Source organism: Spermophilus citellus (assembly GCF_964194105.1).
Source record: "Spermophilus citellus genome assembly, chromosome: 17".
NCBI classification, from domain to species: domain Eukaryota; kingdom Metazoa; phylum Chordata; class Mammalia; order Rodentia; family Sciuridae; genus Spermophilus; species Spermophilus citellus.
In genome coordinates, this window is record NC_138199.1 from 53,129,230 (window position 1) to 53,183,127 (window position 53,898).

Genomic DNA, 53,898 nt, shown 5'->3' on the forward strand with positions numbered 1-53,898 from the left:
TACTCTTTAACCTGCGCATTTTGGTAATAAAGATCCAGAACCCTGTTGAGGGCTGGGTCAAGATACTAGTTGACCTCTTAATTCTGCAGTCTTTTCTTCCACTGACAGTTGCTATTTCTAGTTATGGATATAGCTCAAAGATCTTTTTTGGTTTTTCTCCTTCCTCAGCCTCTCAGATTCTCACCGGTATAGGTATATTGGTATACCCCACACTTACACACACACACACACACACACATACACACTCCTTAGTCTAGTGATAAAATTCTGCCAGTTTTTTGGGTGTGGGTTGTAGTTCAGTGGTAGAGTGCTTACCTACATGTGTTGAGCCCTGGGTTTGAATCCCAGCACTGCAAAAACTAAACAAAAGATTTTTGCCTGTTTCCAGCTGCCAACTAAGTCATCCTGCCATTTTTACTTGCTGACCATCAATTTTCCCCTGGCATGGCCTCCTAGGCACTTAGAAATAGTAGGGCAGAATGAAGGAGACTACTATTGTCTCTGAGGAAGAGGACAGAAATGAGTATTCATCAAAAAATAACATCTCCTTCCTCAAATTCTCAGTAGCTGAATGGCTCAGCACAAGTGGTAGAGATCTTAACCTCTTCTCTAGCACCAAAGGTCCAAATCCATTGGCTCAGGGCAGGCAGGAAAAAAAATGTCTTTTCCTCCTACCCCTTGCCATCCTATCCTTAGCTTAAAGCATTCATATGCTTTATTTGAGACCAGGAATATACCTGTCCCTAGCCTATGACTGATTTCACCTTTTTTCCAGTGGGTTATTTCTCCCCCATGGGTCCTCAGTTCTGCACCTTAGGACTTCAGAGCTGATAGTAGAGGGCGGGAGAGCCTACTGTTTAGAGAGTGGACTTTAGGACCCAACGGGAACCTGTGCTTCTTGCAGCAGCCTAACCCAGAAGCAGGGGGGAATCCTGAATCGAGCTGAGAGGGCTTCCCCGGTTCTCCTGGGAATCCCATCGCCCCCCTGCCAGCACACACCTGAGCAGGTAGGATCATGCACACCCCTTCCCAATTCTCCTTTTGCCACCTTTTGCCCGGCCCCTCTGCCTCTGATCTTGCCGTTTCCCTTTTCACCAGTTCAGGCTCTCATCCCTCCTCCCCCATTTTTCACTGTGGTCCTGGGAGGTGGGAGCCTAGAAACAGTTGGGTGTCTGAAAAATCAAAACCCCTGCACCCTCCAGCACCCCTCCCACATTTCCTTGAGGCATTCTTCATTTTCTAAGAGAGGAAAGTTGGGGGAAGGTCTGCCCAGGCCCCACACCCTTTGTACCCACCTTTGCAGTATTGCCCAATACCCCTTCCCCCATCTCACCTAGACTGGATAATTGGCAAGTGTTGGGGTAACAGAAAGAGTGGAAAGAGCTTGAGGGACCTGAGCCTTCCCAAGAGATTTCTCTCTTGCTTTCCTGCCCAAAGAACTCAGGACTTTGCCCCCACTCCCTACTCACCTTGTAGGGGACCAAATATCTCCTTCCAGGTTCATGGCACACTTCGGTAGCCAAGGGCTTTGCTAAAGGGTAGTGGAGGTTATGAGCATTTTGGTGACCTTTTCCTCTAGGGTAAGTTCTTTCAACTTAGAGCCTTTATTCCTGCCAATACCTCAATGCCAATTTCAAAAAGCTCCCTCCACTCTCTGTGTGTGTGTATATGTATAAAGACCATGTGGTATAAGATCTATAAGTTTTGGGTAGAGGTTTCTGCATGCATCTCAGAGGAGAGATCCCAGAATATGGCCCAGGCCAGAAGAGGCTCAGTCCAGATGGCTGGGAAAGGGGGTGTAGACAAGACCAGGGAGGTTAACCAGCCATGCCAGCTCCCTGGGCTCCTTGGCTTTCAGAGCCTCAAGCTCCTGGTGTTACCCTACAGCTGGGAGGTCCCCAAGCTTCTGCCCTCCTGCAGGCTCTTTGGAAGAGGTCTGGATTTCACCTACTGTTTATATTGACATATTTTTCTCTTCTGTTGTGGGCTGACAGTCCCTGCTTTCTGAAGATCTAGAGCATATTCTGGTTTAGTGGGTTTATAAAAGAGGTGAATGACTTGTCTGAGAAACCATGTGTAAGGGTGTATCTTGCCTTAGGGAGTAGTAGACTATGGAGAAGTGTGATAGAGACTGGTCACACTTTGAGGGAACTCCTCAGGTTCTCAGTGTGTAGTGGGGGTGGGTGGCATGGACCTATCCGGTAACTGTCTGGGTATAAAGTGTACTCTGTATTCCTCCATGGCTCCTCGGGTCTCCTGAAGGTTGTATTTGGAGGAAAGGATAGATAATGGAGTAGCTTCAGACTTTATTCTGCTTTCGACCCAAGAAAGAAAATAGAGATTGAGTGTGAGCAGCGAATCGGGAATCAGAGGCCTGAATTTGAAACTCAGCCCAGGGTCACTTAACTCTGCATTTATAGTCTTTCCTTTTTCCACGCCTCAGTTTTTTCATTTGTAGAAATTATCAATAGCAAGCCTGGCTTGCCTGGCAGGGACACTGCCATTAAGACCCTGTAAGATAATGTATGGTAAAGCCCAGCGCAAATAGGAGTTGTGGCTGAAAGATTCTAGGATGGGATCCTTTTCTTAAATCTAGGTCAGTCTCTCTGCCTTCAGTTTCCTTCCCCCATCCTGTCCATCTGGGGGACTGAGGAAGCAGGCATAGCTGTTGCCCCAGGTACTGCAGAGTTCCCCTAATGCAGATTGTAGGTGTCTCCAGAGCACTTTGGTCAGAGTACAGATCTCTCCACCCTGCTGTTTTTCCTCTGAGGCTCCACAGCTACTCCCCTGAGCCCTGTCTCCACCTTCCTTCTGCCATTCCTGCTTTGTGTCCTTGTCTCTGTCTCTCCCCTGCTCAGTGGCCTCCTTGTCCGGCTCACTGGGCAGGAGCTCTAATCGGATTCGACAGCTGAGATATGTGTGGTGGCTGAGAGCGGGCGGGAGGGAAGCCAGTGGGAGGATGGTATGAGGGCTGCCCCTGGCATTGCCCAGGCCTCCTGAGCACCACCTTGAGCCTGCTGACTGGTTGCTTGGCTTGGCCCCAGGGAAGGGGTGCCAAAGGAAGCTCAGTAACAAATAGGCCAGGGGATGGAGATTACTGCAGGGGAAACACTGGGCACCTGAGGACCCTGTTAGTATTTGATGACCTTAATGTCAGTACCTCTGACTTTGACAAGGAGGTGAGAGTTGGGCTTACCCTACACCTTCCAATTCCTCTGGCTTCTATTTCTTCTCTCCTCTTGTTGAGAAATACATTCATTTTTCCCATCCAGCCCTTTTGGCCAGTACCTTCTTATGGGGTCACATCTGGGAGCTGCTGGGGGTGCCATGTGTCTGCGTTCATCTGGGTCATTTCCTCCCCTCTGAGGTATTTCTCTCATTCACTCTCTGGGCTAGGTGCCAGGACTCCTGGGTTTCCCGCCTGCTTCATGGACCGGGCTCCCTTGCAGGCCTCCAGAGAGTCGCTAAGCTGATTTCCTGCCTCCTGTATAGGGAGGGCATTCCCCTAGGACTGGGAGGTGTCAGGAATCCCAGGTGGGGTGGGGTGAGGGTACTGTAGTCCCTGGCACCATAGCACCCAGGCTTCTGCCTCATAGCCTCTGACTCAGCTTGGGGGCAGCGCATGCCCAACCTGGCAGGCATGGCCTGTTCTCGCCTCCAGGCTTCTATCTTTACATGTGGGTAGCCAATATCTTCTGCTATCCTTTTTAGTTTTTTTCCCCGTGGTATCTGGGGTGGCCATGGAAACCCCTGTATCTGCACCCGTGTGTTTTGGGGAGCAGGGGATTAGCATAATTGGGGCACTATTTGTCTTCCCTCCAGCTGGGCCAGGATAAAGAAAACTAGCACAAACTTCTCTACACCAATTCCCTCTGCCTCAAAAGAGCAGCCAGTGGAGCCAGGACCTGCCCTTGTGGTGCCCACAATGTGGTTGGCACTGATTTGTCAGAAATTGGGAAGGTTTCCTTCTAGACCGCTTTCGTCCTTTCTCCTCCTCCCACAGAGTAGGGGCAGCTCTGTGATGTAGGCACTTATGGGCAAACCTCCCCCTAGGGAAGGGGTGTGTGATGCCCCTGACATGGCCAAGTTGGCACTGGCCCCAGGTTGGAGTGCTGGGCATGGTTCTGAGCTGGGAGTTGGTGGGGGAGGACAGGGCAGGAGCATCCCTGCCCCCCTCATTTCCTGCTCTTTGGGCAGCTGTGGGCGAGAAAGGCTGCAGGGACTATTTTTAGTTGGTCTGTCCCCTGGCAGGAGGGACGTGCAGAAAAGCACGGGGCAGGCAGAGGGGCTGGCCAAGGTGAGGGTAAGAGGCAGGCAAAGGAGTATGTGGGGGCACAGATTGAGGCATGTTGAGCATGAGCAAGAGCTTGCTGAGAAGGGTCTGACCAGGTAGATGGGCTGGACTTGGCAGGGGAGTCCTGGGACCCCTCAAGGCTCTCTGTCCAACTTTATGGAACTGGAAGGGACTTTAGAGGTTACCAAGGTTACAGAGGTTACAGAGAGGGAAACTGAGGCCTAGAGGAGGATGTGGTGTGCCCTAAGACCCTCAACCAGCCACAGACTGCATTGAGACCTGAACCCAGGCCCCTTGGTCATTTCTCTGGTCACTTTCCCTCTCCACACCTCCTTGGATTTCCTTCCCCTGCTGCAGCGAGGGGGACCTCAGGCCAGCACACATAGTCTATTTCCCTCTCTGCTTGTTTATACAGGGTCTTGGGTAAACCCCAGCCTGTTTTGTTTATTAAGTCTCCACTGTATGGAGAGAGTCCATGCCCAGGCTGGAAGGAGGTTGGGGTTGGGGTTTGTTTGGGTGGTCTGTGGCCACTGGTGTGAATGGAGGTGCTGGACAGGTTCCAACACACTCACAGGCTGGCGAGCTGTGGGGCTTAGAGACACCTTACAGAAGGGACGTCCCTTCCAGCGCTCCATTTTAGAGAGCTAGAGAGGGTCAGGGATTTGCCCACAGTTGCAGGATGAGTTAGCAATAGATGGAAAACATGGGACACAAGTCTCTAAACTCTCCAGAGCCCTTTGTGAGTTCCCTCCTGCCAAGACCAGCGCCTCCCTCTAACAGCCCTGTGGGTCATGGTCCTGGTTTGCCACTCCCCTCAACAAAGGAAGGGAGCAGGTCTGAGGAGTGGAGAGATTAGCACAGGCTTTTGATCACTAGTCTATTTTCTTTCTTTCTTTTTCTTTTTTTGGTGGTGCTGGGGATTGAACCCAGGGCTTTGTGCATGTGAGGCAAGCACTCTACCAATTGAGCTATATCCCCAGTTCTTGATCACCAATTTGAAGGGAGCCCTCCTCTGAAGCCTGGAGGCAGGAGTGGGTATTTGAGAGTTAGGGGGATAGGGGGAGAAATTTGGTGGGGAATTGTGGTCCTTCGGAATTCAGTTTGTGTTCTATCTCCCCGAGGGCCACCATGTCATACATTTGCACAGGAAGCCATTCCTTGAACTATGAAGTGAATGGTGCTCCCTGGAGTTGTCCAGGGCCCTGTCTGTGTAACCAAGCATGGTACATCTATCTCCCCACCTTCTTTCTTCAAATCAGCTTCAGATTCAGCTGGGAGGAGGTGTTCCAGACAGCCCTTAATCCAACACCCTCTCCCCCATCCTATCTCCTGCCTCTCAACCTCTCTGGTTCCTCTGCCACACACCCCTCCCCACCAAGCAGCTCCCAGTAGGTCACAAATTATGGTGCAGGAACCCCTCCCCCAGCTCCACTCAGTTTCTCTGTGTGTGGGGGTGCTGATTTATCATGCCCCTCCCATCAGTCCTGCTGCAGTGTGTGAGAAATCAATAGTGTAAATGGATTGAGGCTGTTCAGCTTGTCAACTCCCCTTGGGCCCCACCAACTCCACTGGGACTCTTGAAGTTACTCAGTCCCCTTCCATACATATACATAGATACACACACCTAGTGTGGAGCCAGAGCACTGAGCACAGGAATTACTCTTTATGTCCATCTCTGTCTCTTTCATTCTCTTTCATATGCTGGGCTGGTCTTAGCATGACAAATACTCTTGAACATTTATTTCCTAGCTTGGGTGGAGTGGGGGTGGAGAAGCTCAAAGGGCAGTAGGCTGCCAGCCAGAGGTGGGGAGGGAGGCAGGTGGGTGAGGGAGATGGTGGGGGTACTAGCTGGAGAAGGGATTGGGTGACAGCCCACCCCATTAGCTCTAGTAACTCAATCCCTGTACCCCACCCTCCTGATTTCCCTCCCGCTCAACAACTTCAGCAGCTGTTGGCAGAAGCAAGGCTGGCAGAAGTATATGCAAGTGCATGTGTATGTATGTGGGGGGGGGGTGAGAGGGGCTGTGGGGGCAGGGGTGCTGCCAGGACATGTTAAAGGAGACTCAGCCTGGGTACAACTTGGGTGGCAGGAGGAGGTGGGGCAGGTAGGAGAGTGGGTGGTGAGTGATGGGCAGGGGGCAGGCTGCAGGAGGGCAGAGCAGCCCAGGGTCTCACAGAACTTGTCAGCACTGGAGCAGGGCCCCGTGTGATGGGGGTGGATAGTAGTGAGGGGGCAGGGACAGGCACAGCCTCAGCTCATTCCAGGATGCTGAAGCCTACCTTCACCAGGGGGCGCATGTAACCATGGAAGGGCACAGCCTGCCCCTGTCCCTGATCCCTGGACCATGCCTGTAGGGCAGTGCAGTCCCTGTGGTGACTAAGTCGCTTCTGTCCTGGGGCTGGCAAAGGGCCAGACTCTGCTCTTCTCGGTAGGTGAGTCACTGCCCTGGCATCTCCCCCGGATGCGGCTGAGTCACCCAGCCATGCCTGCTAGGCAGGTGGGCACCATGCTTGGGGAGGAGGTAGAGGGTTATATGTGTAGTCCCTAGTGCTTTCTCTGATCTCTCCTGGCACGATCTGGCCCCACCCATAAACCTGCAAAGCTAGGCAAGAATGGTGTTTCTCCCATGTGCTCTGTTGAGAGGTTAAAGGAAGAAGCTGCAGGCTACAGAATGATGTGGAATGTTTGATTTGGCGTAAATGCTGTCAGGGTTGGGCACAGGGGGCATTGGGGAAAGGACTGGGGTTTGAATCCCAGCTCTATATATCTATATGAACTTGGAAAGGTAACTTACTTTTTGAGAATATATATATATATATATATATATATATATATATATATATATACACTAAGAATTGAACCCAGTGCCTCACACATGCTAGGCAAGCGCTCTGCAACTGAGCCACCACCTCAGCCCTTGAGCCTGTTTCTTCATCTATACAATGGAAACAAGAGCCTTGCCCCCTCAGGACTGAGTCAAATGTTTGAGATGGGGCCTTGAAGGTAACTGTGAGAGGAACACCTTTTTAAAATAATCTGGGAGGCAAGGGAAAAAAAGGTTCAGATGGGGCTGGTTTCAGTAGAAGTCTCCTACCCCACCTGCATCCAGGTGGTCTTGGAGAGACAACTGTTTCCCATTCTCTCTTTAGATTTCACTTAATGAAATGCCTAAAGAGGCATTCCCACAGGCTATGAGAAGAGAAGGTCTTGTTTTGCTAGAAGGGTGGGCTCTCCTAGGGCTATTTTGTATCTCCTTTGACTACTGGGACCTGTCACTGGATGTCCTACCTATCTCTGGCTTCCTGTCAGTCTGAAAAGGGATCCTAGTTTCAGGAAACCAGGGCTCAGATGCTCTGCCAGCCTATCTCCTGTATGCAGGGGAAGGGTAGGCCTCCTGGAGGAGTGTCTTTCCTAAAGAGTAAGGTACCTCTTGCCTGGTGGCTCTTCTCCCTCTGCTGGTCTTCTGCTGCCACTTCCTGAGCACTCTTCTCCATTATCAGGGTCCTTGGTGGGAGGGGCTGGAAGCACAGCTGGAGTTCAGCTGCTACTGGGGATTGGAAATTCCTTCTCCCCCAACTTCTCCTGCTTCCAGGAGTCAATTTTGGGTAAGACTGGACCCTGGACAGGTGGTACTGGGTGCCCTGGGGAGGGAATACCCTAAAGGTGTGCTGGCTATGTGTTTGTACCTATGGGCACAGACTTATGAGTGTCTGATCCTCTGTGGGGGTGGGTTTGTGTGTGCATGAATTTCTTTCCTCATCTGCACATGGGCTTACTGCTGTGTCGATTCAGAAGCATGCCCCACCCTCTGCTTCATGCCCTTATGTGTGCACACATGTCTGCATGTGCTTGTTCTTGCTGGATGTGCATACATGTGTTTTGAGGGTGTATACATTTGTTCTCTGAATGTGCAGGTAGGTATGCATTTGTATGAAGATGTCTGAATCTCTGCGTGCACGAATGTACCTGAATCCTTATGCTGGCAGGTGTATGTGAAGGTCGTACATGTTGGAGGCAGTGTAACTGTGTATACCCACTTGCATTTTTCAGTCTATGAACATTCCCCTCTGGTCTCAGCTGGTAGGAACTAGGCTGGCTGGGAGAAGCTTGTAGAGGCTGGAAGTGGGCTGGCTCTAACCCCCTGGCAGGCTGGATCCTTACTTGAGTGGAGGCCCCTGTGGTGGATGGGGCTTAAACTGGAAGGCCCTGGGGGAGGGGGCTGGGATGGAGGGGAAAGGGTTAAGCGTCAGCGTCCACATCTGGGAGCCATTGGCGCATTCCTGCCGGCTGAGCACATGTTTGCGGATGGATCTGGACGGGACAGGGCGGGAGAGATTGGGCGGGCGGTTCGCACCGGCAGACGGAAATCCAGACGGGAGCTGGAGACAGCCCCAGCCCAGCAGGCAGGAAAGGGTCTGGGGAAACGCTGCTCGCACTACCGTGAAGGTTTTCCCTTGCGGACTTCTGAGCATAGCGTCCCACTGACACGGCCTATCCTGCCTTTGCTTCCTTCCAAGACTAGGGGGCTAACAAGACAGAGACTGCAACCAGATACTTCAATTCTAGAGCCGGTTCTGCAACCCGTGCGACCGTGGACAAAACCCGGTGTCCACTCTTGGCCTCCTTTCCTAATTTGTCATGAGGGGGTTGTCGGATTGGCGGGTCAGGATGAGAGGCTCTTCACTCGGGTGATGGCTTGGGAGTGTGGCACTTCCCTTCCAGTGGGAAGTCCTGTGGGGACACTTGTGGCCACTTCTCTGTCCTGGAACGTGGCGGTGGAACGTTCCTAGGGAACTCATTAGGCTGTTCCCTAGTGAGAGTGAGTCTGATCCCCTCACCCAGCCACCCAGGAAGGTTCTGCTAACCGTGGGGATATGATCCTCCCAAACCGAGTAGCAGGCAGGGAGGGAACTCCTGGCTGTGTTGGGGACTGGGGTCTGCAGATGAAGCATGATCCAGATCCTGTCCAGCTGGAACATAAATGAGAAACTTCTGGGTCCTCCAATCTTGCAGAGAATCTTGAGTCCAGGTTTTCTAGCATAGATGGGTACTCCTGGTCGCCCCTACTGGAAAATCAAGGGCTACCCACTTTGGGGAAACTACTTCAACAGGTCCTGGGGGTTGGGTTGGGCCAGGATTCCTCAGACCCTAAAGAACCGGAGAGTATTTTTTTTTGGGGGGGGAAGGAGGTGTCCCTGAGGGAGATTTACTCCTGTGCCCCATTTTTACAAATGAGAAAACTGAGGTCCAGAGAAGGGAATTGATTTGCTCAAGGTCACGCAGCTTTCAGATCCAGCTAATCCTGGAAAATAGTAATTATGAGATAGGGCCTTGACAGCGAGGGCACCACATTCACTTCCATATTTCACCAACTTCTTTCTTCTTTCTCTCTTCCCAGGTTTAGGTGTGGTGTGTGTGTGTGTGTGTGTGTGTGTGTGTGTGTGTGTGAAAGAGAGAGAGAGAGAGAGAGAGAGAGAGAGAGAGAGAGAGAAGAGCACGTCCCTATGAGTGTGGGCGTATGTGGTTGGAAAAGGGAGTATAGGATACCACACACTGCGATCCTTTCTCCACTGAGCCCTAGTTTCATTCTTTCCACAAAACTTCACCCGCTTCTCGCTCTGAATCTCACATTCTGGCGATGAGGGAGAGATTCTCTCAGATTCCCACGGTCTAACCTTCAGCATGGAGCGTCTCCTTTAAGACTCGCCCTTCCCTAGGTCTATTAAGGAGAGAGGGGCGGGCGTGAGCCTGAGAACCCGCCCCTGACTGGTGATTGGCCGGTGGGCGGGCAGGGGCGTTCCTGAGGGGGGCCTTCCCCCCACCCCAGCTCCATACCCTCCGCCCCCCCCAGTCTGGGGCTCCGGGTAAAGTTTCAGCCTCCGCACGTGACTCGCCATGGCCGCTGCCGTCGCCCCGCGCCCCTGAGCCGCGGCCCCCCGGACGGCTCCTCTCCCAGGACCCCACAACCCTGACGCCAAGCAGCGCCGAGGCGCCCGGTTAGGGCAGACGCCGTGCCCGCTGACTCTCCAGACGTGTTGCGTCCCCCTGCTGCGAGGTAACCTCTCCCCCGGGATTCACGGGAGCCCTCGGCTCCCTCTGGCTTCGGGGCCCGGTGGCCTGCTCTTGATAGGAGCCACGGGCAGGGACCAAGTGCCAGGCAGTTCCGACCCGAACCTGGGGGTTCCTGGGCTTCCCAGCCGTACGCCTCAGTGTCCAGGGTGGGGGAGCCCCATCTGTGCGTCTGTCTGCGCCGAGTCTTCGCGCGCAGCCTTGAGGCGTCTGGGGTAGTCTGCCGTGTGTGTCCCCGGCGCTCGAGCCGTGTCAGAACCGCCACTGGGAACTCCTGCTCTCTCTTTTTCTCCTCAAAACCAAGCAAAACAAAAAGACTTTCAAACCTGTTTGGGGAGAGATCAGATGCCCAACTGACTAGCCCCCTCCCTCCTTCCTCCTGTTACCTGAGCCGCCCTGTGGTTTGGGGAGAATCAGCAAGGGGACCCACCCCCACCAGAAAGAGCTGGATGGGGGCGGGGCCCACCCAGCTGGTGTCCCCCATGGAGTGAGGGGAGCCGTCAGAATTGGGTGCGGAGCCAGTGTAGTCGTGTGGGGGGTGTTCTTGGGTCTTGTGTTACAATGGGGTTTTGGAAGCCTTTTAGGGTGGAGGAGGACAGAATAGACTGGCCGACCTTGCTCTGCCTAGGATGTCTGGGACCTGGTGCCACCCACGAGGCTTGGAAGCTGCTAGCCAGATGTGTGTCGGGTGCGGGGGAGGGAAAAATCAGCTTGGCTATGTCCCCTCTCCTCATTTCTGGGTACTGCCCTGTTGTCAGGCTGCTCCATAGGAAGAGGGGCAGGCCCCCATTGTACTAACCTGGGGGTGGGGACCAGCTTATATGAAAAATCAGATTTTAAAAAGTCCACCAGCCTTGGAGAAGTTTCTTCATTCTTCATCCTGTCTTGGATAGGATGCCCAGTATGTTGACATGTAAGGGTACCCCCCTCACCCCACCTTGTGTCAACTCCCTCTTCTGCCATCAGGTTATCTTCTGCCTGCTGCCTGTGTGTACGCATGTATACACACACAAAGCATATAAATATGTCTGTGTGTATATATATATATATATATATATATATATATATATATATATATATAAATGTTTTCTGAGGGGATTGTACCTGAGAACACTTCCTGACTGCTCACCCTTTGTTGCTCACCCCAGCCCTCATTTCTGCTCCTGACTCCCCCCACATTAGTGGGGAGATTGAGAGAGGTCTCTTGCGCATTTTCTTGGCTGCAGTCTTTATAAGGGTATTAATACCCTTTGGGGGGAAGTGGTTCAGTAAGGACCCTCCTGGGGCTTGCTAGGAAATTAGGTTCTAGGTCCCCAAATTCCTCAAGCTCCTTCAGGACTGTATGGGGAGGCTGGACTGGGGAAGCCCCAGGTTGGAGTTGGGGTGGCTTAGAGCTTTGGGGCTTCCCCCCCTGGAGGGTTGGAGATGAGTCTGGGGGAGGAAACAAGAGAAAGTATTTGGACTTGGGATCTGGTTCTTCCTCCTGGAGGAAGAAGGGGAACGGTTGTGGAGTCAGTGAGTTTGTGGCTATGAAAGATGGTGCACAGGAGAGTTGGGACATCAGTACTGCATGAGAGTCCTGGCTATGAAACAAAGAGGTCAGTAGGGTCAGACATGAGTAGGCCTTTGGGAGCTGAGGATCTTGGATTTGCAGGGACTTTGAGGGTGTGAGCTTGTGCCTGAGGTGGTCATTGCGGGGTTGCACCACCAGACTCTTGAGGCAGTGCAGATGAAGTGGCAGTTCTGAGAGGACCCTGGGATTGGAACAGCTTAATCCTGGCCACCTCCTCCTAAATCCCTTATATCTTGCTCCCTTCAGTCTGACCCTAAATGCCCCTGCTGCCACCCTGGGATACCTCTCTAGTTTCCCTCCTACTCCCAACCCTGCGGCACTCTGGCAGGAAGCTAGCTGTAGGCAGCCCCATCCTGATCGCCCCTGTTCCTCCCACGATGGGCATAGTCACCCACTCATGCCATGACGTGGTTCCTGCCACCCAGTCTACTATGGGGGAGATATTGTCTGAGTGGCCTTCAGGTTTGTTTGGGGGATATCAACCCAGAGCCCAGTTAATTAGCTCCCCTTCCCTAAACCTTTTGGTCTCTGAAGCTGGCTCTACTCTGTGGGATCTATCTCCCCAGGCCACTCTTTGCTCAGGTTCTAGAGTCTTAGGTGGGATGGTCCTCAGAATTATGTGATGTGAGGGTAGGGCAAATACAAGGCTCAGTATCCAGATTTCTTCCCTCTGGGAGGCATGAGCAGGGCAGGACTTAGGCTTGGCTGGAGGGGTAGATATGTTGAGGGCTGCCTTGTGGAGTCTGGTTGGGAGCACTGCTTGGGATTTAGGGTGACGGGCATTTGGGGAAGATAATCCTCTCCCTGTGACGAGGAGTAAGTGGGATAATCTCCACTTGCCCAGTACCTCACGCCCCTGTCTGGTGGTAATGGTTTGGGAGTGTGGGAAGTTGGCAGGGCCCCTGGCAAGACGTCCAGAGTTGTCTTGGCTTACTGGGTTTTGGGAAAGGAGTGTGGTAACTGATACCCTCAGCTCCCAGGGCTTTGGCTGCACATCCTCTCTGACGCCTGCTCCTTCCTCCCTTTGCTCTCCTCTCCACCCTCCGGCTGCTGTCTGGAGCACACAGGGTTTGTGGGGGGGATGTGGGGCGGAGGGTAGAGACTGGATCTCTGTGTGTGTCCAGGGAGTGTTCTGGGAATTGGCAGGACTGACTGAGGGTATTTGGGTGTCTCTGCAGGGTGGGCGGCATGTGGGGACCTGGCCCAGAGTGTGAGAATGTGTCAGAGTCGGTGTGTCTGTCCCCAGTCTGGCTTGGGTGTGAGTGTCTCTTGCTTCGTCTGGATCTTGCCTCCTGCTCTAGTCTTCATCCCCCTCCTTCCCTCCACCCCAACCAGGACCGCCTGCTTACTCTCCTTCTCCCACAACTGGAGCCTCCCTTGCCTGTTCCTGGAATTTGGAGAGGAGGAGGAGGAAGAGGCAGGCAGACAGACCTCCCACACTCTAGCCTGCCCGCCCGCCCGCCCGCCTGGCATCATGGGGAAATGAAATAGGTGCTGTGGAACTAAGTTTTCCCTGGCTTCCCCAGACTCTCTTGCATACAGTAGCCAGCTCTTACAGACGGGCCATGGGCTGCCCGCCTCTCTGGGCAATGACTCTCCTTCTACTTAGTGTCCTGCCCCACAAGGCCCCTGCTGGACCTCCAGGCACCACTGTTAGCCTGGGGAGCCAGTAAGGGGATTAGGCTGCTGCCAGCTTGGCCAGCACCTGTTGCCAATCCCAACCCTGTAACTGGAGCTGGCTAGGGAGGGGGCTGCAAAATGACAGGTGGAATTTCTGCAGCTAGGCAACCTTCCCACCCAGCCCCCAACTGGATAAGTCTTTCCTTTCTGGCCTGAACAAGGAAAGCCTGCCCACTACCTCCCCAAGTGTCAAGATGATCTTAGGGTTGATGCCCAATGACTCCCATACCCATCACTGACTGCTGAGCCGGGATGCCCTCCTTCAAGTTTTCAGAGCTCTGCTGCTTTGCAGGCTAGGGATTGTGTGTGTGTGTGTGTGTGTGTGTGTGTGTGTGTGTTGGGGGATGGCTGGGGGTGGTTCTCTGTTAATGTTTTAATTGCATAAAAACTGGGAGCTCAGCTCTGGACCAGTGGGGAGTCTGGGTCTGGCTGGCCGCCCAGTTTGGGCTAAATATAGTCTGGGACATCTGCAGAGAAGAGGAGGGGGGTGGAGGGAGGTTCCATTCCCCCCACCTCCAGCCAAGGTGCCCTCGTCTGGGCAGGCACCTTGGAGCAGGGAGGGGGATTCCTCAGCACAAAAGGCAGAGGAGAGGTAGCAGGGGCTAGGCACAGTTGGAACCGTACCTACCTGGAGACTAGTAGATACCTGAGATGAACCCAGAGGCTCATTAAAGGACCTGAATCGGGTGTGCCTGCTGGATCCTCCCCCCCCCAACCCGCCCCCCCCCCAGCTGCCTGAGGTCAGGTTGTCTCCATATGTCACTGCGCCCATCCAGCGTTGTGTCACAGTGACCCATTCACTGTGTGCCTGTGTGTACACACCTACCTTGGAGTGGCTTATTTCTAGCCCCTCCCCCTGAGGCCTCTGTCCCCTGGGTCCTACTGCAGGTCCCCAGCCCTCCTTTCCTCTGTCCCTTGCCCCACAGCGAAAACTTCAGTCCAGGAATCGAGACTTGAGAAGGGGAAACTGCGGTGGGGAGTTCTCTGATCTCCAGTCACGGCAGGAAGTGGAGAGGAGGGGGACCGAGGGGGGAACAGTGAGTGGCAGGCAAGGAGGGAGGGCCCTGTCAACCCTGCACTGACTGACCGTGCATATGGTGATGGAGGATGGCAACCCTCCCAGCGGTGCTCCCTTTCCCTCCAGCTCCAGGTGGAGGAAACTTGAGGGACAGCTGATTCCCCAGGGGTGTGAACAATCTTTGTCACCCCCCCAACAGTGAGAAAAAAAATGTCTTCCTGTCACGTGGCTGTCACTTCCTGTCCCACTGTGGTTCCCTGGGTGTTTGTTGTTGGTTGTCATGGTGATGGCTGCTGTAGGCACTACCCCTGGTTCTTGTGGGGAGAAAGCTGCCCCTCCCCTCAAAGCCCACAGTTGGGAGGGGGACTTGGGGGGCCTGACTAGGGGGCCTTTTCAGGCTGAGTGTGTGTGGTCTCTGATGCCCTAGGTCCCCCAGGGCCCCCCAGACTTTTGTCTGTGGGAAGGAGTCACAGCCACCTACTCAGACTGAGTGTTGGGGAGATTGTGACCGCATGCATCTGGCTGTGCTTGACTATGGCTGTGACTGTGCATCTGACTGATTTGGCGGCCCCATCCCTTCCAACCCTCTGCTTCCTAAGATCCCAGTTCACGAAGCCCCTGCCTTCCCTATTTCCCTCATACAGTTTGGGAGCCCTCTCTCATCTTGTGTTTTGATGGACACCACCTTCCCCAGGGAGTTTCTGTAGCTTCTTGGGATCAAGACTGGAGTGTGGAGGGACTCTGGGCAGGGTCCCCTGTGTGTTTTGGGGGTGGGAATGGATCTGTAGACTGTGCTTTCTCCTACACAGAACCAGTACCAGCTTCTCCCTTATCCTGCACCCTTGTTCTTTAGGGAAGGCCATGAGCTCTGTGACCAGATTTCCCCACCCACTGTGGGCTTCCCTGATCAGCTGGGGACAAGAGATTCCCCTTAGTTCTAGCCCCAACTGAGTGGTTGGGTGTGGAGTAGGAAGTTCCTGGGGGGTTGATGGGTGTGGGGTATGGGGCGGGGCACAGTCTGACTCAGGCCTAGTCTGGGGTCGGAGCCAAAAGGATATCCTGAGGTAGGAAGGGGGCTGTTCCTGGCTTCCCTGCAGCTTAGGTCCCCAGGGAAGGATGCTGGGAGTGGGCTGGTAGCATCTAGTCCTGTTGGCAGTTTGCCCTAGGATTCAGAATATGGCAGGCTCAGGGTTGGGGCCCAGATGAGGCCATGAGTGGGTGAGTGCTATTTGCTGTTCTGTCCCATTTCTCTGTGAGCCTTCTGCTCCCCAGTGCTTCCTGCTCGGTGTATTGCCCAGAGGCGGGGGACAGGGGCAGCTGCCAAGGTGAGGGTGGGGAAAGCCCCATGCCAGGCTGGGTGTGATGATGGTGGTTTCCAAACTGGGGGGTCCCCTTAGTGCCCCTCTGGTCCCCCACCAGACAGAGGTGCCTTTGTGTGGCCCATACACTCCTGTGGTCTGGCAGTAGCCTCAGCAGGCTCATTTCTTCCTCTTCCTGTTTTCTTCCTTCCCCATTTGGTCCCTCTCCCTGAATCCTGGGCTGCCCCCTGCCCTTTCACCTACTCTGTGCTTCAAAGGAAGACCTAGTGGGGGGTCTTCAGCTCTGGTTCTGGGTGGGCATCGCAGCTACCCTGGGCCTTAGAGGTCCTTAGCATGGCTCCAGAGGGCTCTCAGGTGCCATCCTTGGGGGTACCTGGCAGATATCCCCACTTCTTCCTCCTAGAACCTGACCTGTCCTGGGCTTGGGTTCCTGCCTAGATTCAGTCACTGCTGACATTGTGGGGACTGGGAGCCAGGCAGCTCTGTGGACGTGGGGCAGGACTTGGGGCTGTGTGGAGTACATATTGCAGGGACAACCATTCTTCTGGAATAAAGTGCTGTCTTGAGGCAGTGGGCAGTGGGAGGCCCCAGCAGCACTACTGCTCTCCCCTGATGTCTGTGAGGATGTGCTCAGGGCCTGGACATACTGGTGCAGGTTTTCAAGCCAGTCCTAGCTACAGAGAAGCTGGGATTCTGTGAGGCTGGTAGTGAAGAGGTACCCTCCACCTGTACTAGCCTCCCCCAGGTGATCCTTCTCAAGCCCTCCTCAGGTGTTCTATTTGAAAATGAGGCTGGGCTTGCTTTGGAGGAAGAGTGAGAGCCATGGCTAGAGCGGCCTCTTGCAAAAAGGAAAAAGGGAATAGTGGTCATCATGCTCCCCAGCCCAGTCTGCAGATGGAGAAGAGTGGGGGAGGGGAGAGGTTGTGGCTTTGTGTGTGTGAGTGTGTTTTCCTGGAAAGTTTATAAATAGTTCCAGCCCACTGTTCTAGTTTGAAATGTGCCCTGTCCCGCCCTGCTTGGCCAGCTCGGCCAGCTCAGCCAGCTCCTGGCAGAGTAGGGGGTCCAGAGGAGGCAGGGCTTTGTTTCTGCCAGAGCTGGAGTCCCTCCCACCCAAGTTGAGCTTGAGCTCTGAGTGTCATTTGCATATGATTCATTAACTGTCTAGAATGCTTAGGAAACCCCCTGTCTCCCCTTCTTATAAACTCCTCAATCCTTGCCTCTTTCTCTCAGTCCCTCCGGAGGGGACTGCTTGACTTCTATTCCTGGGCAACTGTTGTTTCAGGGAGCCAGGGGAACAGAGAGGAGAGAATGAATGAAGAAGAAGGCAGGCTGGGCCCAGCTGAGCTTGGGGATCCCTGGCTCCATTCCCCTGAGGATAGGGGAGGAAATGGTCTATTTCTCTTCCCCTTCTTCCCTCCCCAAATCCAGAGATTTCCCTTTTTTGGTTTGTGAAATTCAAGAAGGGAATTTGGGAAAGGGTTGTGGTCAGGCCTCCACCCACACCCCTAATATCCGTCTCCCACATCCCTCTCCTCTGTCTGGGGGAAGCAGACCCTGGAAAATGGGTAATGTTTCCTCCCTGCCCTGTCCACAGAGGCGAGCAGGAGATGACCAAACTGCTGAGGCCCTGGGTGATAGTGAAAGGCGCAGGGAGGGAGGGCCTAGGTGCCCAGTTCTCCCCCTGCACCAGGCTTCTGCTAGGTGCTTTCCAGGGCTTCATCTCTTAAATCCCACAACCAGCTGTTGAGGTAGGCAGTTCACAGGCTAGAAAACAGATGCTTAGAGAGGTTAAGTGACTTGCCTAAGGTCGCCCAGAGTGGCAGAGCTGAGATTTGACCTCTGTTTTTTTCCTGTCATTTTTATGGTTCAGTCAACTCTTTACCTTTTTCCTCTAGTGTGTGTGACTCTAGGGTGTGATCCTGGCACCTTTTAGAGGTGAAAGAGGCCCCAGCAAACAGGGGCACATGGCTAGTGATAGGCATTCTCGCCCCCACCCTTTTCTTTTGGGCTCAGTATATTGGAGTTGTGGGTCTGTGGTTTTTCTCTCTCTCTAGGGAGGGTGTCGTGGGCAGTGGAGGTGGCTGGCATAGGGTGGGGGTTGGATGTGGGTAGTTTGTTTTCCCTCTCTTTGGTGCTGGTTTCGATTCTCTGATGGGGCCTTCTCTACCCCTGTGTACAGGGTGTTGGGGCCCAGGCCCCTCCATGAGGGTCATGGCTCCTAAGGGACTTCTGAGGCAGGGCCTGTGCCCTTTCAGTCCCATCCACCATCATCCCTGTCCTTGCCCATCCCTGTTCCTTGGTTAGCCTGGCCCTTGGCCCATTTCTATGACCTTTGCCCCCTCATTTGGTTCTGGGTCCTCCCTCCCCAGGGAGCTGAGCAGCTTTGTACTGAAGTCTGCTGCAGGCTGAGCTGGGTTAGGCTATTGGAGGTTCTGGTAGGGGGCAGGGAAGGACTTTCAAGCCTGTCCCTGGGGTGTTTGTCTGGAGGGGGAACCTTGAAACCTGATCCACTTTCAAAGTCTTCAGGATCAGAATTGAGGTGTTAATTCTAAGGTGACTGTAGTTACCTCTTTTCTAGGAGCAAGGCTGAGTTCCAGAAAGTGCCCAGCTGGGCTCCAAACAGTCCAGGCTGGGTGTCTCCCAAACCCCCAAAGCCTGGGGTCTAGAGTGAATGGCTTTCTGGGTCTCAGCCTTGGCTCAGGAGGCCTCACTTTGGGTCAGCTGCTCCCTGGGCTTCACCTCTAGGGAGGCAGGCTCTGGATGTGAATCCATTTAGTCTGGATCCTGGTTGTGCATGGGGAGGCAATGTACATGGGCTCGGCTCACAGGGAGGACTTTGGAGCATTTCTTGGCAGAAGAGGTAGACAGAAAGGCCAACCTGGCTGTGTGAGGGCCAGGGAATATGCACTTTGGGAAACTGTGGGACTATCGTTGTGTGTCTTCTGGGAGTGTGTTCAGGGGCCCATGCAAATTCTGAATTGTGTTCACTACATGGTGGAGCCCAGGTGTGAGACGGTATCTCGAGGTTCCCTCTCCTCACGTGCATGCCTGCACACACAGGCTGGGGTTGCAAGCATGCTCTTGCCCACCTTCATGCTTTCTATAGACCTACATGGTGTGAGTTTCTGCAAGTGCATGGTCTATGTGTGTGAGGGTCCAACTATAGACACTTATGAGGTTTGGCCAGCCCCTCCTTTGCTTGCCTGGCTCCCCCAGCTCAAGTTCCCTTTGTGTGTGGCCCCCCTGGAATAGGGGGTAGGGGGGTAGGGTGGCAGCTGGTAGCTGGTCCAGTGGGTGGGGCCCCTTTTTCTCTGACTTTGCTTTTTCTGCCTGGGAGGGAATCAGCAGGGCCTGGGAAGGGAAGAGGGCACCTCATTCTGGAGTGAGAGTGAAGAGAGAGGCCTTGTGCTTGTCATAATAAGTAACAGTAAAAAAATCACGGTCATTAACAAAATCCAGATTTTACTCCAGAGGCAGCTGCTTCCTTCTTAGCCAGTACCTGTTCCTTCCCTTAATCTCTCCATCAGTCTGACACAGGCTGGCTGGCTGGTCCAGCTGGGCTCAGAAGTCTTGGCCTCTTCCATAGTGGCCTTGGCAGAAAATCCCCCATCCCAGTCCTGGTCTCCAGCCAAATGCTGGCCATGTACGTGTCCTCTGGTTTCTGGGTTTGAGCCTAGGGCTTGGAGCTTGGTACCTGGTATAACCTAAGCTCAGTGGGTGAGGATGGAGGATGTTAGAAAGGGTCAGTCCTTATTTTGGGTCTCTGTAGCCCTTTTTCTTTTCTTTTAACAGCTTTATTGAGACGTAATTCACAAACCATAAAATTCACCCATTAAAGTATATAATTCAGTGGCTCTAGTTTATTCACATGGTTGTGCAACTGCCACAACACTTTTTTTAAAAATATTTTTTAGTTGTAGAGGGACACAATAGTTATTTATTTATTTACTTATGTTTGTGTGGTGCTGAGGATTGAACCTAATGCCTCACACTTGCAAGCAGGCACTCTGCCACTGAGCCGCAATTCCAGCCCCACAGTCACTTTTATGGCATTTTCTTTTTCTTTCTTTCTTTTTCTTTTTCTTTTCTTTTTTTTTTTTGGTACTGGGGATTGAACCCAGGAGTGCTTTACTCCTGAGCTATATCCCTAGCCCCTTTTTTTAATTTGATATGGGATCTGGCTAAGTTGCTGATGCTGTCCTCAAACTTGTGATCCTCCTTCTTCAGCCTCACAACTCATTGAGATTACAGGCATGTACCACCAAGCCCTGAACCTTAATAACATTTTTTTTAATATTTATTTTTTTTTAGTTTTAGGTGGGTACAATATCTTTATTTTTATGTGGTACTGAGTATTAAACCCAATGCCTTATGCACAGTAGGCAAGCACTCTACCACTGAGCCACAACCCCAGCGCTTTAATAGCACTTTTATCACTCCAAAAAGAGCCCCTGTACCCATCAGCAGTTACTTCCCATTTCTCTCATATCCACACCCTGGTAACCACAAGTCTACTTTCTGCCTGCATAGCTTTGTCACTCCTGGATATTTCATATAAATTGAATCATACAATAGATAGTCTTTTGTAATTATCATATTGTTTTCAAGGTTTACCCAGGTTATAGTGTGTGTTAGTACTTCATTTCTTTTTTTGGCAGAATAGTAGTCTCCTGTGGATAGTTGACATTTTATTTATCCATTTATCAGCTGATGGACATTTGAGTTGGTTCTACTTTTTGGCTATTATGAATAATGCTGCTCTGAACATTTATGTACAAGTCTTTTTGTGGACTTATATCTCTTGGGTAGATACATAGGAGTGGATTTGGTGGGTCATATGCTACCTGTGTTTAACCTTTTGAGGAATTACCAACGCAGCTATACTATTTACATTCCCACCAGCCTTGTATGAGGATTCCAATTTCTCCATATCCTCAACTATACTTGTTATTTTCTGTCTTCTTTATTAGAGCCATCCTATGATGTGTGCATACCTTGCATACCTTTCTTCTTCTTCTTCTTTTTTTTTTTTTTTTTTTTGGTGCTGAGGATTAAACCCAGGGCCTTGTGCATGCAAGGGAAGCACTCTACCAACTGATCTATATCCCCAGCCCATCCTTTATTATTCTTTTTTTTTTTTAAAGAGAGAGTGAGAGAGGAGAGAGAGAGAGAGAGAGAGAGAGAGAGAGAGAGAGAGAGAGAGAATTTTTAATATTTATTTTTTAGTTTTCGGCGGACACAACATCTTTGTTGGTATGTGGTGCTGAGGATCGAACCCGGGTCGCACGCATGCCAGGCGAGCGCGCTACCGCTTGAGCCACATCCCCAGCCCCTTTATTATTCTTGAGATAGTACCTGGTGGAAGAGGAAGGGAAAGAAGCAAGACTGGGCAGAGTTTCTTGTGATTTTGATTGGCTGTGATTTATTTTTACACACATATACACAATATATATATGTACATATATATAAATATATAAATTTCATATATATATATATATATATATATATAAAGTTTGTTATTTGTAACCCATAATCCAAATGAATTTTTTTTTTTCAAAGAGAGAGTGAGAGAGGGGGACAGAGAGAAAGAGAGAGAGAGAATTTTAATATTTATTTATTTTTTCTTAATTCTCGGCAGACACAACATCTTTGTTTGTATGTGGTGCTGAGGATCGAACCCAGGCCGCACACACGCCAGGGGAGCGCGCTACTGCTTGAGCCACATCCCCAGCCCAATCCAAATGAATTTAAAATATCTTGTTGTGGATCTGTTTCTCATTTTTCTTCTCTCTGTTTTGTGCTACCTGTCTCACTGTCATAGAATCTCTGGGTTCACCACTGCCTATCTACTCCTTGTGTATCCTCTGCTCCCAGCTGTTGAAACAGGGTGTGGATCTGTGTACCCACTGCTAAGGGGGTCATCTAGCCTTTTATCTTTGGCCTACCTCCCACCCCATTCCTCGGTGTGTTGCTTCTGCAGACAAAAGTGTTGTGGTGAACTCTGAGATCAACCTCTCTTGCCCCTTCATTGCTGGAGGTGGGAGACTTTCCACCCTGGGCAGTCCTGGCCCTCTTGACACATTGCCCACCCCCCCACACTCCCGACCATCCATGCTCTTAGGCATTGGAAGTGATACCTAGGGGTCTTTGATTTCCATTTTCCCCTCTGTGTGTACGTAAATGGGCCTCGTCCCCAGGCGTGTGGGACCAACCCATCTGGGGTGCTGGGAATTAGATTTGGGGTGGGAAGTGATATAAGAGGGGCCTCTTGGCTAAGGAGTCATTTTTCTGAGAAGTGCCAATGCTTTAGGGAAGCGGCTTTTTCTCCACTCCTCCCCCAAAGCACGTTCTTTGCATCTTGACCTCAGGTAACCCACACTGAGGAAGGAGAGCCAGCTGCCTGCCTCTGCTGCATTGATATTTTGAGGTGGCACTGTAGACCCTTTCCCTGAGGATTCTGGGTGAGAGGCCCTCTGATACTCTGGGCTATGTCCCCAGCCTGGCTCTGCTATCCTGCCACCCCCAGCAGTGCCTGGGCCCTGCTCCCAGGCTGGCTTTGCCAGCCAGGCATGGTGCCAGCTGTCTGCTCAGCTGGTGCCACAGGAAAATCTCCGGTCACCCAGGTTAGGGAGCTCCACGGGGAATCCCATGTGCCTTTTCCTCAGTGCCCACTCACCTGTCTTTTCTCCTTTTGCAGCACCACAGGACATGGCCCCCCCAACTGCCTAGCTGGGGTCCGTCTAGGAGTGGCATCTATTTTGGTGCCCTGAAGGCCAGCTCTGAACCTTCCCAGGAAAGTGACAGCTCACAGAACTGCTTCGCCAAAGGACCAACTCTTGGGATATTCCCCAACCCACCTGGCCCCCCAGCTAGGGTGGGGGCTCCAGAAGGCTGAGATTGGTTTGTTGACGTTGGACAGCAGCTCCAGGACAGAAGAGGGGGGTGGGCTGACCACCCAAACCCCCTCTGGGCCCAGGCCCCATGCCTCGAGGAGGGGCAGCCTGAAGCCCGCCACAGCTCCCTGCCAGACTATCTGCCTGCCCTTCTGACTGTGGTCGCTTGGCATGGCTAGCAACAGCAGCTCCTGCCCAACACCTGGGGGTGGGCACCTCAATGGGTACCCGGTGCCTCCCTATGCCTTCTTCTTCCCTCCTATGCTGGGTGGACTCTCCCCACCAGGCCCTCTGACCACTCTCCAGCACCAGCTTCCGGTTAGTGGATACAGCACACCATCCCCAGCCAGTAAGTCTGGGTGTCGGGGGAGGCTTTGTGGGAGGGAGATGTGGGGGGCAGCAGGCTCAGGGCTTGGGCTCTTGGCACATCTATTCTGCTGGGAGTGTAATGAGTGGCAAGGTCTTTTCCAGACCAGTGGGATTATGGTGTGGGGAGCTCAAGGATGAAAGTCCCACTGCCTGTAGGCTTGTTTGCAGTGTTTGACATTGAGGGTGGCAGAGAGATGAACCATGCTGTTCCCAGCTCCGTGGAATCCCTTGTGCCCCTCTCCTGTGCTCTGCCGTTGAGGGCCTTTATAAATAGTTCCAAGGACTGGACACAGAGGCTGGAGGTGAATAAACAAACCTCTCAACATTTGGTGGAAATGGCAGCTCTATGGAGAGCTAGAGTGTTGTCCCTCACCTACGTGCCCCCATCCACTACTGTGAGGGAAAGGGCTTCTAAGTAAAGGCAGGTGGCTAGAGCCCTCTGCTCTACCCCACTAGCACCCCCGACTAGCACCCCGTTTCTTTTTGTGGGAGAGTGAGAGAGGGACTGGCAGTTGAGCCTGGCGGACAGGGTTAAGTATCCCAGGAGAGGGCGCTCGGATTGGACTCTGGCTTAGACACATGCATGGTCTTGGCAAGGCCTGTGTTTTCTGCTTCCACCCTTTGCCGTGATGGTCACCCATTGGCTGGGTGGGGGTCTCAGTACTCTTCCCTGGCTGGCCAAGCCAGGTAGTGGGAGGTGGCGGCAGCTATGGCCAGCTGGCAGAGTCCAGGCCTGAGGCCTGCCAGGCCGCTTACAGTAACTCTGGCCCCCAGGGCCCAGCTGGGCGCCAGGCCAGGGTTGGGGAGGAGGGAGCCAGGCCTGGCCTGGGGCAGGAGTGGGTGGAAGCAGCAGAACAGGCCATGGACGGCTGGCTGGCTGGTCAGCTGCTGACCTGGGAAATGTGTCCCACCTCTCCTGGCCGTCAGGGACTGAACACCCTGCCCTGGGTACCCACGGCCCCTCCCACAGCTATTGGCAAGCTGCCTGGCACCACTGCCCTATGTGCCTGGCTGGGCTGGGTTAGTGTCCCCTTCTCGATGTGGGGGCAGAACTCTCTCCCCGGAGCCAGGGAGTCTCTTTGTCCCTGGGGCAGGCCCTGGCTGGGCACCTCACTGCCCACACTGGCCGTCGGCCCACTGCCACCACTGCTTCCTGGATCGCCTCCTCTGGCTCCACCACAGCCCCCTCCCTCCAGGCCCCACCAGCCACCAGGAATAGGGACTCTATATCTGTGCTCCTCTAAAAGTTCCCTGTACTTTGTGCCCTGGGGCTAGGGGACAGACAGGTGCTGCCTCAGTTTCTTTTTGCTAACCCTTTCTGAAAGCTTCATCTTCTGTTTCTGCTCCTTCTTCTGTCTACCTCATATAGGAGGGTGAGGCAGATGGAGTCTGGGAACCCCAATTCTGGTCTGGTCTTTTAGTTTGTGTTGGTGACAGGAGGAGGACAGCCTCTGGGGTTCAGGGTTGCTGGGGATTGGGTAGGTGCATCTATGTGGAATATTTGCTACATTTGAAGGGAGCAGGATTAATAGTCCAATCTCAGGTCATTGCAGCTGGAAGAACATCCGCTTCTTGTCATGGTGGGATTTTTAAGGAGTAGAGGAGTTGGGATCCTGCAACCTGGTGCCTGTGGATAGCTTTTCCTTCCCCAGGTGATGGGAACATAGCCCTACCTGGGGCCTATATTCACTGGAGAGTTGGAGGTGGGGGCTAGGGCCTAGTCCTTGTCCTTGCCCATTCTCTGCCAGACAGAGCAAATGCTTTGCCCTCCCCTGAGTGTTGCAAGCTTCTTCCTCTTTCTTAGAGGTGGGTGGGGAGGGATTCCTACCCTGGTAACCTTCTACCCCCAGGGTGGGGTACCCACATTTCGGGCAAATGTGGCCTTTGGCTTTCTCCACCCAAGTTAAGCAATGCCCCCTTCCTGTCCCCTCCTCTGTGAGCCTGTTAGTTTCCCAGCTCCTCCCCCACTCCTAGTAAACAACAACAATTTCTCTTCCTATTTAGACCCCCAGCTTCTGAGCTTCCTTTTCTGAGATCAGAGGCATGGCTTTGGGTTTGAAGGCATCTCTTTCCTTCTCCTATAGGGGTGGAGGAGCCTGGTGATCAGAGCTCTTCAGCTCTGGGTGGGGAAGCAGGACTGATAAAGATGTCACATGTCTGTCTTGGAGATGGAGGCAGCTTAGCTTGCCCCTTGGGGCTGATGATGGGGATCAGGATGTTCTGGGAGAGATGAGATTGGTGGCCTTCCATTCCTGAAGGGAGCAATGGTGTACTCTGGTCCTCTGAGGAAAACTCACTGAGGATGCTGCCTTTTCTTGTTCCCCACTGAGCAAAGGTGTTGGGATGGTTCCTCCAACCCCTTTCAGCTCTCTACCCAGGTGGGGTGGAGGCAGCACCTTAGGTGTTCTGGGTGTGCCCTTCAGAAACCAAGTGGCCTGTGGAAAGACAGAACTCCTCTCTGGTTCACTGCGGGGAAAGGTGGGCATTATCCTAATGCCTGCTGCATCCTCCCAGGGAGCCAGGTGGAAGGCCCCCAAGAGAGTATGAGACCTTCCTCTCCCCTTTGTGCTTGGCCTCTGAGGACTGGTGTTTACTGTGGAGGTTTGGGATGCTGTGTGTATTATGGAGGGTTTTAGGGGTGAAGGTCAAGCTTGATTTTTTGTGTTAAGAAGGAAATTAAGGGGCTGAGGCTATAGCTCAGTTGGTAGAGTGCTTGCCTTTCATGCACAAGGCCATGGGTTGGATCACCAGCACCAAAAAACAAACAAGAAGGGAATTAATGGCTAGTGTGTATTTGGTGAGAGAGTTCCAGAGTTGAGTGTGTTTGGGGAGAATCAAATCCAGTGCTCCAGAGGGGGTGTTGGCTAGCTTGTTTATATGCCAGGGTTCAGGGCGGGACATGATTTATGGCATAGCTTGTGTGCTTAAGGGGGAAGTGATCTTTCCACTGTTGTGTTTGGGAGGAGAGGGTCTCTTTCTTATGCTTGTGTCATGGCTCTGCTCAGCTGAAAGGGAGAACTAATCTTCCTTTTTTGTTGCTTACCCTGGGAATTCCATGGGCCAAGGGGTCTGACTGGGGGCCATGGAGTGGGCATTGGAGCTCGCCAGTCAAAACTTGGACATACTATGTGTGATTACCTCTCAGAACATGTTTCCTCATTTATAAAACAGGGATATTACCAGAACCTACCTCAGAGGACTGAGTTAGGCAAGATTGTCAAGGTATTGTATTCAGCTGTGTGTGGCACATGACCCTATGCCATTGGACCTTCGTTGTTTGTAGGTGGGAGCTGGAGAGAAAAGGAGGCTGTGGGTCAGGAACTTTATCTGGGTTTTACAAATCTTAATCCCTACAATCTTGGGAGAGGGAATTTACTCCCATTTACACAAGTTAAAACTTAAGGTATGGCAGAACCCAATCTGGAGGACTGTAAAGCGGGGCTGTTTCCCACCATCCAGATAGGCAGGTGTGGGGGAGACACTTCCTGGATGGAGAGCCTGGAGGGAATTCTGTGCCAATGTTGATACTCCCTCCTGTTGTCCTATAGCTGAGGCCCTGTCTCTGCTTTAGCTTTCCTGCCCCACCCCCACGGGGGGGGGGTGTAAGGAAGGCACCAAGCCACACCCCCTCTTCTCTGTTTTGGATTCTGAAGGCTGGAGGAAAGGGGAGATAAGATGCCAGCCGATCTCCATCCTGTCCTGGAAGTTGTGGCTACAATCTGTTCACACCCATCCCTACCTCCAGTCTGCCCGCTGCAGCCCACAAGAGTTTGCAGAGCTCAGTGGGTACCCTCCCCCCATCTTCAGACAGACACTGAAGGAACAGCATGTAAAAGCCACAGTTCCTATTATTCTTATTTTGTTTCAATTTGTGGGGTGGGTGCAGGGAAGTTCAAAGCAGTCAACAGAGGAGCCAGGGATGGGAGCCTGAAAGCGTGGCTCCAGATTTTCCATCTAGGAGTTTGCTGTGTGTCCACAGAGACTGGGGAGTGTCCCCAGGGTTTGGGTAAGCCTGGACCTGAGGCACAGTGGAGGGGGCTATGCCTTCCTCTTTTCTACTTCCTCTCCTTTGCAGTCTGTGCATCCTCCCTCCCTTCTTCCCACTCTCAGATCAGGGGGAGGGGATGCTGCCTAGCAATGCCTTTTCTGGGGGTCCAAAATGCAGAGTCAACTGAGAGCCCTTGGGAAAGGGAGTTGTCTGAATGAAAATGGGATCCTTCACCTTTAATCTTCCAGCATGGATAAAGCACAGGCTCTCTCAGTGCAGGTCCCTTCATGGAATGGCAGTAGAGGCTCGTGGAAGGAAGCCTCTCTTTCTCTTAGGGGAGTCAGGTTCTGAGGCATTGTGTCCACCTCATGCCAAGGGATATGTGCCCATGTGGATGTGCTAGTACAGGACCTGACAGCCCTGTGAGGGGTAGTATCTGTGGAAAGAGGAAGTAGTACCTTCTCCAAGTCATGCTGGAGTGGTACCTTCTTCTCCTCCATGGCCAGGATAGACTGGAGGTCATTCAGCTTTGGCTATATCAAATAGAGGTCTTCCTCTTCCTGAAGGTGACCTGACACCCCTCTACCCTTATCTTCCCCCAAGGGCAGAAGTCCTAAAATATAGTTCTTCCTGTGTGGCCTTGGGCAGGTCACCTAACCTCTCTCTGAGTCTGTTTTGTCCTTCTTGAAGAAAGACTCCTAGTTTGTCCCTGGCTGGACTAGTTGCTGTGAGGCCACAATGACCCACTTGCTGGTGATAGCTTCTGTGAGTTTCAAATGCCTTCAAGAACAGTGATAACAAGGGGCAGGGTGGAGCTGGGCATTGTCTTGGGAGATGGCCACCCTGTATTCAGATCTGGCATCAGGCCTCATGATCTGTTTAATGTCCCCTCTAGTTGAAGGTGGGGACAGAAGGGAAGTCACACTGCTTACCACAAGTGGGAGCTGGTTCAGCCCACTCTTGCTCTGGGTTTGCTAAGCACAAAGCCCTGGAGGAGCTGGAGCTGGGAGAATGAAGCAGAGGAGGATGGGGTCCAAGTTTCCACACCCTGCTGTTGCCCAGAGCCTTCCTTTTCTCCTCTTCTCCTACTGCCCCAGGATACTGTGTTCTGCCTTGACCTGCTGCATGACCTTGCAGTTGCCCAGAACAGGCACCTCGCCCCAGCTTTTCTTTTCTAGCTCTGGAAATCCTATCCATCCTTCAAGGAACATCTTGAATGCTGCCTCTTCCCCAAAATCTTCACAGATGTTCTCCTTTCCTTGCCACCCTCTCCCCCCCTCCCTCCTTTGAATGCCTGTGGCTCCTTAGTTTTTTCTTTCTTACAACACTCATCTCCTTACCAGTTACTTCTCCCTTTCCTACAGTGAGCTATAATCATTTGGGAGATCTTGCCCTGACCAGAAGGGACAGTGTCAGATCCCTTACCACTTTGCAGCTGTGAGCATACAGCCTAGCACATAACTGGTGCCAAAGAGCTACATCATTGGACGGAAAGATACCAAGGGCACAGAAGTACTCTGTCCTCTTCTCCAGCAGCCTCATTCACTGCCAAGACTTGCATACCTATCCCAGCCCCCAGTATTCCTTCTGCAACCTTGACCTTCAGTGCTGAGCCCCAAACCCATCTATCTGCCCAGTAGCAGAAGGACTTCTCTATAGTGCTGTCTCAGGAACTTAGCTATTGTGTAAGCTATACCAGATACCCTTTCCCACTCCACCCCACCCCCATTGGTTCTTCCTTTAAAATATCTTGTGAATTCACCTTTCTCTGTCCCTCACCACTGCCAGTTTCTTATGCTAAGCTACCTTTGCCTTAGCCTGGACTCCTGCAGTAGCTTCTAAATGGTCATTCTTGCCATCCTTTTTTAATCCATTCTTTTTGGTGGTGCCAGGGATTGAACCCAGGGCCTTGTGCATGCTGGGCAAGCACTTTACCAACCCCACTCTAATTCATTCTTCACACAGTATGAATTTCTTCAGGTCTTGCTTCTTTGCTTGTAATCTTTTTATGACTTCTCCTTGCATTTAGGATAAAATCCAAAAGCCTTATTGAAACCTACATAGTCTGGTCTTAGCCCACTTTCCAGCCTGGTCTGATGCCTCTTTTTCCTCTTGAATTTCATCTGCATCCATCCTGTCTTCTGTCAGTTCCTTGAATGAATCATCAACTTCTTTACCTCCAGGACCTTTGCACAGGCTCTTTTATTGGAACTGTACTCCTTCCTGCTCTTTCCCTGATTTCTGAATTTCTAAAATGTCTCTGCTTTGAATTTTTCCCTGACCTTGACACCTTTCTTTCAGAGCACACTATACTTGTGACATAATACTTTCTCTCTCTCTCTCTCTCTCTCTCTCTCTCTCTATATATATATATATATATATATATATATATACACACACACACATACACACACATATGTACATATAATTAGTAGATGTTACTCCAGAAGGTCTTCAGGATATCCACTTTATAAAAGACACTTAGAAAATACAGTTCATATTGAGTTGCTTTGGTGAAAGCATGTGCTCTGGTGACAGAAACTTGCATCTTTACCCATTATATTAGTAGTGTGATCTTGCAGGACTCGCCTACTCTTGCTGAGATTTCAGTTTCTTTTCTTGGTGGTATTGGGGATCGAACCAGTCTCATGCAGCTAGGAAATGCTCTACCATTAAGCCACATCTCCAACCCAAACTGTTTATTTTTAAAGCCTCTTGCAGTTGCTGTGAGAATTAAGTGACAACATGTAAAGCACCTGGCTTCTAGAAGAATAACCTTCTGTTTTATGTAAATTCATCTCCTTTTTACAGAGCAGGGTAATGGGATACCCCTCCTCCAGGGGCATCCCCTTTTTCTAAGGACCTACCCAACCAAGGTCCTTCTTTCAAAGAAACAGACATCCTAGGCATCCTGAGGGCTTCCGGGAGGAAGTGGTCAGCTGGAAGACACCAGACCCTCCTTTTATCTCTCCAGGGCTGGACCATTTGGCTGTGAATCCTAGTTCCTTAGCTGGGAGACACCCTGGGCGGGGCTTTGCTCACCGGAAGCACGCAGAGTAGGGAGGAGAACCCCCTCTGTTTGTGTTTGTGCCAACAGTACTGCGCTGCCGCGTTGGGTTCCGGCGGGCGGGCTGGTGGCCCGAGTCACACATGATGTCACAGACAGTGACACAAGCCGGGTGTCTCATTCAGACACAGTACCCAAGTTGCACAATGTCACAACCGGGACACTAGGCACGCTGCGTTCGTGGCTCTAATGCTTGGCCACAGGCACCACGGCCCAGCCCCACCTTCGGCCATTCTCTGCGTGTCTGGAAGAGCTGGCCGGGTCGGGCCGGGCAGGGGACCGGCGGGCGAACCCTGCGGGTGATGTCACGGGCAGCGGTGGGTGGGTCACGGGCAGCGGTGGGTGGGTCACTTGGAGGTGAGGCGCCGCTAGGCGAGTTCAGCGAGAGTTCAGCCGCATTGCATTAGGCAAATGAGGCCGGGGCTGGGTGGGGGTGTGTGTTAAGGGGAGGACACGGGACCACCCCACCTCCCCGGTCTCCGCAGCGCCTGCCCCGGGATTGACCAAAGCTGGGTGGGGGGGAGGCTGGGAGCCGGAACTGGGATGGGTAAGACGCCCGCCCCTCTTCCGCCCGCACCCCTTCTTTCCCGTACCCTGCCTCCGTCTGTACTCGGTGTACTCCTCCTTTGGTTCGTTTTTCTCTTCCTTCCCCTCTTCTTCCCCTTCGAGGATCTCCCCACTCGCTCTTCACTCGTCTCCCTGTGTTTCGTCATCTACAGTCAGACCCGCCCCCAAAGGGTTAAGCCAGGGGCGGTGCCTGATCGGGGCGGGGCAGAGGAGAGGGGGTGGGACCGGAGGGAGGGGGCTGTCGCCCGGGGCGGGGGCTGGGGGGGCCGCGGCGCACACACGGGAGACCCATCTAGCCGCCCGCGGCCCGGCCTGGCGGAGGCGGGGCCGCTCGGGGTTCCCACCCCCACCCGGAATCCTCGCCCAGGAGAAGCCCGGGAGTCCCGGAGCGTTGGAGGAAGTGCTCGGAGACCCCCCCACCCCGCCTGCTCCTTACCGAATCCGCCTCCCGCCTGTGGACTTCGGGAGCCGTCGGACTCTTCCTCGGACACCGGAGACTTGAGATGGGAGCCCCCTCGAGGTGAAGCCGCCGAGTTCCCTGGCCTCCACTGAGCGTCCCCTCCCAGGGACCCCAGTCTGCACACGCAACTTCCCGCTTTCCACCTGGGACTGGTGGAGGGACTGGTGGAGAGACGGGCGGACTTAGACGTTGGCACATAAGGACAAGGGCACCCCCGCTGCCCGGGTCGCCAGTCGGGGCAAGGGGACGTATTCCTTGTCCCCGGCCTCTGCTCGGATGGCGCGGCAGGCTGAGTGAGGGGGCGGCACGCAGGACTTCCCCACCTGGACCTCTTGTTTTCAAGGGGGAAGATGTACGAGAGTGTGGAAGTGGGGGGGCTTGCCCCCACCCCTAACCCCTTCCTAGTGGTGGATTTTTATAACCAGAATCGAGCCTGTTTGCTGCCGGAGAAGGGGCTCCCCGCCCCCGGTCCCTACTCCACTCCGCTCCGGACTCCGCTTTGGAATGGCTCAAACCACTGTATGTACCGGCCTCCGCTCTGCTATTGTAGGAGGTGTGGGTGGTGGTGGGGCTTCCACTTCTCCCCGGGGATGTGCCTGGGCGCGGTAGGGGTCTTGTCCCTCCCCTTCACTTTCCCTTAGCTCACTTCCACTTGAGTGCCCTAGCTGGACAATTGTCCCCAGTAACCCTGGGGTGCTGTTTCTGTTATAACCGGGCTGAGGAACTTTGAGGGTTCCTCCTTTCAAGGAAGCATTCATTCACCTCTCTTGCACTTCTTCCAGGGGACTTGAAGCCCAGCCTCTTGCCCCCAGTTTATATCTTCTTGTTTGGAATCCCATAGCTTACCAGCAGGCTGGAGGGTGGGATAAAGGTGCTCCTGTGAGCTTGTCTGATCCCAGGGGGAGGGGCTATCTCCCCAGATCCCACCCCTGCTAAAGCCTGGGGGAGAGCCCCCTCCCATGCACATCTGCTGACCCTAGCCCCCACTCTTGTGTCATTAGAGTGGGTATCAGGAGAGTGCTCCGTCTTTGGTGCTTCCAGTGAGTGGGGTGTGGCAGAAGGGGCAACTTCACCAGATCCTAGTCTACAGTCCTGACCCAACCCTTAGGTAGGGACCAATCTTAGGGAGGGGTATCTGGTTCATCTGGAGGTGTCTTGGCCCCAGACACTGGCTAGCATCGCAAAGGATTCTTTCTCCAGGAATGGAAGGAAGAGGCTGCTCTGTTGGGAATAATCCTCCTTCCTCTAGTCCTAATCTGGGTTGAGTTTGTCTTTGTGGGTCTGGGGCTGTTCTGGAAATGAGGAGTATATTATTCTCTCCTAACCCGACTGGCCACCAAATCCTTTTGTTAGTCTAGGAAATAGGGCCAGGTGTCTTTTGCTGTCCCTAAGAGGGGCACTGATGAGAACCCTGATGTCCTGGCAGTTGAGTACCTTCTCCAGTCAGGGTTTAGGCTGGAGAGGGAGGGGTTTGTGTATGCCAGGGTGAACACCTGGGTGTATTCATGCCCATCTGTGAGGTGGGCAAGAACAGGCGCTTGGGGGGTTATTGTTAGGTGACTCAGATTTCTTACCCTATCCATCTGTACTCAGCTCTTCCCAGGAGGTTCTCCCACCTTCTTAGACCTGCTGCCACTCTCTTGCCTGCCAGGGAGGAATGGAGGGGGTCTCTGGGGATCTGGCAGATTAGAAAGATTAAATGGCAAAGGACTTACCCACCCACCCGTAGCCCCTCTTGCTTCAGGAAGAGACCTGAGGTGGACAGATAGCCCACCTCTGCCCTCCCAGAGACTCCTCTACACCAGTCTTTCCTATTGTCCTGCCCCCTGACCTTTGCCTCTGGGGCTGAATCAGCTGTGAGGCTGCAGACCAGGAGGGAGGGGTGAGTGATAACCACTGGCTTTGGAAAAAGAGAGGTGAAAGAGGTGACATTAGAACCCTTTCCATTATCCCAGCAGTGGAGGAAAAAGTCCCCTCTTTACATGCACACCCTCCACAGGGATAACTGGGGCAGGGCTGCCAGGCCCATCCCTTTCACTGCCTTCTCTAGAGCACTGGGGATCTGGGAATCTGAGCCCTTGGGCTTCAGCCCCTGTCTCTTCCTTAGCCCTTGGGGACAGCTCAGCTCTACCTGGCCCAGAACTAGAAGGGAGGAGGTTTGCAGAGTCCTACATGTGGCCAGTTTGGTGAGGCTGCTTCCCCCAACCACTGGATATGAGGAAGTGGAGACCTGCTTCATACTCAGCCTGGAGTGGGTTTGAGCTAGAGGCCTGGGTTCCAGTTCCCCTAGTCAGCGTGGGGTGTGTATATGGCAGCCATGGGGTATGAGTTTGCTCTGAGGCATGCAGGAAGAACCTGGAGTTGTGGTGGCCACTAGACCCTGTCTAGAGTGCATAGGACCAATGTCACCCCTTGGTATGGTGAGGCTCTCTGGGGACTGGAGTCATTTTCCAGCCCCCTCATGGAGAATTCTCCACTCATGCCTTGCCTCCACCAAGGGTGGAAAAGAGCAGGTTTGTGTGGGAGGAGACCTACTGGATCCTGCAGGGACCTGAAGACCTTGCCTCCCTCTCTGCAGCCCCCATTTCTGTGCCCTAGACAAGGGGTGCATAGGATGTGGCGCCCCATCTGTCCCCCACCAATCTCCGCAGCTCACGCCTCCGCCCGCTCCCAGACGTCCAAGAATGTGAAGCACGTGGATGCCCGTAGTGGGGGAGGGGAGAGATGCTTATCGAGCGGCCCGCTGGGCTCAGGGCTTTCTTTCCCTGGTTGGCTGGCTGTGCTACACCCAGAGCCACCCCCACCCTCTTCCCCGGTGTAGGCTGGGCAGTTGCGAGAGGGTCCTTTGCCCCCTCCCCAATTCTCCCCAGGGTTTGTGGAAGGGAGCTGTGGAAGAGAGGGCGCCAGCTGGATTGGGAGGGGAGCCGCTGGCCAGGGGCCCGGCTGATTTCCTGCTGATCTCCTCCAGGAAACCAGCCCCTTGCGCGAGCCTGCGAAAGGCTCTGGGGCGGCTCAGGGGCGTGGGGACTCCGAGTGTTCCCCCAGGAGGGGGAACTGGGGAGGGGCACCCTGGCAGCAGTGGCTGGAGGGGACGCCGGGCTTCCTGGGCCGGTTCCAGCCCTCTACTGGGCGCTGGAACTTTGAGCTGAGAAGGTGTGGTCCTTCTTCTGCTTTAGTCCTGATTCAGGAAGAGGAGAGATTTGTGGGCTGGGGCCTCTCGGAAGGGAGGCCTGCAGGGAGGGGCCAGGGTAGTCCCTCCTGGGTGGTATCTTTCCCCCTCCCTCTAGTGTGCAGAATTATAGCTGTGCTCTAATTCGTGCAGAAGCAGAGGGAGCCTGGAGTCCCCACACCTCTGCCTTGTCCCTCCTGCCTTGCTGGTTGGAAGCCTGGGGAGGTGGGGACTGTGCCCCAGGCTCTGGGTTCAAAGGGCAGAGCAGGAAACCTTGAGCTGGGTTATCTGTGTGACAGGTGGGGATATGTTGGGGTGGGGGTGTAGCTAGACTGTATTGCAGCCTAAAAGGTAGCCAACCAAGTTGCTGTGGGATGGCTGAAAGGGGCTTCACCCAGCCCAAACTGTAGCCCCAGCCCTGGGTAAATTGTAAAAAGCACATTTTTTTTCAGCTCTATAAACAACCCCTGGACTTTGCCTTAGCTTCAAATTTCCATGAGCCTTTGCCCCTCTGGTGTGTCCCTGACTGGCTGCTCCTCATCCTGGTATCCTGTGCCTTCCTCTGCTCCCCCTTCCTATCTGTACCCCAGAGCTCCCTCAGTTCTCTCCTCCTCCAGTCTGGTTCATTTTAGAGGGCGGGCTTAGGGCAAAGGATGGGTTAGAAGGGGAGGGGAGGTCAAAGCTTTCTTCCCCTGCCTGTTGGAATGCTGACCAGGATTCTAGGCCACAGCCCCCCCACCTCCTTGTCCTTGATGCCCCCCCCCCAGTCCGGATTGTCTATTGTTACTGCTTTTACATCTTGGAAAAAGTTAGCACAACAAAGAGCTCCTTTGTTGCTCACCCCTCTGCCTCCTGGCCTCACCCAGGCCCCCCAACCCTCCCTCCACCCCAGCAGCTGTTCTTTGGCCTCCCTGCCTGTCTGATTTGCTTGTCTGGCTTGGGGAGAATGAGATGGGGGGAAAAACAGGCCAGGACAGTTTGGTGTTGGGGTGAAGAGCAGAAGGCTGGGGGTGTAGGCATAGGTAGTCCCTTCACTGCAGGTTGCTCTCTGGGCAGGAAGGAGAACATGGGCTACAGCAGTACTGGTCAGCTGGGCTGACCAGCAAAGTGGTGCCCAGGCCTTACTAAGAGCCAGGAAAGCCTGCCAAGGTTGTTCGCCTGGTTCCCTGTCATCAACTGCCTGGCATCCCCTGGTATGTTTGCAGGTAAGGGGGGAGGGTGCCGCAGCCCCCTTGTCCCCACACGTCCTTTCTCTGTTCCTGGACTTTGGGGCCATAGGACTCATGTCTGTAAGGTACTTGGACCAGGAGCTGGGGGTACTTTAAATGCCAGTTTCTTATATGCTAGAGTGTAGAGTGGAGCTTGATTGGGGTGTGTGCAGAAACATGTCCCTAGGGAAGCATCCTTACTCATCTTTGGCCCCAAAGAAGTGGATGTTGCAGGCCTCAGGAGGATGCTGGATGGCCCCTTGGGGATCGAGGATTACCTCTGTTGTAGTTCTTATCCAGCACACTGCATCCCCAGTTGCCCAGGCTCTAGACATAGACATCCCCCACCCAGGCCAATCCTGTTTGGCCTGGGGTGATGGGCATGGAGCCAGGCACTAGGGAGATTTGGCCAGTGGGGACTGCCCATGCTGGCTGGGTCACCCCTCCTGGCTGCCCTCTTGGAGCCGAATAACAGAAGGAGAGGGGGTAGTAACCCGGACATAGTATTGAGGCCAGACAGACAGAGCATTGATGGGAACAGACCCCCTTTGTCATGATGCTTCCCCCCAGACATCGGGCACCCAGAGTGATGGGTTCCTGGGGCCATAGGGACTTTTTTCCTGTCTTCAAGGGATCTCCCTAAATACCTTTAGGAGGCCTAGCTTGCTCTACCCCAATATTTGTGATTCTTCTTTGCACACCCTGCCTTGAGTCCCTGGCCAGGGGATTGTTTGGGTGGAGGAGGGGCTGTGGTTGCTGGCAGAAGGGGTGGAGGGGGGAGCGGAAGCTGAGGGGGCTGAGGGAGTGGCCGGCTTTGAATATCCTGTTGACCCCAGTTTCCTCTGCCCCCAGCTTATGTCCTCTTCTCTCCCTCCCTCATCAGGCCTTAACTCCTTCCTACCTCTGGGGAAACCAAGCCAAGATGCCTGGAGCCCTCAGCTTTGGAACTGGGCTGATTCCTGCTCCCCACCCCACAAGCACAGCCATACACACACACACACACACACACACACACACACACAAATCTGATGATTTATAATCTGATCTTTCTGGTGTCAAAGGTGGGGTCCTGGAAAAGTAGTCAGGAGTGATGGGGGAAATAGAGGTGTCATGGCAGCCTCCTTCCTCAGGGGAAGGCTGAGCGTGCCAGCTTTCCTGAGACTGTCCCTGCCCCAGGCTTTGAATCCTGCTGCAATGGTGAGCATAGGCTCCTGGATGGGACCAGGAGGCAGGGTGGGGCAAGGTCTCTAACTGCTCTCTGCTCTCCTCTCTTCTAGCCATTGAGACCCAGAGCAGCAGTTCCGAAGAGATAGTGCCCAGCCCTCCCTCGCCACCCCCTCTGCCTCGCATCTACAAGCCCTGCTTTGTCTGTCAAGACAAATCCTCAGGCTACCACTATGGGGTCAGCGCCTGTGAGGGCTGCAAGGTGAGTTGAAGGAGTCATGGGGAAGGGCAGTCTTGATTAGATAAATGGGATGTCCCCAAAGATGTTGCTCTTGAGACTTGATAGCAGCAGTGGAGGTGTAGGGGACACCTGTAGTAGATCCTCCTCCTTGATGCCAGGGCTCCCTGAAACCAGTGGTGCCCTCCTGCCTGAGCTGCTTTCCCCAAATCCATCCTCCTGCTGGCAGGGCAAACATTGTTCTGCCACCGCTGCCCAGGTTGCCATGGTGATCTGGCTGCCGACAGGCTCTTGGCTGGGGACCCAGGAGGCCTGCCCCCGGCGGCCCTGTCTGAACCTCACCATGGCAGCCGGGCAGAAGGCATTTGGGAGCAGGCACCCTGCCTTGGCCTTCCCTTCAGGCACCCAGTCTGTGGTGTGGGCTCCTCATGTCTGGCTGGCCCCACCCATACCTTAGACTCCAGGTTAGATGTAGCTATACCTTCCCAGCAGCTCCTCTCCCTGTGAGTCTCGTACTGGGTTCTTCTTCCAGAAGTAGGGCTTACAAACTGCACAGCTTCGGGGCTATGTTTGACTCTGGGTCACAGCCTAGAGTAGCTGTCCCCAGGTATGAGACTCAGGTCAACAGCAAAGCCAGGCCTCAGACTGTGTGTGTCTTCTTGTCCTGTCTGATTGTTCCTGGCTTCTTCCTACCTAGTCTGACTGTCTGTCTATCTGGGTGAACATGTGTATTGGTCTGGTTAGTGAACCTGTCTCGCTGTCTTCTCCCAAGTCTGTGTGATTATGAGTGTGTGCTTCTCTTCTCATCTTCTTGGCTTCTTCCTTCTTCTCATCTCTTTCTGTGTTCTGAATGCTGAGCTGTGGGTTCCAAATCTCTCCCTCTTTCCCATCCAGGCCCATGTGTTCCTATTCCTGACTCATCAGCAGCCTTGAGGTCCTGTCCCCTCAAGGGAGGAGTCGTTTATGTGGGTGTAGGTTGGGAGAAGACTCCTGCCCACGCTGCAGGATTGAGGCGGGTCCTGGGATTCTCCTGAGGAGTCTCCTTCTCCTAGGTGAATCATCTACCCACCTTTTCTGCCCTGCTCAAGGCTCAATGGGCAAAGGCTTGGGGGCAGCAGCTGCTGGCAGTCTTCCCCAAACTGAGACTCCATGCTGGGCACTGCTCCCACTGAGGGTGTGGATGACCTGACTCCCTGCCCTCCATACCCAGGGCTTCTTCCGCCGCAGTATCCAGAAGAACATGGTGTACACGTGTCACCGGGACAAGAACTGCATCATCAACAAGGTGACCCGGAACCGCTGCCAGTACTGCCGGCTGCAGAAGTGCTTCGAAGTGGGCATGTCCAAGGAGTGTGAGTGCCACAGGGCTAGGGGCCAAGCCCCACCCCAGGTGGGGCCAAGGTGCTCTTGAAGGCCAGTGGAGCAGGGCCGTGTGGATGTGTGTGCACATGCGTAGACATGCGTGCTATGGCATGCAGGCTCGTGGTTAAGAATGGTTTGTGTATAGCTGCAAGAGTCTGTTTGTGGTGCCAGCTGGCTGTGTGTCCAAGTGTGGGTCAGTGCTCAAGCCCAGTGTGCATATAACTATTCCATTTGCACATCCGACTGTGGTATTTGTACATTCGTGCATGTGTATCTGCTCCCAGGATAGCTTTCTCCCAGGCCCTGCTTAGTGGTTATGCTCAGAGGCATACCTGATTATGCATTTTTGGGAGGGGCCCGAACTCTGGGAGGTGCTAGGTTGGTATTTCTGTATGGAGTGGGAGCTGGTACAAGGATCCGAAGCCATTGTCTAGGTAAGCCTGGGACCTGGAGTTGGAAGAGAATTAGAGCTTCTCAGATCCCAAAGGAACAGGGGTTTCCAGTTTGGGCTCAGCTGAGGCCCAAAGGAGGGAGGGAGGGGAAGGCTGGACAGGGAGACCCTCTTGTGTTGAATCATGGGTGTTGCCGTGGTGACCGGTGATTGATGATGTCAGAGATAAATGACGCTGACAGACGCCTCCTTGTCTGCGTGGCCGTTGCTATGGAGCTTGAGCCTTGGGGGATGGAGTGGGGGAGGGAGCGCAGGACCCCCTAGCCCTTTGTGGGGAGGGTAGTAAGGAGGGAAGTGGAGTGGGGGTTAAGGGATGAGGTGGTTCTGACTGATGCACCAGGAGCCCTAGACAGGAACAGAGGGGACCTGGAGTATCCTGCTATCTCCTGCCTCAGGAGGCTGGGCATGCTTGGTTTTTAGCTTAGGAAGTGGTGCTCCCTGCTGTAGAGTGGGTGACAACTTGGGACCTGCAAGCCTGAGACCATCGTAGAAGGGCTGTCACCTCCTCCTCCTCCCTCTGGCCACCTTCCGCTCTTTTCACTTTTTCACTGCTGAAGGACCAGTATGGGGACCCCCTCTCCCTCCCACTGACAGCTCCCCATCGCTCCCTCCTTCCCTGGCTGCTCTGTGCCCCGGAGCTGAGCAGCTGCCATTTCAATAGAATTAAAGCTTCCGAATGATAAACGTCTTGTCACAGCTGCAATTTTCTCTTCCCAAATTATCCCCCCACTCTCCCTCTCCCTCTCCCTCCTCTCCCCTGCACTTTATTGAATTTGCAGAATCGACATGAGTGATCTCCAAATTATGCCAGCTCCCCCTACTGCTGCCCCCTTCCTGGGCCCCCACCCCCACCCTCCCTTCCTCCCTCGTCAGCAGCCACCACCACCGGTCCTGTGAGTGATTGTGTGTCTGGGATAATCGGCTGGTAACGACCCCATCGCTTCTTTAAAGCCGAGTGGTGTGTGCGGCTCAGCGCCCCCGGTGATTTGTCAGTTCCCCAGCTAATGGACCGAGAGATTCACCCGCCTAGCCCCCCACTCAGAGGCTGGGGAGCCCTAGTACTCCCCACCTGCTCAAGGAGCTACTCTGAGCCTGTTAGTACTAGGGATCTTCAGGGAGACTGCCCGGAGGCTGGGTGCCCAGGAAGGTCCTTCTTAGGGGGACGCCTGCAAGCAAGGTACAGAGGAGGAAGATGTGTCCTGCGGGTCCCAGCCCTGCTCTCACTCCCGAGTGTAGGCTGAAGGGGGTGCTTGGAAGGACAGCGTGTCACTGGCTGGCTGTGGGGTGTGTGTGGGGATGGGTGGGGGCATAGCTGTGGTCATGGGGCAAGATAAGGGCTAGAGCGTAGGGGATGCCTTTCCTGTCCGAGTGTGCATCGCGTGTCTGTGTGTTCGTGACAGCCAGGGTGACCTCAGCAGCTCTGTATGGTGGGAAGTGCTAGACCTGCGGTGGCCGCTGCAACAACAGCTCTCTAAGCTGCCCCTTGCCCTCCACAGCTGTGAGGAACGACCGAAACAAGAAGAAGAAAGAGGCGCCCAAGCCCGAGTGCTCCGAGAGCTACACCTTGACGCCGGAGGTCGGGGAGCTCATTGAGAAGGTGCGCAAAGCGCACCAGGAAACCTTCCCTGCCCTCTGCCAGCTGGGCAAATATACCACGGTACGTGCACCCTGGAATTGGGGGTGGGGAGCGCCCTGCAGGATGTCCCTTCTGGTATGCTTTCCCCCTCACGCCTGGCCCTGGCCTGGAGCCTGGCCGGATCTCCTTATCTCCCTTCTCCCCTCTGCTGCCACTGCCTCCAAGGAGCTCTCAGGAAGTGGAGGCTGGCTGGAGGGCAGGTCAGGGAGCCAGGCTGAGCATGGGTGCCCTAAGGAGGCCCTTACTCTCCTCCCTCTCCCAGAACAACAGCTCAGAACAGCGTGTGTCTCTGGACATTGACCTCTGGGACAAGTTCAGTGAACTCTCCACCAAGTGCATCATTAAGACTGTGGAGTTTGCCAAGCAGCTGCCCGGTTTTACCACCCTCACCATTGCCGACCAGATCACCCTCCTCAAGGCTGCCTGCCTGGACATCCTGGTGAGGGTCTGCCCCCCACTGTCCTGGGCACTGCCCTGTTCTTGGGGGATATCCTCTCAGCTGAATAGTTGCTCTTCTGAATGTCCATATTGAATTGACCTGTCCAAATGCCCACCACCCAAATATCCACCTTTCCTCCCCCATGTGTCCACCCGCCCACTCATTTGCCTGTGCATCTGTCCACACAGCCACTCAGCAGCTAGTGTGTATGCATTCACCCAGTCACCTTGCTCATAGTAAGATTCACCTACACCCATCTGGCCAATCCTTGAGCTGTATCGGGAGCCCGAGGTGGACACACCACTGTACCCTCTCTTGAGAACCACAATGAGTAAATAGAGGATACAAAATTGCTAAGTGCTGCCCAGAGGGAAGGGGAGGCTGTGTCCTCCCCATCAGAGAGGGTTGTGACTCCCTGGCCACCAGGGAAGATATCTGAAAGGAGCGCCCTCTAGAAGTTGATAGAAGGGACAGGTAAGAGGACTTCCCCTTCCCAGGAGCAAAAAAGGCCTGCTGCTGGGAGACCATTCTGGATTCAGGGGACCGCAAGGCACTTGAGGCTGACAGGGTGGACTGAGCTGTGGTTAGAATGCAGGAGGTGGTAGTGGGAACTGCCCAAACCGAGGCTGGGAAGAGGACTCTTCTCCCTGTCATCCCTGACAAGGGCTCAGTCCACCTGTTCCCTTTCAGACACGTCCAGGGTGAGGCACCTGGGATTTGGTGAGGCTAGTGGGTGGTAGGCAGAGAGCGTGCTGTCCATGCGCAGCCACCCATCTCCATGCCCAGATGTGGAAGGCACCATCAGGGTACACCTGGTTCAAGTCAGGACACCTCGACTGAGCCTTGTCCTGTGAACTGTGGACACAGATCTTCCTAGTTCCTTGTCTCCTGGAAATTTGTGTCCCTCTGATTCTCTGTGGAGGCAAGATGACCTAGATTTGCACTGCCCAATACAGTAGCCACTTGCTCTGTGTGGCTATTTAAATTTAAATTAATTACAATTAGACTCAGGCCAGTTCCATACTCAGTAGCCGCATAGGTCTGGTGGCTACTGTGCAGGATGGTGCAGAGAGAAGCTTTCCATCATTGTAGAAAAATTCTGTCAGCACTGCTCTGGCTGCCTGCCAGGTGGTCCTCTGGGGAATGCTGGTTCTGTGTGCCAGGGGTAGATGGAGCTTGAGTCCCTGAACTTGTGCCTCTCTGCACCCAGATCCTACGGATCTGCACGCGGTACACGCCCGAACAGGACACAATGACCTTCTCCGATGGGCTGACCCTGAACCGGACCCAGATGCACAACGCTGGCTTCGGCCCCCTCACCGACCTGGTCTTTGCCTTTGCCAACCAGCTGCTGCCCCTGGAGATGGATGATGCTGAGACTGGGCTGCTCAGTGCCATCTGCCTCATCTGTGGAGGTGGGCAGGGGCCCGAGTGTGGGGGCCAGGTCCAGGGTGGGAGTGCAGGCCTTGGAGCCTTTGCAGAAAACTCAGACATCATCTGCCATGTCCCTCTGAGAGAGGGACACTGAGGCCTTGAGGGGCAGCAAGACAGCAGTGTCAAGGGCCTGAACCCTGAAGCCCTATTTCTTCTAGGGAGTTCAAGAATGAGGACTGGAGGGTCAGTCTGCCCAGGTTCAAGTCCTGGGCAGCTGTGTGACCTTGAGCAGGTTACTGACTTTTTAATGTTTATTTTTAAATTTTAACTTTTGGTTGTTGAGCTTTTCCAAGCCTGCTTCAGAGCCTCTGTTTCTGTCAAATGGGGTCAATAACAGTCGGTCTACCTCATGAAGTCGAGGTGGGGTTAACGTGGTTTTCAATAAGGCAGAGCATGCCTGCAGTAAGACCCGGTTCCTGTTGGTTGCTGTCACCATCGTGTGGTGATTTCTGCAGCATCGTGCCTGGTGGGATTGGGAGCCTGCTGGGAATCCTCCCTCTGCTTGACAGTGGCGCTGCCTGTTTAGGGGTCCCAGACCCACAAAAGGGGCTGGTAGGGAGGGCTTTGGTAACTCTGGTCCTAACTCCTCTTTGCTTACATTTAAGGGCCTCTGTTCCCACTGGGCGCTCAGAGACCCCCTGTCTTGTGGGGAGGTCTGAGGTACCCTCTGGGCTGCCCTAACTGTGGCCTGTTCAGACATGCCCCCCAGTGGCCGATACTGGGAATGCAGTTGTGTGCTAGTTGAGGGCATCTGTGCTTCTCAGACCGGCAGGACCTGGAGCAGCCTGACAGGGTAGACATGCTGCAGGAACCACTGCTGGAGGCGCTGAAGGTCTATGTGCGGAAACGGAGGCCCAGCCGTCCCCACATGTTCCCCAAGATGCTGATGAAGATCACAGACCTGCGAAGCATCAGCGCCAAAGGTGAGGCTCCCTGACCTAGAAGGGTGTGGCCCCCTCCACCTAGCCTGGGACCTACTGTTCATGCCCAGGGTCTGGCCCCCAACAGCTTAGCTGGCAACAGCTCACCCTGCCCAGACAATGTGCTGCTCATCTGGATCCACCTGTCCCTGTCCCTGTCCCTGTCCCTGTCTAAGCTACAGTTCCCCGAAAGGTCTCTAGCCAGATGCCTTTGCATGGTAGTTCAGGGCACGGCTCTGGAACCAGACCCGTGGGTGTTGTCCATGAGCCAGAAACTAGCAGCTCTGGACCTCAGTTTCCCATCTGAGGAGTGGGGATGGTGATAGGTCTGGAGGTGGGAGTGGATAATCAGCAGGCCCAATGTCAAACCCAGGTAGGCAGTCTGACCCTGGAGCCCAAACTTGGTACCACTTTGCCCCATTGCCACAAGCCCCTGGACATGGGGTCTAGGAAAGCTGGTACATGTCAAATAACTAAGTCCCAAGTACAGTGTGTGGTGGGTGCCTACATTCTGTATTGTCCTCCCGCCTCCCATGGCCCTCCCACCCTTGTTGGCCAGGGTGGGGCATATTGACCTCCACCTTCCTTTCCTGCAGGGGCCGAGCGAGTGATCACGCTGAAGATGGAGATCCCAGGCTCCATGCCACCTCTCATCCAGGAAATGCTGGAGAATTCGGAGGGCTTGGACACTCTGAGCGGACAGTCGGGGGGCGGGGGGCGGGACGGGGGTGGCTTGGCCCCCCCGCCAGGCAGCTGTAGCCCCAGCCTCAGCCCCAGCTCCAACAGAAGCAGCCCAGCCACCCACTCGCCGTGACCACTGCGCCACTTGGACACAGCCCTGGCCCGTGCCCTGGCTTTCTCTGCCTCCTACCAACCACGCAACCCTGCCAGCCCTGCCCCCACCGGCCTCCCAGACAGAACTGGGGACCTTCCCAGGGGACAGGAGGGAGGAGGCAGCAACTCTCTGGACAAAGGCCTGGGCCCGCGATGGACTGCCCTCTTCTGCAGCCTGGGCTGACGTCGGGGGCCAGGCAGTGAGCCAAGCGAGGACTGGGCCTGGACCTTGCGTTTGTCAAGACAGCCCTGCCCGCCTCGCCACATCTTCATCACCAGCAACGCCGGGACCTGGCTCCCCATCCTCCAAACTCAAGCCATTGCTCCCCGGTTGGGGAACCTCCCCCCGCCTCGGTTGGTGACAAAGGGGTGGCCGGGGTGGGGGGTTCCCCCTGTATATACCCTGCCATACCAACACCCAGGTATTAATTCTCGCTGGTTTTGTTTTTAATTTTTTTGTTTTGATTTTTTTAATAAGAATTTTCATTTTAAGCACATTTATACTGAAGGAATTTGTGCTGTGTATTGGGGGGAGCTGGATCCAGAGCTGGAGGTGGGTGGGTCCTGGGGGAGGGAAGTGGCTCAGAAGGGCTCCTGCTCTCCCTCTGTGTCCCTGTCCCTCCAGCCCTCCTCCTCAGCCTTCTCCTCTTCAGTTTTCTCTTTAATACTGTGAAGTACTAACTTTCCGTGGCCTGTCTTCCCCTCTGTGTTGGGGGGGCAGCCAGCCCCTTCCTCCCTCTTCCTAACCACTGGGTGTGGACAGTTTCGGGTAACCCTTGGAAGGAGGGGTCCTGGCCTTTGGCATCTGCCTCCACTCAATGACAAGTGGGGTAGGGGAAGGACTGGGGTCCCTGGGGACATGTAGAGTGCTTCTCTACAATGTCTCTGCCTGTCAGGGCCCAAATCATCCGAGCCCCCAGCCCCACTGTGAAGGGGCCAGCCAGGGGTTCTGAGCTGCCTCTGCCCCCAGCCTCACAGCCACCAGCACCCCAAGAGGTCCCTGGACACACACACACACACACACACACACACACACACACACACAGAGTTGATGGGCTGACACACTTAGCCTGAGTTCCTCCATTTCCCTGGCCTATCCCCCAATCCTGGCTTGCCCCACACCCATGCCCCCTTCTTTTCCCGCAGGACGGGTGTATGGGGGGGTTCCCTTCCCTTACCCCTGCACCTCTGGGCTGGGGGAGCTGGCTCTGCCCTGCCCTCCTGGCCCCAGGTCTGGGGTTCCATCCCCCGGAGCCCACTGGCGCACCTGTTACTGTTGGACTTTCCACTGAGATCTACTGGATAAAGAATAAAGTTATATTTATTCTACACCTGCCTCGGCTTCGCTGCCTCCACTCCCTTCCCTTGGTGTCCAGGTAGGGGGCTTGGGAGGGGGGCTTCCTGACAGGCTTTAGGCCCCTGCTGTCAGGCACAGGCACGTGTGGGGCGGGCACAAGGGTTAGGCCTGTGTGCTGCTCAAAGCTGTCCTTCCAACAGGGTGAGGTTCTTTGGAGACTCTGATGGAGGAGACAGGCCTGATCTTATGCTGCCTGCAGTCAGGGAGCCCCAGGCTGGGAGTGGGGAGGGGAGAGGAGGAAAGACTTCCCTAGCCCTCAGGAATCTCCAATCCGAGGGAGAAAGCCAGTCCCTGGTCCATGGAGAACCTGAGGCTGAGCTTGGATCTCAGAGGAGATCTATTTTGGAAGTGACCACAGACTTGATCTTTATGGCAGGGGTGGCAGGTGGCATAGGGGTGGGGGTCAGACCTTATATCAACCTATAAGAACATGAGATTGGGGTAAAAGTTCAGGCAGTCAGCCCACCCATCCCTTTGCCTTCAGGAAGGACTGTCCAGTCCTCCCCTATCTACCTGAAGCCCATTTGTGGGCAGCAGGCACAGAGGAGAGTTTGCAGGAGAGCCTGGATGTTACTCATCCATATGTGTGTGGCAGACCCCAAGGGCCTTCAGAACCAATTTTGCCCATCCTTCAACCCAGAGAAGGCAGTGTCCCTGCTCCAGGCTCAACAGCGAGTTAGTAGCAGGTTGGGTATCAGTACTCAGGGCTCCCAATTCTTGTTGTAGGACTCTTTACTGGATCCCTGGAACTGCATTAGAAGAAACCTCATACAGGAAGCAAGGGTGGTGGTGATGGTGGGAGGAGGTTGTCTGGTCCTTTGCAAAGACAATCAAAAGGAGTCCCCCAGCAATTTCTACTTCTGCCACTAGGTGGCAGCAGCTCCTCACTGAAGTCACTGTTTACTGCAGGAGCCTTGGGAAAAACAGGTTTTCCTCTAGTAAATGTTTTCTAACACTTTATGAAACAAATAAAATTTAATAAAAACATACCTGTACTTTCTTTTTTATGCTTTTTTAATATTTACTTTTTAGTTTTCAGCGGACACAACATCTTTGTATGTGGTGCTGAGGATCCAATCCGGGCCGCACGCATGCCAGGCAAGCGCGCTACTGCTTGAGCCACATCCCAGCCCCACATACCTGTACTTTCAAGATCAATGCTTTCAAGATCAATATTCCATAACAACTGCAGTATAAAGGAGGAAAGGGGTGCTATGTATTTCAATGTGATGACTCGTGCTTCTGTTTTTACAGGGCCTTGCACGTGCTAGGCAACTGCTCTGCCACTGAGTTGCAGGCACCCCTAGACCTGTGCCTCTTTTTTTGAGACAGAGTCTCATTAAATTGCTGAGACTGGCTTCAAATTTGCAATCCTCTTGCTCAGGCTCCCAAATTGCTGGAATTACAGGCATGTACCAGTGAACACTGGCATGTGCCTATTTTGAACGAGGACACTCGGATTTAAAAGGAGTAAGGTTGGCTGGGCCATGGTGCACACCTGTAATCCGAACAACTCAGGAGACTGAGGCAGAAGGATGGCAAGTTCAAGGCCAGCCTCAGCAACTTATTGAGGCTCTAGGCAACCTAGCAAGACCCTGTCTCAAAGTAAAAAGTAAAAATTGCTGAGATATGGCTTGGTGGTTAAAGACCCCCCCAGGCTCAATCCCCAGTAATATGGGGGGGGGGCGGCGGAGAAAAGTAAGGTTAGAAGCCATTCTGGATAAGAAGCACAGGAAAAATAAAAAGAGCTGGATGAATGTTGAAATAAAAACTGCTATATTCTGTGTATAAAATACCCTTGCAAACAAACAAGGAATATCCTTAATGTTTCATGTGTAAAACAGAGTCAGGTACTGGGCTCAGGTAATTCAGAGGTTTTCACTATGTAAATCCCCAGTGGGACCTCCACAGGGAGACAGACCCAGAGGTCACAGACCCTGGTGACCACAACACCAGGCAGAGGTATCGACCCAGAGCCTTCCTGGAAGAGGTGGCCCCTCTCAGCCCTTAGGGGAAGAGCGAGGCAAAGTACAGAGTGGCAAGGAGAGTTGCATGATCAGAAATTGTCAGCAGCTCTGACGTTTTAGCCATTTCCAATTTTTAAAAAAATATTTTTCATTGTAGATGGACACAATCCCTTTATTTTGTTTATTTAGGTTATTTTTATGTGGTGCTGGGGATCAAATCCAGTGCCTCACGCATGCTAGTGCTCTACCACTGAGCCACGACCCCAGCCCACCATTTCCAATTGGGATCATAGCAGCGGGAGAGGTGAGGCCACGGAGAGGTGAGGCATGGAGGCTGGGATGGACTCAGGCCAAGGCCAGTTTAGGAGCTGGATGGAATCCTGAGGGTCCAGGAATGATTGTGTTTGGGTTGGACTTAAGTGGTGGGAACAGAGGCTGTGGGGGTTCTCCAGGTCCACCAGTGATCCCGGGGGCCTCTGAGGGGTAGTGAAAGGCAGACACAGGAAGAAGAGGCTAAGGGGGTTAAGCAGTGGGACCAGGTGACTCCTGACTTGTGGGACACAGGGGGTGGGGCTGGCCGAGCTAGTAAGGTTGCCGAGCAACTGAGGAAGTTGGGGTTGCTGTTGGGGCGCTCTTGCCCTGTGGCTCACTCCACTTCAGCCACACTCCAGCCACACCAGCCTCTTTCCATTTTGCCTCTGGGCCTTTGCACCTGCCATTCCTGCCACCTGAATGCTCTTCTCGGAAACAGTTTCATGGCTACCCTTTGCTACAAAATTCTGAAGTGTCACCTCCTAGGGGTGTCACTCTCCCCTTCTTCTGACAACCAACTGACATGTATCCTATACCCATTTACTGTTGCCTTCCCCTCTAGAACATAAGCTTCCTGAGTGCATATGGTGGACCCCAACATATGCACCACACCATACAGCAGCCACCAACACTTGCCTTAGAGATGTGCTGGTCCAATCTGAGATGTGCTCTAAGTAGAAAGTTCACACCAGCTTTGGAAGATTTCATGTAAAAAAATGTAAAATATCTTTTTAATATTGACAAGGGGTTGAAATGACACTATTCTGGATATAATGGATTAAAGAAAATCATGTCCTAAAACTAACTCCACCTGTTTCCTTTTTGTTTTTTAACATGGCTAATGGAAAACTTGAAAATATATAAGTAGTTCACATGCAATTTTTTTTTTCAGCCACACTGGAGATCAACCCCAGGAGCACTCTACCTCTGAGCTACTGCACCAACACTTATTTTATTTTAATTTAATTATTTATGGTACCAGGGATTGAGCCCTGGGCTAACCACTAAGGCGCTTAACCACTGAGCCACATTCCCAGCCCTGTTTTATTCTATTTTTTAAAAATTTGAGACAGGGTCTCACTAAGTTGCTTAGGTCCTTGCTAAGTTGATGAGGCTGGCTTTGAACTTGTGATCCTCCTGCCTCAACCTCCCAAGCTGCTAAGATTGCAGGAAAGCGCCACCACGCCTGGCCCTAATCTTTTTTTAAATTTTCTTCTTCTTTTTTTTTGGTGGTGCTGGGGACTGAACCCAGGGTCTTATGGATACTAGGCAAGCACTCTTACCAACTGAGCTATATCCCCAACCCTTTTAAATTTTATTTTGACACAAGTTCTACATAAGTTGTCCAGGCTGGCCTTGAACTTGTGATCCTCTTGCGTCAGCTTCTAGAGTCCTTGGGATTATAGGTGCATATCACTGCACCTGACTCCTCACATACCATTTCATCAAATGATGCTGATCTATTTTTTAATGTTTATTTAATTGTAGATGAACACACAGTGTCTTTATTTATATATGGTGCTGAGGATTGAACCCAGTGCCTCACACATGTGAGGCAAGCACTTTACCACTGAGCTACAGCCCCAGCCCCAAATGATGCTGATCTTGATCATTGCCTGACACATAGTATATACTCAACAAATATTTTTTGAATGACTTGATCTAGAAAACAGCTGGACATCCACATAAGCATTGGTGTACAGGGGACCAGGCTGCAGACCCAGAACTGACTCTCATTAGAGAGATGGAGGTGTGCCCTGGGAGGCTGAGTATGTACTCAGGCGTGGAGATGTCAGCGGTCTGGAGACCTGTTCAGCTTCTCATCTAACACTTTTTTCTTCCAGATTGAACCCCAGAGGCACTCTACCACTGAGCTTCAGCCCTTTTTAGTTTATTTTGATACAAGGTCTCCCTTAGTTGCCCAGGCTGGCCTCAAACTTTCATTCTTTTTTGGGGTGTGGGGGTCAGTACTGGAGATTGAACCCAGGGGCACTTTACCATGAGTTAGACCCCCAGCCCTCTTTGTTTTTTGAGACCAGGACTTAGTAAGTTGCTTAGGGCCTCACTGCGTTGCTGAGGCTGGCCTTGCACTTGGGATCCTCCTGCCTCAGCCTCGTAGTAGCTGGGGTCACAGGTGTGCACTGCTGTGTCTGGCTTCATTGAACACACTTTATTAAGCCCTCTGTATGTACGAGGCTGTGTATCACAGAATGGAGAGACAGCAAAGCCATCCGCAGGGGAAGTGCTCTTCCCGGGGAAGCACAGGACTTAGGGTACCTGCTTCTTCCTTCAGGAAGACCCCTTTCTTGAAGGTGGCAGGCAGGCATTAGCGAGGGGAGGACAGGGCTGCAGAGGGAGGCTGCTTCTGGCAAAGGTCGTCACATCCAAACTCTTGACAAAAGCGGGCTAGGCACAGACTTGGTATGGTTTCGAGCACAGAAACCACAGGAAGGCCACAGGGCCAGAGGCCTTCAAGTGGGGCCTGGCTGGGCAGCGTTTCAGAAGGCTCATGGGGGGGCCGGCTTACCCCCAGGGCAAGGGTTTCAGCAGGGAGAAATGTAGACAGTCCCTCAGGCTGCTGTGTGGCACACAGGAGGGAAACTGAGGGAAAGAGCAGCGGGCACTCCAGAGACCTGGGAAATGAAGCAGAGCGGGGACATGGTGGTCAACGGCAGAGCCAGGTAAGCAAGCAGGGTCAGAGCGAGTCCCTGAGGTGCGGTGAGATGGTGGCCCCTGGATTTGTCTCTTGGTTATCAATAGTGTCTTCACTGGGGTGGTGAAGGAGGAAGACAGATGGGGGTAGGGGAGAGACAGGCAGGTGTGAGGCAGCTGAGGGGACAGTCCTTTGAATGCCAGGGTGTGGGTGCAGGGGAGAGCTGAGGGGAACCAGGCAGGAGCCTGTCTCAGGGGCAGTTTCTCCCCAGGGTAGAACCGAGAACAAGAAGGGTGAAAATGGAAAATGAAACAATGACACTAGGCTGGGCACAGAGTCTGAGCAGGAGGATCACAAGTTCAAGGCCAGCCTGGGCAACTGAGACCCTGTCTCAAAAAAAAAAAAAAAAAAAATTAAGGAAGGGCTGGGGCTGCAGCCCAGTGGTCCTGGGTTTAGTACTAAAAACAAAACAGAACAAAAACAGGCAAACACTAGTCTGTCCTACCCTCTGGCCCATCCTACCCCACTCTACCTCCATGCAAGGGCCCAGTCACCCTGCCCCAGCCATTGGGTGGAGAGTGGGATGTGTTCACAAGAGATCTGCCCCTGTGAAGGGTGACTCCTCCCCCCAACTTCCCATGTGTCCTCTTAGGAGGGGACACCTTCCTGGGAAGCCCTCAGGTGGGCTGGGTTAGGGGAGTGGGGAGACAGTCACTGTGGCTGCTGCTGGCATTGGACTCTGGCTATCCTTGCAGCGCATGTAAGTGATCTCACACACCCAGCTCCCGCAGGATGTACATTACACGTGTGCAACAGTTCATGTAGGACATATATGTGTCTGTGTGCACAAGCACACACCACGCATTGCTCACCAAGAGGTCCATGTGTCTATGTGCACCTGTATTCACAATACATTTGGGAGGGGTGTGTGTGTACAGGTGTGTGCACCTGCATGCATACAGGGTGTTCACAGGCTCCCGGTGCACACAGCTCACACAGGTTTTGCGTGTGCACACAAATCTCACAGCATATTCATGTGTTCATTTGCGAACACTCACCAAGAACCCACATGGAAGTCACCCCTCTCTGAACAAGGAGAGCGCCTGGGAATGCTGGTATCACAGTTGGTTCTGTCCCTACTACAACCAGGTCACTAGCTGCCTTCCTCCCGTCCACTTCTCAGTCCCCTTGGCCTCCTCCCTTCCGACCAGGATCAGAGCATCAAGGACCCGCCTTAGTTCATTCTCTGCGACCCCAGAATGGCTGCTGCCAGTGGCACCTGCGCTCACTCCTTAAGTGCTATGCCTCCCCGGGCCAGTCCACCGTGCTCAGGCAGGGTCCCGCGACAGTCCTTTCGGAAGTCTCTTGCTTCTACGGCAGGGACCCGGGTGGTGGGGTTCGGCCTAGGATCTCACCGTCCACACAGGGCAGGGACCGCCGCTAGATGGTCAGGTCCTGACGGACAGTGGCTAGTGACGCCTTGCTGCGGCCGCTTCCGCCCTCGCTTTCGCTGTCACCGGCCGGTGCCGGGTGCGCATAGGCGGGTGGGGCGTAGGGATCTGGGTCGGGGCGCTGCGATGGCAGGGCGGGCGGCGGCGGCGGCGGCGGCGGCGGGAGCAGCTTCCGCGCCTCCTCGTGCGCACGGTTGCAGCGGTTGTCGCGCTCTCCGGAGCGCGGGCGGCCCTTCCAGAGCAGATGGCCCAGCTCGGCCACGCTGAGCAGTGCCGAGAGCAGCCCCACGGCGAAGTAGAAGACCACGAAGACCGTCTTCTCGGTGGGCCGGCTCACGAAGCAATCGACGGTGTGCGGGCAGGGCGGGCCGGCGCACGCGAAGTGCGGGGCCACACGGAAGCCGTAGAGCAGCGCCTGGCCGCCCAGGAAGGCCAGCTCGGCCAGGAGGCGCAGCGCCACGCTCAGCAGGTAGCAGCGGCGCGCGCGGCGAGCGCGCAGGGCGCAGGGTGCGCAAGAGCCCTCCGGGCGCCCGCGCGCACACGGCGCTGCACCCTCCGCGCCGCCCGCCTCCTTGCTGGCCTGGTGCATGGAGTAAATGACGAACAGCACCGGCGGCGCGGAGAGCAGCAGGATGTGGAAGAGCCAGAAGCGGTAGTGGGAGACTGGGAAGGCGCGGTCGTAGCAGATCTGGCGACAACCCGGCTGCAATGTGTTGCACACAAACTCCTCTTGCTCGTCCTCGAACACCGCGCCGCCCACGGTGGCCAGCACCAGGATGCGGAAGATCAGCATGACCACCAACCAGAGGCGACCCACCAGAGGCGATTGTAGTTGCACCGCGTCCAGCAGTGAGCCTAGGAACGCCCACTCTCCCATGGTGCTGGGGATGCAGAGGGTTGTAAGAGGCAGGGACTGATGGGGACCCCAGCCCCTCCCACGCCCATGGGGTGGGAGTCAGTTTTCTCTAACTTCAGAGTGCACCAGGGGTCAGAGAAGCCTGGTGCAGCAGGGTTTTGTGGGAGTGAATGAGTTAACAGCGGAGCCCAGGATGAAGGGGTCTAAATGGAGGAGGTGATTCCCTAAGTTCTCTTCTTTCTGAGCTGGGAAGCAGCATCCCTGGAGTTTAGTCAGGGCCTGCTTGGCCTGCTCGGCTGGCCCTTATACTCCTCCAGATTTCAGACTTTGGGGAAGGGAGTCTGTAGATGGCCAGGGCCAGCCCTTGATTTGCACTTATGGAAGCTGAGGCCCAGTGGCCATGTATGCACCAATGCTGGCCATCCGCAAGGGCCATGCCTGGAGTCCAGGATGCCAGGCCCCATTTGGGACTTCTGGGAGTGTTGGGGAACAGCGGGCAGAGCCACTGAGACCTTCTTCTTTCCCTGCCCACCATTCCTCTTGTTCTGGGAACACCTGGTGGGATCAAGGGGCTAATACAAAAGCAGCCGCCACTCCTGCGACTCTTCAGGATTCCTGTTTTGGGTGTTGCTGCCCACTCCTAGCACGGTGGTGGGAATGCGGCCCAGCCTCCTCCCGCCTCCTGCCAGGCATCCATCCTACAGAATCTCCAGAGAACCTCCCTGACACACAGTCCTAAGGGTCCCCCACAGCCCCTTGGTGCCCCCAGACCCACAGCTGACCCACTCACCAGGGGTTGGGGTTGAGGTGTTACAGCCAAGAGCAGGACCTTGGGAGACAGCTGGGACCTGTTCCTTCTGGTCCCTCTTTCATTTTCCCTTTCGGATTTGGCTGGGATGGATGACAGGACAGGATGGCTGAGAGGGGCTAGCTCTCCCCCTTCTCTTAAAGGGACAGGGTGACCCTGATGGCTGGCTCCACCCTGGGAACAGATCCAAGGCCACACCCCTTGCTGGGCTCTGCCAACCCTCCCTTTCCACCTCTCCCTCATCCCCTAGCTGGGTCTCCATCTGCAGAAAGGCATAGGGTTAGTCAGAGCCACATCTTTTATTGAAGGAGCCAAGGGGTTCATGGAAGCTCTTCCTCAAC

At 53.9% G+C, this 53,898-nt stretch overlaps 2 protein-coding genes across 6 annotated transcripts in view; one reads left to right on the top strand and one right to left on the bottom strand.

Annotated features, from left to right (window-relative positions):
* Positions 1 to 10,131: 10,131 nt before the first annotated feature.
* RARA (retinoic acid receptor alpha) lies at positions 10,132 to 45,482 on the top strand. Of its 4 annotated transcripts, XM_081270658.1 has the most exons (9): positions 10,133 to 10,350; positions 22,652 to 23,196; positions 36,953 to 37,101; positions 38,288 to 38,429; positions 40,387 to 40,547; positions 40,789 to 40,965; positions 42,176 to 42,380; positions 43,164 to 43,322; positions 43,916 to 45,482. In XM_081270658.1, exons 2-9 carry the CDS (start codon positions 23,019 to 23,021, stop codon positions 44,131 to 44,133), a joined length of 1,389 nt encoding a protein of 462 aa, XP_081126784.1. In that variant the 5' UTR covers positions 10,133 to 10,350; positions 22,652 to 23,018; the 3' UTR covers positions 44,134 to 45,482. The 4 variants fall into 4 exon arrangements, with proteins under 4 accessions (XP_081126786.1, XP_081126784.1, XP_081126785.1 ...); XM_081270660.1 differs by lacking the exon at positions 40,789 to 40,965 and having other exon boundaries at positions 10,132 to 10,350; XM_081270659.1 differs by lacking the exons at positions 10,133 to 10,350; positions 22,652 to 23,196 and adding an exon at positions 31,024 to 31,817.
* A 4,351-nt stretch (positions 45,483 to 49,833) lies between these two features.
* The window catches only part of GJD3 (gap junction protein delta 3), a 4,476-nt gene continuing 411 nt past the window's right edge, over positions 49,834 to 53,898 (bottom strand). The window contains exons 1-2 of one of the 2 annotated variants that reach the window (XR_014019506.1): positions 51,501 to 53,898; positions 49,834 to 50,422 (exon numbers count right to left, since the gene is read on the bottom strand). The exon at positions 51,501 to 53,898 is cut by the window's right edge and continues 411 nt beyond it. Coding sequence is in view for 1 of the 2 variants with exons in the window: in XM_081272568.1 (XP_081128694.1) it covers positions 51,883 to 52,770 (888 nt within the window). In the remaining variant the exon portion in view is untranslated. Of the gene's footprint in view, positions 50,423 to 51,063 lie in introns of those variants that run through there. The other variant, XM_081272568.1, reaches the window with a different exon arrangement.

Excerpts from the sequence above, each read along its gene's own strand:
- RARA (XM_081270658.1), top strand. The coding sequence starts at position 23,019 with ATGGCTAGCAACAGCAGCTCCTGCCCAACACCTGGGGGTGGGCACCTC. Across the intron at positions 40,548-40,788 it reads AGCTGGGCAAATATACCACG|AACAACAGCTCAGAACAGCG; the intron begins GTACGTGCACCC and ends TCCCTCTCCCAG. Across the intron at positions 43,323-43,915 it reads GCGAAGCATCAGCGCCAAAG|GGGCCGAGCGAGTGATCACG; the intron begins GTGAGGCTCCCT and ends CCTTTCCTGCAG.